This window comes from Phytophthora cinnamomi (genome assembly GCF_018691715.1).
Source record: "Phytophthora cinnamomi strain GKB4 chromosome Unknown Contig56, whole genome shotgun sequence".
NCBI classification, from domain to species: domain Eukaryota; phylum Oomycota; class Peronosporomycetes; order Peronosporales; family Peronosporaceae; genus Phytophthora; species Phytophthora cinnamomi.
In genome coordinates this window covers 421487-482434 of record NW_027150989.1, presented here as the reverse complement: position 1 = coordinate 482434, position 60948 = coordinate 421487, and the positions used below count along the sequence as shown (strand labels likewise).

At 52.8% G+C, this 60948-nt stretch overlaps 13 protein-coding genes across 14 annotated transcripts; 5 read left to right on the top strand and 8 right to left on the bottom strand.

Moving 5' to 3' along the window:
• Positions 1-3796: 3796 nt before the first annotated feature.
• Positions 3797-5629, top strand: IUM83_14826 (putative ferric reductase; the record flags this gene model as incomplete). Its single annotated transcript, XM_067939599.1, has 1 exon — positions 3797-5629. One exon carries the CDS (start codon positions 3797-3799, stop codon positions 5627-5629), a length of 1833 nt encoding a protein of 610 aa, XP_067787927.1.
• Positions 5630-6138: 509 nt separating this feature from the next.
• On the top strand, positions 6139-7860 carry IUM83_14825 (Ferric reductase; the record flags this gene model as incomplete). Of its 2 annotated transcripts, XM_067939598.1 has the most annotated exons (2): positions 6139-7118; positions 7491-7860. In XM_067939598.1, the coding sequence occupies 2 exons, from the start codon at positions 6139-6141 to the stop codon at positions 7858-7860; spliced, it is 1350 nt and encodes a 449-aa protein (XP_067787931.1). The 2 variants fall into 2 exon arrangements, with proteins under 2 accessions (XP_067787931.1, XP_067787930.1); XM_067939597.1 differs by having other exon boundaries at positions 6139-7860.
• A 175-nt stretch (positions 7861-8035) lies between these two features.
• On the bottom strand, positions 8036-8764 carry IUM83_14824 (Gcn5-related n-acetyltransferase; the record flags this gene model as incomplete). Its single annotated transcript, XM_067939596.1, has 1 exon — positions 8036-8764. One exon carries the CDS (start codon positions 8762-8764, stop codon positions 8036-8038), a length of 729 nt encoding a protein of 242 aa, XP_067788019.1.
• Positions 8765-10070: 1306 nt separating this feature from the next.
• IUM83_14823 (Alpha-L-arabinofuranosidase B) lies at positions 10071-11075 on the top strand (the record flags this gene model as incomplete). Its single annotated transcript, XM_067939595.1, has 1 exon — positions 10071-11075. The coding sequence occupies one exon, from the start codon at positions 10071-10073 to the stop codon at positions 11073-11075; it is 1005 nt and encodes a 334-aa protein (XP_067788018.1).
• Positions 11076-11325: 250 nt separating this feature from the next.
• IUM83_14822 (Gcn5-related n-acetyltransferase) lies at positions 11326-12590 on the bottom strand (the record flags this gene model as incomplete). The annotated part of the gene is made up of 3 exons (XM_067939594.1): positions 11326-12078; positions 12145-12157; positions 12463-12590. 3 exons carry the CDS (start codon positions 12588-12590, stop codon positions 11326-11328), a joined length of 894 nt encoding a protein of 297 aa, XP_067787929.1.
• Positions 12591-15964: 3374 nt separating this feature from the next.
• IUM83_14821 (Alpha-L-arabinofuranosidase B) lies at positions 15965-16876 on the bottom strand (the record flags this gene model as incomplete). Its single annotated transcript, XM_067939593.1, has 1 exon — positions 15965-16876. One exon carries the CDS (start codon positions 16874-16876, stop codon positions 15965-15967), a length of 912 nt encoding a protein of 303 aa, XP_067787928.1.
• Positions 16877-20439: 3563 nt separating this feature from the next.
• On the bottom strand, positions 20440-21220 carry IUM83_14820 (uncharacterized protein; the record flags this gene model as incomplete). Its single annotated transcript, XM_067939592.1, has 5 exons — positions 20440-20741; positions 20826-20885; positions 20948-20955; positions 21060-21137; positions 21201-21220. 5 exons carry the CDS (start codon positions 21218-21220, stop codon positions 20440-20442), a joined length of 468 nt encoding a protein of 155 aa, XP_067787925.1.
• Positions 21221-32068: 10848 nt separating this feature from the next.
• On the bottom strand, positions 32069-34723 carry IUM83_14819 (reverse transcriptase; the record flags this gene model as incomplete). Its single annotated transcript, XM_067939591.1, has 1 exon — positions 32069-34723. The coding sequence occupies one exon, from the start codon at positions 34721-34723 to the stop codon at positions 32069-32071; it is 2655 nt and encodes an 884-aa protein (XP_067788005.1).
• A 327-nt stretch (positions 34724-35050) lies between these two features.
• Positions 35051-36409, bottom strand: IUM83_14818 (reverse transcriptase; the record flags this gene model as incomplete). Its single annotated transcript, XM_067939590.1, has 1 exon — positions 35051-36409. The coding sequence occupies one exon, from the start codon at positions 36407-36409 to the stop codon at positions 35051-35053; it is 1359 nt and encodes a 452-aa protein (XP_067788004.1).
• A 2307-nt stretch (positions 36410-38716) lies between these two features.
• On the top strand, positions 38717-43660 carry IUM83_14817 (uncharacterized protein; the record flags this gene model as incomplete). The annotated part of the gene is made up of 3 exons (XM_067939589.1): positions 38717-38998; positions 42963-43164; positions 43284-43660. 3 exons carry the CDS (start codon positions 38717-38719, stop codon positions 43658-43660), a joined length of 861 nt encoding a protein of 286 aa, XP_067787905.1.
• Positions 43661-45604: 1944 nt separating this feature from the next.
• Positions 45605-46489, bottom strand: IUM83_14816 (Alpha-L-arabinofuranosidase B; the record flags this gene model as incomplete). Its single annotated transcript, XM_067939588.1, has 1 exon — positions 45605-46489. The coding sequence occupies one exon, from the start codon at positions 46487-46489 to the stop codon at positions 45605-45607; it is 885 nt and encodes a 294-aa protein (XP_067787904.1).
• Positions 46490-49707: 3218 nt separating this feature from the next.
• Positions 49708-51313, top strand: IUM83_14815 (uncharacterized protein; the record flags this gene model as incomplete). The annotated part of the gene is made up of 2 exons (XM_067939587.1): positions 49708-51015; positions 51263-51313. The coding sequence occupies 2 exons, from the start codon at positions 49708-49710 to the stop codon at positions 51311-51313; spliced, it is 1359 nt and encodes a 452-aa protein (XP_067788000.1).
• An 8189-nt stretch (positions 51314-59502) lies between these two features.
• Positions 59503-60501, bottom strand: IUM83_14814 (alpha-L-arabinofuranosidase; the record flags this gene model as incomplete). The annotated part of the gene is made up of 1 exon (XM_067939586.1): positions 59503-60501. One exon carries the CDS (start codon positions 60499-60501, stop codon positions 59503-59505), a length of 999 nt encoding a protein of 332 aa, XP_067787999.1.
• Positions 60502-60948: the final 447 nt, after the last annotated feature.

The window sequence follows — 60948 nt, the reverse complement described above, 5'->3', positions numbered from 1 at the left end:
TAACCTCCCTGTCGATCCCGACATACGGCTCCGGAGGCACACACACACACACACACACACACACACACACACACACACACACACACACACACACACACACACACACACACACACACACACACACACACACACACACACACACACACACACACACACACACACACACACACACACACACACACACACACACACACACACACACACACACACACACACACACACACACACACACACACACACACACACACACACACACACACACACACACACACACACACACACACACACACACACACACACACACACACACACACACACACACACACACACACACACACACACACACACACACACACACACACACACACACACACACACACACACACACACACACACACACACACACACACACACACACACACACACACACACACACACCGAGTCTACTACATGTGTAAGCCGTCGATGTTGAGCTGGCTGTTGATGTCGACGCTGGAAGACCTGTGTCAATTAGTGGATGTTAAGCGAAACACTACTTGCCTTGGTATGCATGCAGCTTGTCTGTCGCCAGCCACTAGTGGATCTTGAACCGTTGCTGCGGTTCGCTACCAGCTCGAGGTGTGCGGTTAGCCATGCTCTACTAGGGTTACACGAAATACAGTGCGCCATAAGGCACGGCGCCGAGTTGTTGCCTCGGTTGCGCAATAAGATGACGTTGCAGTCACTGGACTGCACGTACGCTTGACGACCAGAGCCACGATCTCTAAAAAAGACGACCCGTTAGTGTGTACGACCTCTAACACGATCCGACCTGTATACGACCCCAAATAGAATCTACCGCCACGCCACAGACGTTACGTTAAATCGGTATTTTCTGTGTGGTACTGTGTTGGTTGACACTGTAGAAGTTCAGCCAGAGCAGCAGCAGCAGCGCTCATATTTACCGAGAAGGTCACGAGTAACCACACGGAGCAGCCGCAGTAACTTAGCGAGGACCGGACAATCGTGGGGAAACACGAAAGCAGCTAAGACTTACAGCAATAACATGTGTTCCCTTTAGTTCACCTGAACATGCTTCTAAAGCCATCAGATCGATTTACTAGCGCCCAGGTATACCCTCTTCGCTCTGTTGCTTTTGTGCAAGGTTTCTATCGTACAGGACATGGATCCTTCCTTGCATACTCGCTGTTCCGAAGATCGGGTGCTCTTCTTCGCCGCCAACCCAAGCGTCATGCGTGGCACAACACCACCTGCACCAGGGACAATGCGAGTAAAGGTTGGTCTGGCGGAAAGCTAAAGCTGTTGCCCAAAGGTTTGCAGCGGATTACCTGGCTGTGGACGTGTAGAAAAACAATCCAACAAGATCGTGGAAAGGCGATGACATCAAGCTCATGTTCACTTGCAGTGGCACCAGCTAGACGATCCACAGCACCCCTCCGCAACAATCTGCACGCTAGTCATTTGACTTGTGCTCTACCAAGGCTGTTATACCCGAGTCACCACCGGCGCATATGAAATTTCCCGCAGCAAGGCTCTCCTCCAGTGTCAGGATTAGTGTCAGGTTCACTCGACGCACTACTGTTATTTCGACCACAGAGAGAGGACGATATCCCTCCGCGAACGAAACAAAGCTACGAAATTTAGTTGACCTAAATTTGAAGAAGCAGATGAAACTGAAGAAGGTCGTAGTTGGGTCTTGCACTGGTTGACTTGGTCGTAGACACCGCCGAGGCTTGGGGCGAGGCGAGGAAGGTCACTTGGGGGGTTGAATCGAAATTCAGAAGTGATTGGATTGTTGGAGCTTACACCCTAGGCTAGTGCCAAAGACACGCGGCCATGCGTCCTATCAACTGGTGCGTCTAATCAACCATCATTCTACACTACTCGTCCAATCAACCTACTCGTCTAATCAACGTGTGGTCGTATTGGACCGGTTCGGGTACCTCGGAACTGGTGCAGTGTACCAAGGTTCCATACCCTGCAACAGAAACAAAGTTACGCTCTGCGCCGATTTGTTTTTTTTTTCTCGTAGCCTACGCAGCGTGTACGCGGTCACAGGAAAGCTCTAATCGCTCTAGTCTGAGAGTGAGGAAGGAATTTTACGAAAACACAAAGACCCATATTACCTTGAATCGGTGAACACTTCTGTGTGCTGCAAAGTAGTTGTTGTTATGATCTGGAGAGTATCGATTGATCATATTACCGATGGTAGTTCGACAGGAAGGTTCTTGATGCTCTGCAAAGAATTCGCAAAATACAAAATTGTGATTAACGTGACGGAGTGATACGAATGTTGCAGGTTGCAAATCGCGGCCACGGCAGGATCACCCGTCACCCCCATCCTCAGCTCAACGCCATTTTTGACGACCATCTCGGCAGTTAGAGCGCTTGTTCTCCAGGTACCGCGCTATCAGCTCTCTTGGAGCGGCATCGCATGGGTCAACCTTCGTGCTACATCAGATTAATGCGATTGGCTAATAGATTTCAAGAATAGGAGCTTATTGGTTTATAGATTTCGCACTTAGCTGATGTGGACGACACAGGTAACATCCAGGTAATTTATGGTTTTCTGCAAGTTATTATGTTCAGCAGGACAAAACTAGCGGTAATCTATTCACAACCAATATTTGCGTTTGAAGGATATTTGACTTGGCAAACTCGCACAGCCGCTGTTAGAGAGAATATCAAATGATCACCGTGGACCGCGATTTAGGCAACATTCGCATTTGGGACGAAACGGATGGTGAGATCAGCCCCCCAAGACGGTGGTTCTGCGTTCAATGAGAAAATTCTCAACCCGTCCCAAATGTCGTAGCGCCGTCGAACTCGATATCACTCGGAGCAAATACAATGTTCCGATCGAAGAGAGTCGCTGCAAATTGAATAGTCAAAATTGCTGTCATTCACTTCCCATTTTGCCATGCCTACCGATCGTTGGGACTGCACACATTCACCGGGCGGATATTTCTTCGGTCATCTTGACCTCGGCGGAGCTTCTCGAATGGCTGAAGTGACCGTGTGTTGTTGGTCTTTTGACGGAGGTACCGACATCAACGCTTCACCTTCTTCGTTAAGAGCGCTGGTGTCGATACATCGATACAGATTGCCGGCCGTCGGTCTGTCCGACGACTGTGTAAGCCTTGTGCGCGACGCGATCACGAAGGTGTCGCTGTCCGTGGGTAGCCAGCGCAACTTGTAGCCACCCTGAAAGAGTCAGCATCGCCAAAATTACTGTGCCGCATCTTGTCTTTGCGTTGAAACCGCCCAATCGACGCTGTCCAAAACTAATTGACGCTTGCTAAGGAGATACAGCTCTGCTCATCGTGGTCATGTCGTTCGAGTCGAAAGCTCGACGGTGGCGACCACGACCTCTACAGAGCCGGCAAGGCTGCAACATACAGGAACCCTCCTACGCTGACGTACACGACCACATTATTACCGTTCGCGTGCGAGCCCGGCTCATGTCGATTTGCCGTCAACAAAGCCATGGGTCCCGGTTGCGGCACCTGGTAATCCAGGCTCGATTACCTGCCTGCTTGCGCCCTGCGGATAAGCTTCATGCCCGCCGCCTGCTCGTCAGGCGCCAGCATGATTCTCCTGGAGGCTGTCCAGGACGGCTCAGCGGCCAGGCAGCAACAGAGCCCGGTCTCAGCTCGTGTCCAACGGCGATTTTTTCGGACTGGCGGCCGCACCACCAGAATGACGAGCTTCAAACAGTTCGACCACGCGACATGCTCCGCCATCGCGCGCTCACTCCCTAACTCACCTCGCAGTCGACAGGCCGCTCCTGCCAGCCATGGGCCCGATCTCGTCCCACAACGTCCCAGTGCTGGAGACCCAACCGCTTGAGGCGCAGCCGAGTCTCCCCATCCTGTCGTCTTCCCATGGACGCAGCTCGTCCGACGACGTGCAAGGGTACGAGGGCTTATCGCCGGTACCCGCCGCCGGCTACGAGCTCCAGGCGCCCACGCCGCGAGCTCAGTCGTCTTCGACCAACTACGCGGCGCTACCGACGCCGATCGGGAGCCTGCTGCGCTCCTGGCTGGTGATCCGTTGGCGGCTCTCGCGCAGCGTCTTCGCTGTGCCGCTGCCGCTACTGACGGCCCACTTGGACGTGAAGCTGGGGGACCTGATCCTCACGCTGCCGCTGAGCCTCGTGCTCATCGCTGTCACGGCGATCGGAGCCAAAAACCGCGACGTCGCGGGCACGGGCACGGCTCCGACCATCGCCATGCTGATGGTCTTCGCCTTCGCCGTTCGCAACAACTCGGTGCTGCTGACGCTCACGGGCATCTCGTTCGAGCGCGCTCTGCTGTACCACAAGGTCGCGGCCGTCGTCACGCTCACGTTGACGGGGCTGCACGGCCTGGCCTACGTGCTGGCGCGTAACAACAACGAGGAACAGGACCAGAGCAGCAGAGCCTTCTCCGGCATCGTGGCCTTCGGCGCCATGGTGGTGCTCTTCCTCTTCTCGCTGGGCCCGATCCGCCGCAGGTTCTTCGAGTTCTTCGTGCGCGTGCACTGGATGCTCTTCATCGTGGTCATCGTGTTCGCGGTTATCCATGGGGCCGGCCTGGCGCTCGTTGGCGTCGTGCCGTGGCTCATCGACATGCTGTTTCGCCTGGCCTACCGCCCGAGGATCTACGCCAAGGGCTCCCTTCTCAGCGGGAAGAAGGCTGCCGCTCACACCTCGACGGATTTACCTGCGAACGTCGTCACGGGCAAGCGCCTGGGCGTTATCGCGCGTGACCAGCTCTCGGCCTCGGCACTGCCCGGCGACGTTGTCGAGATCAAGTTCCCACGCGTCCGCAAGGACACGGGCGAGGAGTTCAAGTACGAGGCCGGGCAGTTCGCCTTCCTGTGCATCCCAGCCATCTCGAGTCTGCAGTGGCACCCGTTCACGATCTCGTCATCGCCACATGAGCCCATGGTCACGTTCCACATCAAGGCGCTCGGTGACTGGACCAAGAAGCTGCAGTCTACGGTCTTCTCTGCTGAGATCGACGGATCCTCTCGTGGTGGAGCCAACGCCTCCCCGTTCGACGTGCTGGTGGACGGTCCGTACGGCAACGTGTCCATCGACATCGAGAGCGCGAGCACCTACTCGCACTTCGCGCTGATCTCGGGCGGCATCGGCGTGACGCCCATGCGGTCGATCGTCAACTGGCTGCACCACGAGGTGACCACTGAAGGCCGGGCGGGCATCGAGCGCGTGCAGTTCGTCTGGTCGGTGCGCGACCGCGACACCATCGAGGCCATGGTAGGCGGTGGTGACCACAGTCACAAGCCCGCTTCGAGCTCCTACTTCCCGCACGACCTCATGGCGACCCAAGTGAGCCAGGGCGGCGTGTTCTCCAGCGAGATCTACCTCACGCGCGGCGAGCGCGACCTGGAGGGTGCCTGGGTGGACCAGCAGCTCGAGAGCTGCTTGCGTTTTAACTGCCGCCCGGACATCGCGGCCACGCTGCGCAGCCTCGGCGAGCAGGCCACACAGAGCGGCAAGCACCGCGTGGCCGTGCTGGTCTGCGGGCCGTCGGCCATGGTGCACCAGGTGATCGCCATCAGCATGGCGCTCGGCAGGGACATGAAGGTGCGCTTTGACGTGCACAGCGAGCTGTTCGAGTTCTAAATACACAGGAGGATCAAGTTTATATAGCAGTAAAGGGTAGCGCCTGACAGAACATAGGGAGCGATAAGTAACTATGATGCCAGCGGAGTGCAACAGCCTGCACATGGTCGTCATCCGGCGGAGTGCAACCTTTCGTGAGAAAGGGATGGGTACAGTCGCTTGCTTGCTCGATCTTCTGAAATGGTCATCCCCTCCAAACATAATGCTTTTGTATACATAAACAAATAATGTTGACGGCCTTCATTACTACGATGCAATATGGGAATGAACTGTCTCTGAATCGTTGAACACCTGCGATAATGAAAATGCTGAAGCATCTTCAGAATGACCGTCGCGATTACGGCAGCCCTGTCTCACGCACGCGGTTTACACTGGCCACCACTATGCAGACGCCTATGTCGCCAACCTAGCTCACCTGTCCACCGCTGGCTGCCAAACTGCACTCATTCTCGAATTGACCAGCTACTGCTCAAGTCGCGCGTGACTCGAATCCAATTCGATTCAATCCGATGGACGCGTCGCCCAAGGCCAGCAATTTCACGGAGGTCTCGACGCCGACGGCGCCCATCCCGCTGGCCACGCCCGTGTCCTCGTCGCCCTACGAGTCATGGCAGCCACGCGAGCGCTGTTCGTGCCTGCCTGGCCGCCTGCAGACGGTGCTGCGCTCGTGGATGGTGACGCGCTGGTCGCTCTCGCGCCGCGTGTTCTCCGTGCCCGTGCCAGGCCTCACCGCCAGCTTCGACGTCAAAAGGGGCGACCTGGTCCTCACGCTGCCGGTCGTCGCCATCCTCGTGGTGGTCAACGCCATCCTGGCTGGCTCCAGATCAGTCGGAGGATCGGGCACCATCGCCACGCTGGGGCTGCTGCTCGTGTTCTTCTTCGCCATCAGGAACAACGTGCTGCTGCTGGAGCTCACGGGCATCTCCTTCGAGCGGGCGCTCTTCTACCACAAGCTCTTCGCCTACACCACCATCGTGCTTTCGGCACTTCACGGTCTCAGCTACCTGCTGGCGCACCATCATGGAGATGAACAGGGTAAAGGCAGCAAGGTGACCTCGGGCACCATCATGTTCGTGGGCATGGTGCTCATGTTCGCCATGTCGCTCAACTTCATCCGCCGCAGGTTCTTCGAGCTGTTCTTGAGGGTGCACTGGGTGCTGCTACTGGTCGTGTTTATCGTCGGCATGGCCCATGGAGCTGCGCTGGCGTTGGTGGGGATTGTGCCCTGGATCATCGATCTGCTGTTCAGGATGGTCTACCGCACGCGGATCTACAAACAGGGCGCGCTGCTCAAGAAGAAGGACGCCGACAATGCCAATGCGGACTCGAACCGCAACGTGCTCAACGCCAGCAACGGCATGGGCGTCATCGCCCGCGACCAGCTCTCCGTGAAAGCGCTGCCAGGAAATATCACGCGTGTCAGCTTTCCCCGCGTGCGCAAAGATACGGGCGAAGTGTTTGAGTTCGAGGCCGGCCAGTTTGCGTTCCTGTGCATCCCGAGCATTTCCAGTCTGGAATGGCACCCGTTTACGATCTCGTCGTCGCCGCATGAAGACATTGTTGCCTTCTACATCAAGTCGTCGGGTGACTGGACTGCCAAGGTGTTGGAGGCGGCTTCGAAGAGCGATGGATCGGCGGAAGCTCCTTTTGACATCCTGGTGGATGGACCCTATGGCCATGTGTCGATTGACATCGACAGTTCCGAGGCGTACTCTCACTTTGCGCTCGTCGCTGGTGGCATCGGTGTCACTCCGATGCGTTCCATTCTCAATTGGCTCCACTACGAGCGATACACGCTCGGCCGATCAGAGATCAAGCGCGTTAATTTCGTGTGGGCTATGCCAAACCACGACGCCGTCAGCGCACTGCTGGATAACGCGCCGAATGGCGACGAGGGTGCTGCTTCTGCGGGCTACTTTCCTCACGAAATTGTGCGCAGTGAAGATGACAACACGTTCGCCAGCGAGTTATATCTTACGGACGTGGAGAGGGACGCGGAAAATCCTGTGGAACAGCAGCTCGGACATTGCATCCGTTACGGATCTCGACCAGACATAGCCGCGATTCTACGCTCTTTAGGAGGCCAAGCGAAGCAGGATGGCAAAGATCGCGTTGCGGTCCTCGCGTGCGGTCCAATGCCCATGGTCCAAGCTGTGCTCACTACCAGTATGGCGATTTCTCAGGAGATGAAGGTGCAGTTCGACGTGCACACCGAACTGTTTGAGTTTTAAGTTTTGACACGCGTATAATAGGAACTCCATCGCACCAAACTAGTATTCGAGCATCTAATTATTTTCCATTCCCAAGACTCGTGGAGTAAACTCCACAGAAGCCTCGTGAAAAAGTTAAGATCCTTCCCGGGGGTCAAGTATCGCGATGTGCTTGCAAGGGCTCCGACCCACAAATTCATGACGTGGCATGAACAAACGGAGCCGTGAGCTCCGACAGCTTCAGCGTCTGCTGACCATCGTCGTCAAAGTTGCTTGCTGCCAGCCAGCGCTCGAACGCACCCTTCAGACCGCCGTGCCAGTCTTCGTCGATGATCGAGAACCACGAAGTGTCGCGGTTGCGCCCCTTGTACACGATCAGTTGGCGGAACTTGCCCTCGTACGTGAACCCAAGGCGAGCGGCTGCATTGCGCGACGGCATGTTGCAGCTGTCGCACTTCCACTCGTAGCGCCGGTAGCCGAGTCGAAAGGCGTTGACCGCGAGCAGATACATGGCTTCGGTGGCCGCACGGGTCTTCGCCAATCGAGGCGAGTAGAAGATATGACCGACTTCAACGACGCCGTGACTCGGCACGATGCGCAGGTACGAAGTGAAGCCTACTGCGCGCTCGTCCACTATAATGGCGTAGAACTGCGGGTCATTGCCTAGTTCGCCATCCAGAATCCACTTCTCGAACTCGTCGAACGTAACAAACGGTCCGTAGGGCATGTACGTCCAACGAGCCCCGCTGGGGTCCTCTGACAGGGCTTCCCAGAGATCTTTAGCATGAAGAGACGCTTTGAGCGGATCAAGGCGGCAGTACGTTCCCTGTAGCGTCACGTGCGGTGGGAATGGAGGAGGACTCCAGTTCTCCATCGCGAACCCGACCGGCTGACCGAATTCGTTGGTCGTAGTCGTGTTGGTCATCTGTATGAAGCGAAGCTTGTGGAAGAATAAGCAACGATACAATATCGATGGAACTCACTGAAGACCCGAAAAGATCTTTGTGCCGTCTTGTGAGCGGTGCCGGGAATTATGAAGAGTGAGGTCACTTTAAGCGTTGGAGACGCAACATAGAATGTCCTGCGGCATCTTATCATTGCTTCAAGCGTCATTAGACCTTCATTCAGTGTGTCTGGAACATGCTTGTGGCTGACGCACCAGCTACCACACAGATCGCCCCAACAATTGGTGTCAGAAAGAAGACTGTTGAAACTCTACAAACATGAAGGGGAATTCGTAGTGCGTTTCGATGAGTGCACGGCGGTTGATCACATGTAATGTTGCGATAGCCGCTTGAGAGACACTCGACGGCCGTCGAAGGTGCATCGCTCATTTTTTTTTACCTTTTACCCTAAATTGATTTAGGAGAACCAACCACAGCGATTAATGGAACGTTAGCGATACATACATACATGGATTGTAGTGGTCAAGGCATCCGCCACGATACCTGGACACCAGAAAGATTCGTATCGTTGTGCATCGAAGGTGTAACTACTGTTATTAAAACCTACCTGCGGTAGATGGAGCTGCCGCCAACCGATACACTATGCGATGACTTATCTTGTTATCGCCGATAACCCTGTTGATGACGAAGGCACGGGGATGCGGGTGCACATGAAAATAGGGTTTCTACATGGCGTGGGAAGTTTCCCCACCTCTGAAGTCGTAGCACAGCTGTAGGAGTGAGACTCCCCGAAGTAAGATGGGCGCTGGGCGACGAAGAGGCTCATTCCTCGATTCGTCGCCTCGCCAGAAAGCATTTAACCCTCCACGCCACTCCCTGGCAGCGAGGCGCTGCTAATCAAGTTAACCGTTGGGCCACAGTGTGGCCGATCCCCCATAACGACTTGAAGAAAATATCAGGCGTTAATTGAGCACAAGTCCTTCCAGGCAACACTGAGAATGCATCCACCGTATTGTACGCGCCAAAATACTTTGCGGCTGCTATCTTCGACATCGTATGGCGTCTACGTATGGTGCTTCCTGCCAGGTCCATTCTCTAGATTTGTCAATGGATGGAAGCCAAGTTGCCGTTGAGCCGGTACAGCTGCAATAATGTTGATGCAGAAAAAAATGAAGGAAAGGAAAATGAGCGCTGCTCATATCCGAATACAGATATCCTCTGCGAGGCAGGTATTGCGCCGCCAGTCAAGCTAGTAGTTCTACCTAGTTCATTCTTCGATTCGTCGCCACCGTGTTACATCACTTCAACTCGCAGTCTTTCAACACGATGCTTCGCGGTATTCCGCTCCTCTTCGCTGTCTTTCTCGGAACCACCAACGCTGGTCCGTGCGATATCTACAAGGCAGGCAACACGCCTTGTGTTGCTGCACACAGTACGGTCCGAGCACTTCTGGACGAGTTCACGGGCCCCATGTACCAACTCACGCGCGCCTCGGACTCGAAGACGCTCGATATCAAGCCGTTGAAGGCCGGCGGTATTGCCGACGCAGCTTCGCAAGACAAGTTCTGCGAGGGCACCACGTGCGTCATCTCGATCATCTACGACCAGTCTGGCAAAGAGAACCACTTGACTTCGGCCCCTGCAGGAGGAAACAAGCCGACGCCAGATGACCCGGCCAACGCTAACAGTTTACCGCTTACCATCAACGGCCAAAAGGCTTACGCCGTGTGGATCGATGTTGGCAATGGCTACCGTAACGACAAGACCAACGGCATCGCGACGGGGGATGAAGCGGAAGCCATCTACATGGTGACGAACGGCACGCACTTCAACGACGGGTGCTGTTTCGACTACGGCAACGCCGAGATCGACAACAACGACGACGGTGCTGCCACGATGGAGGCGCTGTACTTCGGTAACAGCCACGACTGGAGCTACGGCGAAGGCGCTGGTCCATGGGTGATGGCGGATCTCGAGAACGGCCTGTTCGGCTGTGCCTCGAATGGCCAATGTTCGAACACCCCATCAGTTCAATTCCAGTACGTGACTGCGATGCTCAAGGGCCGTTCGGGTGGCACCTTCGCGCTGAAGCAAGGCAATGCGCAGTCGGGGAAGCTCCAGACCACGTACGACGGCGCACGTCCGAGTGGCTACGAGGTGATGCAAAAGCAAGGCGCTATCATTCTCGGCATCGGTGGTGACAACAGCAACGCCGCCATCGGCAGCTTCTACGAGGGCGTCATGGTGAGTGGCAATCCCAGCGACGCTGTTGACGAAAAGGTCCAGGCGAACATTGTGGCTGCTGGGTACGGCAGTGGTTCTTCCGCTTGAGGAGCGGACACAAAGAATTCATGTCCCTCATGTTCAACAACCTAGAACGCCTTTCGAGCGTGAAAGTACAAGAAGATTGAACATTAGAGCACGGTGGTTGAGAAATAGTGTTCGCTTGCCAAGGTTGGGCGCATCGTATGCAGTAGACTGTGTTTGGTTGTCATGAAAACATTGAAATAAGTGCAAAGTCTGGTAGAAATGGTCACATGCAGCTGCTGCCAGCAATAACTTGTGTAGCTTTGTAGCACGCCTAGGACGCGGCATGCACGAACGGAGCTGTCAGCTCGGACAACTTCAACTTCTGCTGGCCGCTCTCATCAAAGTTGCTCGGCTCCAGCCAGCGCTCGTACGCCTGCTTCAGACCGCCATTCCAGTCGCCATCTATGATGGAGAACCACGTCGTGTCACGGTTGCGGCCTTTGTACACAACCGCTTGGCGGAACAGCCCTTCGTACGTGAACCCGAACCGGGTAGCAGCACTGCGTGAGGGAAGGTTGCAGCTGTCGCATTTCCACTCGTAACGTCGATATCCGAGCCTGAAGGCGTTCGCAGCGAGAAGATACATGGCTTCGGCTGCTGCACAAGTCCGTTGCAGCCGTGACGTATAGTAGATGCGTCCGACCTCCATCACACCGTGACTCGGGTCGATACGCATGTACGCGATCATCCCGACGGCGTGTTCATCCACGACGATGGCGTAGATCTGCGGCTCGCGAGATTTCTCGGTGCCCAAGCAGTACTCCTCGAACTCTTTGAAGCTCGAGAAGGGTCCATTCAGCATGTACGTCCAGTTCGCGCCTTTCGGGTCGTCTGACTGGGCGTCCCAGAAGTCTCGAGCGTGGCGGGCTGCACTCAATGGTTCGAGTTGGCAGTAGCGTCCTACCAAAGTCGAGTGGGGTGGAAATGGTGGAGGAGTCCAGTCTTGCATTGCAAACCCAACCGGTTGGTCGAATTCATTGACAGCAGGCGAGTTGCCCTTGGGATTCGCTTGTAGCTCTGGCATCTGCACAGTATCGTGGTGAAGGTCAGCACAAATAGACAATCGGTATCGAGGGAGCGCGAAACGTACTGGAGTTGATCGTCTGCGTGGTACAGCAAAAAACGTAGAATGGCGACCACCGACGATGATTCAACGTTCGAGTCCCGACATTTCGATATCCTTGCTGCTTCGAACACAGACCGTCAGAACTTTCTTGTGCGAGGTACTGTGCAGCAAATCACACCACCAAGACCTTTAGATTTGGCGAGCAATGACCACACAGACGCCCAAGCAGCCTTCGTTGACCAGTCCCTACGTGCGAATCGAAGTCATCGCCTGTATTTACGGTCTAGAACCTACAAATGGAGCCGTGAGCTTCGACAGCTTCAGCTTTTGCTCACCACGCACATCGAAGTTACTCGGCTCCAGCCAACGCTCGAAACCTTTCTTGAGATCGAAATTCTAGTCTCCAATGGAGACTTTCCATCGATGATCAAGAACCAGAGCTCATCGCAGCCGCGATCCTTGTAGATCATGGCTTTCCGGAGATTTCCCTCGTACGTGAAGCCGAGGCGAGTCGCAGCAGCACTCGACGCCAGATTGCAGCTATCGCACTTCCATTCAAACCTCCGGTACCCGGTTTGAATGCGTTCGTGACCAGTAGAAACATGGCTTCCGTGCCTTCATCAATTGGCGAGAAAAGTAAACACGCCCGACCTCGACAACGCCATGACTTGGATCGATGTGCATGTACGCCAGCATCCCTACAGCTTCCCCACCCACCACACCGACGTAGATCTGGGGGTATTGGGTCTCTTCCGTTGCGGCACCACTTGTAGAAGTCGTCATAGCCTGCAGAAGGTCCGTTTGTTGTGTGTCCAGCGAGCGCTGTTGGGGCTCTCCGCCTGGGCAGCTCAGAAGGACTTTGCATGGAGATCGAGGTTGCAGCAGCGTCCTGTTATCGTTCTGTGGTGGGAACGGCGGAGGGTCCAGTTTTGCAGTGCACACTCGACAAGCTGACCAAACTCGTTGACTATACTCATCTCGGAACTTGAGTGGGGTGAGTCTACCTACAGTACTTGAGGGCGAGGGCGAGCACGTGAATAAGGAACGGGTGTCATCCTATAACCTCCAAAGCCTAATGTTCTGCAATTATAGAGGGAAGAGCTTGAAGCACTGACATTGGCCATCGCCATTGGCCAGCTGGGCCTGCTGGCAGAGCTGGGTTTTGAATCTGGGCGGGAAATTCGAATTTGTCACGAACAAGATGGAGCGGCAAGCACGGAGAATGCGCCTCACCAAGCAGCCCTCTGTGCAACGCGCACCCGCGAGCCAACGTGGAGCCTCGCGACGCTAGGGGAATGGGCTCGGGAGAAGTTTGCGCTGGACAAGGCGCCGGGCAAATCATCCGTCAAGTGGATCCTAGACAACGAGAGCTCGCTCAAGCGCATTGCGGTCGACTTTCGCTGCCGCAAGAAGGTGCCGCGGGCGTCTATGGTGGCCCTGCGATCCAACCCATGGACCAAGGTGTGATCGCGTGGATCAAGCGGCGTGTACTGCAAGACTGCGGCGAAGAGGCAGTCTGGAGACTGTGCTGCGAGCTGGACCCCTTTGTGCTTTTTTCATCGAGACATCGGACGCAGTCACGTGGTGCAGCAACGCGTGGAATGCGTCACGTGGTGCAGCAACGCGTGGAATGCGCTGGACGCCGACACCATCAAATCTTGTTGGCGCCACGCCGGATTATACGTAGACCGGACACAGATTAGTAACATAATTAACTAAATCAAGTACTACCTCCGTTCGGAAATAGATAACCGTTTCAAATCATATTTCAGCCTACTCAACATAATTCCCCTTCTAAACCGATCGGCTTTGAATTCTGAATCTCCCGCGCTTTCCCCCGCTCACTGGCCACCGCACACTGGCCACCGCCCGCACACTGGCTTCTGGATTCAATTCGAAAGTTGGGGGCTGGGGGAGATTACGGATACGGGTAGTGAACGCCAGGCCGTCTGGGAAACCCTACTGCTTCGCAACGTAGGAGGCGAGCTGACACGTGGGGCGATCGTCCGGGTTGCAATGTACTTCCACGTGGGCCGCCAAGTTGTCGAGCGCATTTGGAAGCGTGGAATTAACTCGATGGGAGATCGAGTAGCAGCTGTGGTCAAGTCAAGAAAGAGTGCAAGATGGACCGCCGCCCTGCTGCCCCTGCCAACCGCCCGGACGACTCTCGCCCCCCACCACCACGCCGACGCCACGCGCTGACGCTGCTGCGCCGAGGCCTGGAACGCCAGATTCGACGGAGACGATGGAGCTGAACCCGAGGCTGCCGCTGGATTTCTCCTGGGTGGACGAGGAGCGCTCGCCTTTCGTGCCCGGAACGATTCCCCCCGTGTCTCGCATGTACATGCGCTACGTGCCCCACGCTCTACTTGGCGCGCGTCGTGTGCTGGAAGCGATGCGGGATCCGACGACGATGGAGGGCTCGGTTGCTGACGATGAGCGTGAGGCGAAGGCTAAGAGCGACGCTTGGACGGAGGACTCGCGCTTCCCGCTGCCAGCGCCCATGGAACATATCATGAAGTCTAATGGTGGAAATGATTACCGGCTCGGACATTTGCATAAGGACAAACTGATGCGAACGGACAGTCTTGCAACGTCATTGCCATGCGATGCAACATCTCTCGCCAATGCGAGCGCCTCCCTGCTATCCATGGCAGCAAGTGGGATCCTCGTAGCACCCGAAGCCAAATCGTGTGCCCCTCAAGTATGTAGTGAGATCTTAGATCCATTTTTGTGTATGTAGTGCGGCGGAACAAGAACGCCTGCGCCTCTCTGGACTGTGTCTTGCTTAGTGTCAACTCTAGATCTCCAGCCCCCCCCCCCACAATTTAAACGCCTGCGCCTCTCTGGACTGTGCCTCGCTTGGAGTCAACTCTAGATCTCCAGCACTCCCACAATTTTATAATCAGGAAAATGAACGAGGCGGAGCGCTGCGCAAAAAAAAACAAATGGTCATCTATTTCCGAACGGAGGTAGTAGTACAGTGCGACCCCCCGTTCTCGCGGAGGGTGGACCATAAAAGAAACGAGAGGGTAATAAACTATGCCATGGACATTAAAATGATTTGCTATTTGATACTTAATCCGGGCCTTATAAATGAAGCCTGTGCGGCACCAGCAGTTGCGAATAGTTCATCGAAGATCTTTTAAAGCCCTCAGAGCAACACTTCATTGCGGAGACGAGATCCACAGTCTTATACCATGTTGGCGCTAAGACAAAGTTCGTGTTTCTGAGTTAGTGTCGCGTAGTGTACCAGGAGGGGCGACGCAACATTTGTACGACACAGAAATGTTTAATGAGAGCAGGGGTATGAAAAGGTCTATGCACCCGAGTTTAAGTCAATCTCAGAGAACGTGTCATCCCTCCCTTGATTCAGGGAAAACCTTTGAAAACGGAGATGTGCACGCCACTTGCGCAATCCAGTCCTATCCCAAAAGGTATCATCCGAGTGCCTCCGAATGTGCGGAGTATTATTTCTAACAGTTTATTAGAGGTCAGCAGCCGCGAAAACGGGGGGTCGCACTGTATTTTGTCCACATCAATGGCAATTTATGCCCTCTAATTGGCTCATACCACTTGAAAGTTGTTATATATCAGGCCTTCCTTATTCACGCCCTCGTCTGTACACGGCGAGAAGAGTGAGTGAGTGACCCGGTAGGAGGGATGTACCAGCAGTTTCTCGCGCGCCAGGCAGCCTGGTCTGACCCTCATGAAAGCTCTTGGCGGATGCACTTGGGATCTCCTGAATGCACTTGTTGTACTGTTGTAGTAATTGATCTCGTGTTAGCTCACTACTCTACACGAGAGAAATAAAGGAGTGGGCGACAGATCCACGACCGGCAAATTAGGGTAAAGCCACGCTGGAGCTGCCAACGCTGCTGAACGTGTACACAGGCTCCTCACTCTCGCCACCGTAGGCAGCGGCCACAATGTTAGCCTGCACCTTATCGTCGACGTCGTTGGTCGGGTCGCCGCTCACGATCACGCCTTCGTAGAAGCTGCCAACCGCCCAGTTGCTGTTGTCGCCGCCGATACCGAGAATGATAGAACCCTGCTTCTTCATGACCGTGTAGCCGTTAGGACGAGGGCCGTCGTAGGTGGTTTGCAGCGAGCCTGACTGCGCGCTGCCCTGCTTGATAGCGAAGGTGCCGCCCGAGCGGCCCTTGAGCATAGCGACCAGGTAAGGGGTGGCCGACACCGTCGGGGTGTTGGTGCACTGCTTGCCGGCCGCGCAACCGAAGAGGCCGTCCTCAAGATCTGCCATGACCCACGGACCGGTGCCCTCGCCGTAGCCCCACTGCGTACTGTTGCCAAAGTAAATGGCTTCCATCGTGGCAGCACCATCGTCCTTGTTGTTGGTTTCAGCGTTACCGTAATCGAAGCAGCAGTACTGGTTGTAGTGCGTGCCATCAGCCACCATGTAGATGGCCTCGGCGTCGTCTCCAATAGGGACACCAGTAGTGTTGTTGTTGCGGTAGCCATTGCCGGCGTCGATGTAGACACCGTAGGCCTTCTCTCTGCCGATCGTAACCGGGAGACGGTCAGCGCGGGACGGATCGTCGGGCGTGTTCTTAGCTCCTCCAGCAGGGGCCGAGGTCAAGTGGTTGCCCTTGCCGGACTGGTCGTAGATGATCGAGATGACGCACGTGGTGTCCTTGCAGAAGGTATCCTGCGAGGCAGCGTCGGCAATGCCTCCAGCGTTCAGCGGCTTGATATCGAGCGTCGTTGAGTCCGAGGCGCGCTTGACTTGGTACATGGGGTCTGTGTAGGCATCAAGCAGACTGCGAACGGTACTGTGGGCAGCGACGCAGGGCGTTTTGGCGGCGTTGTAGATATCGCACGGTGCAGCACTGGCGGCTCCAAGGAGGACGGCGGCGAACAACGAAACACCACGAAGCATGGTGATCAGCTGACGGACAGGAGTTCAGGTAGCTTGGGACTGGGACGGTCAAATGAAGAATGATGAGCCCGTGCTGCCTGTTGAGGCGAGACCACTCCGGCGAAGCCAGTGGAGGCATAACGCCAATCTGGTCACGTTTGGGCCGCAAATGCATCCAGAACGCAGCAATCTGGAATCCAGAATGCAGTGTTCTGCACGAAGATAACAATGTGCGCTTTGCCGTGCGAACCGGCTCAAGGACTTTTGAGCACGGGATGGTGAGTCAGGACCGGAATCGCTTCACGGTAGAATTCGTGCCCGCTTTGGTAAACTGCAGCTCCCTGCCCCGGGAAGGGGTTTCCTCCCGAGGTACCTGTCAGTTCTCCTACAGCGACGGCCCTCTGATTAATTTTGCGCTAAGGTGAACTACCAATCACGGAAAATTCACCATTGCTGGTGAGACATCCAACACATCCACGATTTCGTACATGTCGTTTTATTCCAGAGTACTACAGTAAAAGAAACTACACAGTACTTTACAGTATGAGTCAACGGCGCACTTTTGCGAGACGACCGTCTCAAAACCGCGTAAGCGGGATGACTCCCACCGAGACGCTTGGCTAGAAGTGTTTACAGCACAAAATTCACGCAGGGACATCAATCGAGCAGAGTTCCTCGATAGCAAATGGCGCCTTTTGAGTTTGAAACTGGCCCTGACGGGAAGGCCAGGATAAGTGTGGAGAAGGTGAGCGCGGTACAGTAGTACAACCTTCAAAACTGCACTTCCAAGTTCAATACTGCAAAACGTAAGATCAAAATGGCATTGAATATGCTGCTAATCGCACTTTTCAACACTGTACCGAGATATATCATACAGTTTATAATATACAATCATAGAGTATTGCATTTTGATCTTACATTTTGCCGTCTTAAACTTGGAGTTTGCAGTTTTGAAGTTGAAAAGGTGTACCGGTACATGTGCTTCGATGGAGGTACATGTAACTGTATAATACCACGAGCTGAGCAGGAGCAGTGCTCGTAGAAACGAGCACGAGCAGCTAAAAAATAAAATCTCTCGCAAAGAGGGATCGCGAAAATGCTCAACTCGATGGTTGCTGCCTATGCAGACCATATCTACATGCTCGGACGGCTTCTGTAGCTGCTGGAGGCTATGATGATACTCACTGGGTTGTCGTGCTCTCCTTCAGTGTGGTGTGATGCTGGTCTCTACGAGAACGATCCGATAGCCCGACATATTATAGAAGTCACATTATTGTACCGGTAACTCGATGGTAGTTCGCTACACATACACAAACGCGTAGTGCAATGCTGCCAAGACGTAATAACATACAGTAGAATGTAACGCATTCCGTTACCGTATTCCTTATGTGGTTGCAGACCGATCCCGTGGGCCAGTGGTCAAACCCTGACGCGGAGTACCGGGATCGATCCCCGCCGAGTGCGGGACTTTCCACGGAGGGCGGAGATAGGCAATATCTTGGACGAGCAGCCACTCCGTAGAGTGGTCCGCCCTGCCAACCCGCTCCCCGGTGTAGGATAGTTGGGTGGGCTGGAGGCCCCAAGTGCCGAAAAATGCCCCATAGTGTAATGAGGGGTATCAGAACCCGGTCCCGAAATGTGTCGGATAGCCACAAGCATCCCCACCAGAGCAAGCCTCAAGCCTGGTGTGTGGGTTCTGGCGGCTTAAATCTCTCTTATGTGGTTGCAGACTGAATCTCATTACTTTCAGAAACTTCTAGGTATCCAATCGAAACGTGCAATTTTATCTTCGGTATATATATTAATAACATTAGCGAAGATTAGCTCACAATCTTTTTTATTGTGGTGTTGTAGCGAAGATGACTGTCAGCAATCCCATATGGAATACTGTATATATTAATACATTATGTGATAATTTATGATACGTATTACGAGACGACTTACGGGACGTGGCGTCTCGTAAACTACTGCATTGCTCCGAACTTCAATGTTCACTACTTGCGGACGGGTTATAATATCTGTCTCATAGTAAGACATAAAGTACCGCATCGCCTCTGTCCTAAGCGAAGTTTTGTCCTAAGCGAATTTTTATTTTAGCCAATGAAAACAATGCATTGACACCGCACGTCTGTAGTTAAAATTCCATGTTGACCAGCTAATTATAGGCTGCCACCAGCGATTCGGTCTCAGTGTTCAAAGGGCTAGGGTAGACCACGCACCACAGGAACCGGCAAAAAGCCAAAGCGCTACACGTCGACTATACGCACAAGCACCGCCTTCTCGAATTCCTGGCTGCTGGCTAATCTGTAAACGAAGCTATTCCACACTTCTACCCAAATTGCAGCGTCCGATACTCTGCGGAAACAGAAGCAGATTTCAAAATGGAAAAAGCAACAGGGTCACATTGTAGCGGTCTGTGATGAAGGAAAGGGTCACCTCAAGAATCTACGCTACAGTGGACAGGGCACCGTCCTCTCTAATGACGCTGAAGGTGATATTGTGGTGTGGATCAACTCTATGCGTAAGGATGGCTGTCCTGTTTCGTACCAGATGCTTAAGTACAAAGCGCTGGAAGTTGCAGCCGACGAAGGACTTTCCCTCGCAATTTTCAAGGCGTCTCATTCATGGCGCTGTCGGTTCATGCGCAGACACAAGCTGTCTATTCGAGCACCGCAATTTTATGCGGATGAACGCGGGTTCAATTCCCGCCGCGTCCATACTTTTTGATTGGTCCAAAATACCAAGAATTATTATAACTTTTACTTTTTATTATTTAATTCTGAGACTTGGCAACAGATGTACCGTAAACTGTATACATTACAGTTCGCTTAGGACAGGGGCGATGCGGTAAAGTATTTAGCGACTAATCACTAAAGGTTATATTTTATTATGCTTTGCAATGCGTTTGTCGTTTTCACCTAGTGATTTGCCCGAGTTATAATATCTGGCGCCTGATATAAAAACAGATGGCCATTAAATCCTCCAAGTTATAATCGCTAGCCTCGATATCGATATCGATTTACGCTATCTGTGGTCGAATTGCTGATCCAAAACGCAATTCGGGCCGATTTATTTTAACTGTGTACGGATAATAATGCCTCGCTTTATATATATAAAATATGCAATTGGACACTTACATCTGGACACTTGACGAGTGGTCGGCAGATCGCGCTGCTGATCTGCCGAAGCACCGCAGTTTCCGAAAACCTTCACCTTGCACAAGTGCAGCATGTACTCTCTCGACTACCGCTGGCGAGCCGTTTTTCTTATGTATGTGTATGGAATATGTATGCAGTATGTTAGCGATATATTTGGGCCTGACGTGCGAACATTGCAACTTGGAACCGTAAATGGCGCGCCTTATGGTTGCCTTGCGTGGTGTACGGCAAGGTGGTGTGTCGCAATAGGGCCAAGACGCCTGCCTTCTCGCTCCTGCAACGCTACGATTTCAGCAGCCGCAGCTCGAACGCGATCCGCTGTCGCTCGCCGAATGTCTTCCGCCACTCGTCGAGCTGGGGCAAGATAAACAAAAAATTAGAAAGTGAACTGCTCATAAGTTGGAAGTTTACTGATGACATTGTTAGAATATCAGTTTCGGAGATATAGGCCCAACGATGCTTTAGCAGCTCCCAGAAGTTGGATACGGAGACCTCCTTGAAGTCTTGCTGGCGGGCGTTCTTAGTGGCTTTCATGAATACCTTCCTGTCTTCGATCACGTCAACTTCAGCATCAAACTCCTGACCTGAGAAGAAGCGAAACATTTGAGCCCGGGCCACTGAGTAGCCTGCATCGGCCACAAACTTGAACGACTTCACGATTCCTTTACGCGAGCCTGATGAGCGCTGGCCAGTCCTGAACGTCACCGAGCCTCGAAGTTGCTTGTCGACTGGCAAATCACCACCACTTGGTGGGCTCATCGTAAGAAGCAGGAGCCGCTAGTGCACTCACAGACGAAGCTAACGAGCCATCAAACACGTTCAACAGATTAGTATTAGAGTCGCAAGGGCCGGAGACACACTAAGTTTCAGTGTGGTAGCGTAGTATCGACATGCGGTCTTACATGGAGGAGTGCAGCTCGCGCGACAGACAAGCGGAAAGCCCAGCGATACAGGAGCCGCTAGTGCACTCACAAACGAAGCTAACAAGCCGTTAAACACGTCCAACAGAGCCGTATCGGAGTAGCAATGGCCGGCGACGTTACCTCGGCGTCCTGAGAACCAACGATGCGCTCGTTATATTTAGTAGGAAGAGGCAGTGCGACTTACCTACACCTGGAGGTCGATTTACTACCATGTCGCATGTTTATGTCTTCGAATTATTTTATCTCAGAGATCGATCTAAGCCCTAAATCCGAGCGACAAAATATCTGCAAACCACAACAACCAATCAAAAAATAATGGACACAACGGGAATCGAACCCGTGTCCATCCGCTGAAATGGCGGTGCTCTTTCCACTTGACCTACGTGTCCAAGCTAACATGGTTACCTTCGAAATTGATACAGACAATGGAAGTTTTTTATGTACTGCATAGATTATTCGTCGACAGAGCTATCACTGCTGACAAATTCGTCACCAGTGCCAATTGCTTCGTCTGTCGCAGTACCGAGACAAGAAAGGCGGTCGAGAACGTCCGCTATTTTACTAGAATCGTCGTCAATCTCAGCGCTCCCTACCCAGCGTGTGTCCCCAAGTTACCCGGCCTTTCCAAATCCGCTAACAATCGTCGTGTGTGTGAGCTCCGACCAAGCCTCTGCTACCCATACAGTTATCTCTGGTCGCTTCGGTGTTACCATCTCAAATGGGCTGATAACAAGGCTTTGCTGAAATGCTTGGATCTTTTCGCGAACTACCTCTTGATACTCTGTTCTCGCAACCTCATTCACTTGCTCTGAAACCTTGCGAGCTTCGTCAGCGCGCTGTCTCACTTCGACATGATGCTCAGTAATGTGAGTTCGAAGGTAGTCTAGCCAGCGTTGGCGCAACCACGTCTTGAATGGCTGATTCCATGCCACGTCCGCAGGCTGGCAAACGTAGGTGTAGCGTGGAGGAACTTTGAACAGGGTGACATTTATGGAGGCCGCGCAGGTTTTCACCTCCTGGGTCCAGTTGTAGTGGGCATACTTTGGCTCACTACTTTTGCTTACACGTTGCGCTACGTGTATGAGGAAGCGTAGGAGTTTATTAATAATTTGAATTAATTATACTTGAGTCCACAAGTATAATATAAATCAAATAAAACACCAAGTAGGTAGTTTAAGGTAAAATGAGAACTGTATTGTTTCTAAATTGGCTTTCCTCCTAAATCTGCTAAAACTGTTTATCATCTATGAAAGGGGTTGACAGCGGCTGGCTGTCAGAGCCCCGCCAATATGCACGTCTCTAATTGGTAGAAAGATGCTGCTTTCTACCAATAGGATCTTTTGGGTAGGTGTGGACCACTCATTGTGGTGGCCCACTTCAATGTATCCATTGGTGTGTCCTACACCAATGTGAGGAAGTATCTAAAACCTTTAACAGATATTTATCTGTTAAACCATAAGTGACAAATGTCATGCACAAGTGACAGTTGTCACTTGTGACCGTTGTCATGCACAAGTGACTGTTGTCACTTGTGTGTGTAACCCCGTTACACCATCCCCCCGTTAAGCTTAGACGTGTCGGTCTCGACACGTCAATTAATATTGACTGCTTGTCAATTGTTTGTGCTGGGGATTTCCGTGCTCATCCGGAATGAGCACGATCAAGTTGAAGACCGCCATTGCAGCAGAGTGTAAATTCTCTGTTGCTGAGTACCATGCGCGGTAGCGCGAGGTGCGCCGCTACCACGGGGACAGACAACACAGTGTCTGTGTACGATTCTTCGATGTCGACCGCGTCTATGCGTCGACATCTCTAAGCGAATTTATGTTGCTTACCGTGATCGGGTAAGCAAGCGCCAAAGCACTCCGAGTCCTTCTCGAAGTGAGGCAAGTATTAACAACTCCACGCTGTTGCGGTGGAGGCTGGTGTCCGTGCGCCGTGCGCACTGTCCGTCCAGGTGGCGGTGCGTATTAGCAACCGCGACCACAACACGTATATTATATGTATACCTGAAAGCTTCAATGATCTCCGTGCTAATTGTCTAGCACGCGAGTCGTCAGGCGTTGTAGATTACTACAGCGCTCGCACTACCTTCCTGCTGGTAGTGCGTGTTGGGTTTCGTATTCCTTCACCATCTCCGGAACGTCTTCCATCAGGACGTTCCGTGGTTCCCACGTGTCGTGTTGGGGAGGGAAACCTCTCCAGCGAATGCGAAAACAATCCGAGGTCCGGATTGTTTTCCTATGATCAACAATTCGCTGGACGATCCAGCGAATTTCTCCGCGTGCGTCTCGCAGCGGTGGCGGAGGTGGTGGAAACACGCCCCGATGGTCAACGCCGTGTTGACCTTCTTCTCGTATTGCTCCACGACCAGGTGACGGTCGTGGAGTACCTTCAGAGCGCGGCGGTTGCCGCTCTGTACCTTCGTGTCCCAGCTGTGGCGGTCTCCCGGACCGCCTTGAACGTGCCAGTCGGGCTGTAGGCCCGACTGTATTGACTGCTCCAGCGCGACTACGCGCTGGAGAGGAGGGTTCCCCCTGTCGAGTCTGTCTCTTCGGGTCAGACGAGCCACTTGGCTCGTGCTGGAGATATGGCTTTAACCGCCCGACATTTTATGTCGGGTGGAGGCGCATGCTAGACGGTATGTCTAGCGTGTATGCGTTACCGTGGCGTGCCATCACCGTGAATGGCCCGATGAAGCGCGGAGCAAGCCAGCTTGCTCCGAAATCCGAAACAGCATGTTTAGGCAGGTTTTGAGTAGATAACAAAACCAATGAATCCACTTTGAATTCATTTGTGTTGCCCCTGCCAATATTATCGGCGTTCAGCTTCTGTTTATCCACAGAAGCTGCAATCGTGTCCTGGACACACCGAATTACGGCTTGACTTTTATTGATGAAGTCAATCGCATCCGAGCTGAACTCGTTCAGCTCGCTCTCCGCAAGAGGCCCGGCCTCTGCGTGGTTCTTCGCGGTGTCTGCGCCCTGCGCAGACCCGTGGTCCTTGTTCCTTGTGGAGTCTGTGCTCTGCACAGACTCGTTTTCCTTGTTCTGGGGGTCAGCGCACTGCGCTGACCGTTGGTTCTTCCTGCCAAGGTCTGCGCCCCGCGCAGACCTGGTTGTCTTGGTCCTTGTTGTCGCGGCTGACACTGTGCAAGTGTCAGCGGCTTTTTGCGACTGCTGTGTTGCAGTCGTAGATCCTCCGCCACTTAAAGTGGGAACCACCACTCCGAGTAAACTCGGCAGACGGGGATGCCGCATGGCATTCACATAAAACGGTGTATGCCCGGTCGAGGCATGCACCGAGTTGTTGATGGCGAATTCCGCCATCGATAAACACTCGCTCCAGTATTGGAACGAGTGAGCGTAGCTCTTCAACATATCGACGAGCACGCGATTCACGCGCTCGGTTTGACCGTCCGTCTGCGTATGATCCGCAGTCGACATGGAAAGCTGGCTCCCAAGAAGTGTAAACACTTCTTGCCACAGGTGCGCTGTGAAGCGCAGGTCTCTGTCCGACACGATGTCGGTCGGCATACCATGGTGTTTGAACACCATGTCGACGAACAGACGGGCCGTCTGCTTCGCGGTCACCTCTGCCGGCACCGCAGCAAGATGTACCATCTTGCTGAAGCGGTCGACGAAGACCACAACACCGGTATTCCCTCCGCTGTCCGGGGGAAGACCAAAGATGAAGTCCAAAGACATGGACTTCCAACACTCCGACGGAGTCGGTAGTGATTGTAATGGAGCCTGCGCAAACGGCGCAGGCTTTACGCGTTGGCACACCTCGCAAAGACGGATGTACTTGCGCACCCACGCGTAATAGTGGTGCCAGTAGAAGTCCCGCGTGAGAAGGACGTCTGTCTTCTCACGTCCGATATGTCCCGCGGTCGGGGCATCATGATACTCGTACATGATCCTGAGTCGCAGGTCATGGTCATTTGGCACAACAACGCGATTCGCGTTGTTGTCGACTGCATTATAAAGAAGCAGTCCGTCGTGCACCCGATATCGGTGTGCACGCGCACGAAGGTGCTTGGGCAACTTCTGACGAGCCTTGTCAGAAGGTGTTGTGCCATAGGCCAGCAAAGAGTTTCGCGTCCGCGTCGTGCGCGTACGCGGCCTGCACATCATCCAACAGGGACGATGTGGGTGTGCTCGGTCGCATGGCGTCAATGGCATTGACGTCAGCAGCTTCTGCGTAGTCCGGCCGACGTGATAGCGCGTCGGACCCCACATTCAATTTTCCGGGTTTGTATTCGACCCGGAAGTTATACTCCGCAAAGAATGAGAGCCATCTCGCCATTCTTTGTGATAAGTGTGGTGACTTCACTGCAGTGCGCAGTGATGCATGGTCGGTGTAGACCACAAACGGTCTACTTCCAAGCAAATACACTCGGAACTTTGCGAGTGCGTATTTCATGGGAAGGAGTTCCTTGTCATGCACCGGATAGTTGTGCTCAGCTGGCTTCAACTGACGCGATTGGTAGTAGACGACACGATCACGGCCCTCGTGATCGTGCTGCATCAACGCGCATCCGATCGCGAAATCCGATGCGTCACATACTACGTGAAATGGGTGATCTTGGTCAGCCACTGCCAAGATCGGCGCCTCAGGCAAGCCCCGCTTGACTGCATCGAATGCCTTTTGGCAATCGGTTGTCCACTTCCACACAGCTTCATTCTTAAGAAGTTGTGACAGCGGGCGGATCTTGCCCACGTAATCCTCCACGTACTTGCACAAGTACGTGGCCAAGCCAAGGAACTGCCTCAGTTCCTTGACACTTGAAGGCGTTGGCCATTCATTAATCACTCTGACCTTTTCCGGGTCAGGGCGAACACCATTTTTCCCTACGAGACACCCGAGGACGGGTATCTCGCTCGCCCCGAAGATACACTTCTTCAGGTTCGCGTAGAGCTTATGTTTTCGCATAAACTCAAGTAGCTTCCGGAGATGCACCCTGTACATCTCAATGTCGGTATTTCCGTCCACAGCCCGGCCGTGGATGAACACATCATCGAAGTAGCTCGGTGCGAAGTCGCGCACCGAGCGCAACAAGTGCGTCACGCACCTGTTGAAGGTCGCAGGGGCGTTCTTAAGCCCCTGTGGCATCACTAGCCATTCCCAGAGCATGCCGCTTGGCGTGCTCACTGCCGTGAGAGGGATATTCCTCTCACGCATTAGGATCTGATAGAATCCGTCTCGCAAGTCGAGAGCACTGTAAACGGTGCTCCCGGCCATCGAATCGATGATGACATCTTTTCGTGGTATCGGCGTCTGCGCCGGTACCGTCGCATCGTTCAGCTTGTTATACGCATGAACGATGCGCCATCCGCCCTGTGGCTTTTTGACACAGAACGTCGGAGCACTGTGCGGGGACTTTGATTCCCGCACTTGTCCTGCTTTGCGACGACTTTCAAAGAAGTCGTCGATCGCTTTTACTTGTTCTCGCGGCGGTGGCCACTGCCGCGTGACACAGTATGTCGTGCCCGGCACGAGATCAATCTCGTGCTGAATACCCTTATCCTGCGGAAGCTCCGCAGGAATCTCTTCAGGGAGTACGTCTTTGTACTCCCTCAACAGTTCGTAATAGCGACTCGACTTCAGCGAATCCCAACCTTGTTCCTCGAAGCGCTCTCGCTTCGTCTTCGCACTGAGAGTGTCTTCACTCTCAGTGGTACTTCCCATGAAGAGCTGTCTCAGCTCTTCGCTCTCGCTCTCCGTTCTTTCGCTGTCCGAAAGAACGCAGACTTGCTCGATGCGTCCATCGTGCAAGTCGCGTGTAGCGCTTCCAGCCCATGACTGGAAGCGAAGTCAACTCCGACGCCCTTGTCGGAGGATTAGCGAGTTCCTTTTTCTGACACTGGAATCCAGTATCGGTACGCGTCAAGACGTTCAGCGTCTCAACGCCCGGCGTCACCGCCTCAGTCTGCCCAGCAGACTGCTCTTGATGCGTCTCGGTCCCGGACCGAGACTTGCGCAGCGTTCTCCGCTTGCGCCGTCTTCTTGTTGTGCGGAGCCGGGCTCCGCACAGTTGTACTTCTGGTCCAGGCCCGACCGTGGACAGTTGTTCGCCGGCGGACCCTGTCCGCGGGCGCGCGGTATCAAGCCCGGCTTGATCGCATTTTCCTTCGTGCAGCCCGGCCGCAAGACAGCATGCAAATTGCGTCAGTGCGATACGTTTGCAACCGTCCGCACTGTTTGCAGCGTCAACTCCCGGAGTCGACGCGTCGTCGTCGACCTGACCTCTTCGGGTCAGGGACTGTCCCTTACACGCTTGAACGCGAGTGTTGGTTCCCGGAACCAGCACAACTTTTTCTTCCGACGTCGGCAGCATTGCCGACGTGGATTCCTCTTGTGCGCATCCTCGCGCACCCCTTGGGCACTCCGGGACAGCAGCATTAAGCGCTGTCTCGACTGGAGGGTCGCGCGCACCTGGTGGTGCGTGCGCTGCGGTAACAGGGCCATCGCTCTCTGTTTCGCAGTCGCGACCGAAGCGCACGAGCGTGCGCTTCTTCCAGTCTATCACCGGATCATGCCGTGCAAGCCACGGCATGCTCATTACCACGTCGAACTTATCGTCTAGGTCCAGGACGATAAAGTGTTCGACAAACATTTGTTGTTTGTACGAGAAGCGCACGTTCACGACACACTTCTCGGTCTTCACGATGGCACCTGTTGCCAATCGAACTTCCAGAAGACTTCGAGGTACATCTACCTCCTCGAAGTCGAGACTCGGTAAACTCCGCAGTCGAACAAAGTTGTTCGACGCGCCCGAATCTATCAATGCTCGAAGGGAGTCGCTCGCTCTCTTCGACGTTACCTTCAAGATGACTAGGTTCGGCCTGTCATCTTGCTTCTTGCAGCGAGATCTGGTCACACTGGGGGCTGCAGTCCTCAGTGTCGTGTGCCCAATGTCGGCACGCGCGACTGCATTACCAGTAGGGCACCCCGTGCCTACTGGATGTTCACGTTTTTTGATTGTTCGCGGCGATGCCCGGCATCGCCACGACGACCACCATTGTAGTGCACGGGAGCCGTGTACTCTCTGGCAAAGTGACCGATCCTTCCGCAACGGAAGCATCGCACATTACTTCCGTGCTGCTGGTGACCAGCAGCCGTTGCCTTCGAGAGGTCCAATGGTTCCGGACCTCCCGTCCTCGCTACCGGGCGTGGTTGCGGCCTCGGCACGTTCACATGCAGTTTAGCCTGCCGCAGGCTAAAGTCTTCTTGCATTGCGAGAGTAATCGCAGCTTCGAGAGTACTCGGGAACTCTCGGAAGAGATAGGTCTTCACAGGCCCCCATCTCTCAGTCCCTTCATGAACGTGACGACTTTAGTCGTCTCGTCTATCGGGTTGGTCACGATGTTCGAGACCAAGTACCGTGCACGCTGCGCGTAAGCATGGACGTCATGCTTACCCTGCTGAAGGTCGAGGAACTCCGCCCCCGACCGGAACTCGTTTTGCGAGGGCTCAAACGCTTGTTTGAGCTCCTCTTTGAACACTTCGTACGTGCTGAAGCACGAAGGATCGGAGAGTCGTCGTCCATACGCCCAACTCCTTGCACGTCCGCCAAGGCAGGACATGGCGAACGCGACCTTCGACAGCGGGTCAACGATACGTCGAGCCGCGATGGCTGTGTCGAGTTCGACAAGCCATCGGAGGAGAGGCTCGCCCTCTCTTCTCACGTAATTGCTTACGCTCAATTTCGATGATTGAGCACGCGGTGTCGTCCCCGACGACGCCGTCGCTGAGGAAGCAGCATCGCGCTGCTCTTCATGATGAACCCCAGAGCAACACCATGTTGCTCCGTCGGCGATAGCGTACGCAGCATCGTAGCTATCGCTGCTTCTCCAATGACTGTTGACAGTCGTTAATTATACTTGAGTACACAAGTATAATATAAATCAAATAAAGACTCCAAGTGACTTTGATTAGGTAAACTGAGAACTGTATTGTTTGTAAATTGATCTTCCTCCTAAATCTGCTAAAACTGTTTATCGTCTATGAAAGGGGTTGACAGCGGCTGGCTGTCAGAGCCCCGCCAATATGCACGTCTCTAATTGGTAGAAAGATGCTGCTTTCTACCAATAGGATCTTTTGGGTAGGTGTGGACCACTCATTGTGGTGGCCCACTTCAATGTATCCATTGGTGTGTCCTACACCAATGTGAGGAAGTATCTAAAACCTTTAACAGATATTTATCTGTTAAACCATAAGTGACAAATGTCATGCACAAGTGACAGTTGTCACTTGTGACCGTTGTCATGCACAAGTGACTGTTGTCACTTGTGTGTGTAACCTCGTTACACCAGTGCCCCGAGAAATCGTCCCAGAGTAGCAGCACCGTCTCCTCCATTTCGGTTCTGTAACCAAAATGGTAGTCTAGAAACTTGAGCGAGATATGAGCATTCCACCACGCTGACGAGTTCCCGTAGATCTGGCATGCATGCTTCTCTTGCAGACGAGCGATTTCCTTCCACAACCGTGTACTGAAACCGTGCCGCTGTGCGATGTTCTCGTTCTGTATATGTTTGTGCCGAGGCTCACCAGTCGTGAATACAATGAAATGTTCTTGCTTGTTTCCATGCCAGTCGGCTTAGAGCATCGCTGTAGCCCTCTCTTTATCTTTATCGCTACACTCTACGGTCTCCTTCCCTCGCGTCGTGATGGTCTTGCGAGGGAGATATTCGAAGAAAACAGATATCGCAACACGCAACGGGTTAGACTATTTACTGAAGGCAGCGATAGGCTACGTTACATACCTGTCTGTTCCGCGTTGAAGACTTTAGCGATCTTGTTCTCGCAGATGACACCTCTGACCTCTTCTACACATTTCACCCGTGTTGCCGCTGCGTCCGCCGGCGTTGTTTGTCCTTGGCGTGTCCGTGCGCGAATCGATAGCTTATGTTTGCGTTGAAAGCGCCGTGTCCAAGAGTACGACGCAGAAAATATCTCGTCAGAAATCTATTCATCTGCGGCCACCTCTAACGCTTTGAAATCCAACATTTTTACCGATACAGGACAGCCTTCTTTCCGCATGGAGTTCAGCCACAAGACGATATCTTTTTCAGCATTGGCTGAGAGTATTGTTGCATCACCATTCCTGCGAAAATGTTGCAAGTGTCCTTTGCCATTGCCACACCCATCTTGAATAAAGCCCGCATTGTGCGTCCACCTAGATATCTGCTTCTGCTTCCGCTATTGCTCGGCCTTGCTGATGGAAGGGTAGAACTCGTCAATTACGGCTCATACTGTGACACCATTAGCCAGCTTGTCGAGAACTTTAAGCTTGTGGCTGTAGTCCACTGCTATGTGTGTACGTCTTCTGCCTTTTGCCTTTTCCAGTTGTACGAGGTCGAGTCATTGACGAAACTATCGAGGAATGAGAGAAGCTATACCGTCCTGATTCAGCTAGCCAATTTAGTCACCCTAAGCTTCGATTTTCATGGTAGTCTCTCCTCAACATATGCTAACAATACTGCACCATTATTGGCTATAAAAACGTTCGCTCAGTAAACGAGTTCCCTTAGGACAGGAGCAATACAGTAACAATTGTATTCAACGAGTGGCCACGATATTACATGGAATATTGACCCTGGCACTATTCAGGGATGGCTACACAAGGTCACTCCCCTGAGTAGTGACCCAAGAATCCTCAGAGCCAACCAATTCATTTTGTATAAGATAAACTCTCGGGAACTTTGTGTTTGTATGCAGGCCAAATCTGTACAAACCTATAAATACACTCAGTCTTAGATCTACCGTATTTCTGATCGATCCGTTCCATTCGGCCAGGAACACGTGAACTGCCGTTCATTGAGAGTTGTATACTCTCGCTAGCACACTTCCTCTGTGTACCGACTTTCCTGGCTTGTAGAGAACAATTGCATTTGTGAGGAATTTTATCAAAAGTATCACTAACCTGTTTTTGAGTTTTTTTTTTTGTATTTGGCCTTGAAAGTTAGTGATTGATGAGGAGCCCAGTTTCTACGAAGCTGAGAAAACGAGCAAGACCAAAACGAACTCTGAAAGTATATCTGACAGTAGCGACGGAGGCTGGAACGATGCCTAGAATACGACAGCAGCTCGAGTGCAGAAGTAACCGCTCCTCCCGTGAATGCAGTTGATGCCCCTTCTGTCCCCTAGAGCGGTCTTGTCCTTGAGGAGCTGAAAAACGTCGCTGCTCATGTGGAGAAACTGGAAGCCGTTGATTGGTAACGTTTCTTAAATAAAATCTAGGATTTTCTAGGAATGTTTTACAATCTTCTAGCACGATCCAGAGGTCGCTGATTGGTCTATCGGATATTCCAGGATTTTAGCTTTCTGAAACTACTAAAACATTTTTAAAATTGGAATGCTTTTGTTGAGAACTTCAACAAGAAGCCGAGAGCTTACCGTGATCGGATTAAGCAAGCGCGTGATCGCTTCTAGACGTACTCGAATCGTGGAAAGTTGGAGCAGCCCCACGCTGCTGCGGAGGAGGCTAACGTGCCGTGCGCTGTGCCCGAGGGCTTTCAGTGCGCGAAGTGTTTCCCAGGCGCGGTCCGCTTCAGCGACCGCGACCTGAACGGGTACACGTCGTTCCATGTGCCCGAGAATCTCAAAGAGCTCCGTGCTAAGTTCTTAGCACGTGAGGGTTCGGGCGCTAACGATGACCGCAGCGCTCGCACTACTTCCGCTGCGCCCTCCAGCAAGACGTTCCGCGGCTCCCATGTATCTCGATGGGGAGGAAATCCTCTCCAACGAATACGAAAACGAGCCCCTTGAGGGTTCGCTTTCGGGATACTATGGTCAACAATCCGCTCAACAATCCAGCGGGTTGAGCCGCGGGCGTCACGGATCGGCGGTGGCGGGGGTGGGAACACGCCCCGGGTATGATCAGCCCCGGGCTGATCAGTATGCGCCGTGTGACCGCCGTGGAGCGTTTGCAGGGCGCTGAGTTCGCCGCCCTGAAGCAGGAGCTGGCGAACAGAAGGCTCAAGTCACGGCAGTCTCGCAGACCGCCTCGAATATCCAGGTCGAGTTGGGGACCCGGATGAAGGCGTTGCTCCAGCGCGTCCGCGCGCTGGAGGAGAGGCTGCTCGTCGCCGAGGCCAAGGCTTCCGCTTCTGCCTCGGCTCCTGCCGAGGCTTCGGGTCAGCCGAGCTAGATGGCTCGTGCTGCAGGTATGGCTTCAGCCGTCCGACGTAAAAGGTCGGATGGAGGCGCATGCTAGACGGTATGTCTAGCGTGTAAGCATTGCCGTGCCGTGCCAACACAGTGAACGGCCCGATGAAGCGCAGAGCAAGCTTGCTTGCTCCGAAATCCGAAACTGCATGTTTAGGCAGGTTTTGAGTAGCTAACAAAACCGATGAACTAACCTTGAAGTCATTTGTGTTGCCTCTGCCCACATTGTCTGCGTTCAGCTTTTGTTGATCAACAGAAGCTGTTATTGCATCTTGGACAAACCGAATCACGGCTTGTCCTTTGGTAAGGAAGTTGATTGCATCCGAGCTGAAGTCATTCAGCTCTCTCTCCGCTAGAGTCCCGGCCTCTGCGTGGTTCGTCGCGGTGTCTGCGCCCTGCGCAGACCCGTGGTCGTTGGCCTTGTTGTTGGGGGAGTCTGCGCCCTGCGCAGACGCATGCGTTTTGTTCGTTGTTGCAGCTGGCACTGTGCAAGTGTCAGCGGTTTTCTGCGGCTGCTGTGTTGCAGTCGTAGATCCTCCCCCACTTAAAGTGGGAGCCGCCACTCCGAGTAAACTCGGCAGACGGGGATGCCGCATGGCATTCACATAAAACGGTGTATGCCCGGTCGAGGCATGCACCGAGTTGTTGATGGCGAATTCCGCCATCGACAAATACTCGCTCCAGTATTGGAACGAGTGAGCGTAGCTCTTCAACATATCGACGAGCACGCGATTCACGCGCTCGGTTTGACCGTCCGTCTGCGGATGATCCGCAGTCGACATGGAAAGCTGGCTCCCAAGAAGTGTAAACACTTCTTGCCACAGGTGCGCTGTGAAGCGCAGGTCTCTGTCCGACACGATGTCGGTCGGCATACCATGGTGTTTGAACACCATGTCGACGAACAGACGGGCCGTCTGCTTCGCGGTCACCTCTGCCGGCACCGCAGCAAGATGTACCATCTTGCTGAAGCGGTCGACGAAGACCACAACACCGGTATTCCCTCCGCTGTCCGGGGGAAGACCAAAGATGAAGTCCAAAGACATGGACTTCCAACACTCCGACGGAGTCGGTAGTGATTGTAATGGAGCCTGCGCAAACGGCGCAGGCTTTACGCGTTGGCACACCTCGCAAAGACGGATGTACTTGCGCACCCACGCGTAATAGTGGTGCCAGTAGAAGTCCCGCGTGAGAAGGACGTCTGTCTTCTCACGTCCGAGATGTCCCGCGGTCGGGGCATCATGATACTCGTACATGATCCTGAGTCGCAGGTCATGGTCATTTGGCACAACAACGCGATTCGCGTTGTTGTCGACTGCATTATAAAGAAGCAGTCCGTCGTGCACCCGATATCGGTGTGCACGCGCACGAAGGTGCTTGGGCAACTTCTGACGAGCCTTGTCAGAAGGTGTTGTGCCATAGGCCAGCAAGAGTTTCGCGTCCGCGTCGTGCGCGTACGCGGCCTGCACATCATCCAACAGGGACGATGTGGGTGTGCTCGGTCGCATGGCGTCAATGGCATTGACGTCAGCAGCTTCTGCGTAGTCCGGCCGACGTGATAGCGCGTCGGACCCCACATTCAATTTTCCGGGTTTGTATTCGACCCGGAAGTTATACTCCGCAAAGAATGAGAGCCATCTCGCCATTCTTTGTGATAAGTGTGGTGACTTCACTGCAGTGCGCAGTGATGCATGGTCGGTGTAGACCACAAACGGTCTACTTCCAAGCAAATACACTCGGAACTTTGCGAGTGCGTATTTCATGGGAAGGAGTTCCTTGTCATGCACCGGATAGTTGTGCTCAGCTGGCTTCAACTGACGCGATTGGTAGTAGACGACACGATCACGGCCCTCGTGATCGTGCTGCATCAACGCGCATCCGATCGCGAAATCCGATGCGTCACATACTACGTGAAATGGGTGATCTTGGTCAGCCACTGCCAAGATCGGCGCCTCAGGCAAGCCCCGCTTGACTGCATCGAATGCCTTTTGGCAATCGGTTGTCCAATTCCACACAGCTTCATTCTTAAGAAGTTGTGACAGCGGGCGGATCTTGCCCACGTAATCCTCCACGTACTTGCACAAGTACGTGGCCAAGCCAAGGAACTGCCTCAGTTCCTTGACACTTGAAGGCGTTGGCCATTCATTAATCACTCTGACCTTTTCCGGGTCAGGGCGAACACCATTTTTCCCTACGAGACACCCGAGGACGGGTATCTCGCTCGCCCCGAAGATACACTTCTTCAGGTTCGCGTAGAGCTTATGTTTTCGCATAAGCTCAAGTAGCTTCCGGAGATGCACCCTGTACATCTCAATGTCGGTCTTCTCGTCCACAGCCCGGCTGTGGATGAACACATCATCGAAGTAGCTCGGTGCGAAGTCGCGCACCGAGCGCAACAAGTGCGTCACGCACCTGTTGAAGGTCGCAGGGGCGTTCTTAAGCCCCTGTGGCATCACTAGCCATTCCCAGAGCATGCCGCTTGGCGTGCTCACTGCCGTGAGAGGGATATTCCTCTCACGCATTAGGATCTGATAGAATCCGTCTCGCAAGTCGAGAGCACTGTAAACGGTGCTCCCGGCCATCGAATCGATGATGACATCTTTTCGTGGTATCGGCGTCTGCGCCGGTACCGTCGCATCGTTCAGCTTGTTATACGCATGAACGATGCGCCATCCGCCCTGTGGCTTTTTGACACAGAACGTCGGAGCACTGTGCGGGGACTTTGATTCCCGCACTTGTCCTGCTTTGCGACGACTTTCAAAGAAGTCGTCGATCGCTTTTACTTGTTCTCGCGGCGGTGGTCACTGCCGCGTGACACAGTATGTCGTGCCCGGCACGAGATCAATCTCGTGCTGAATACCCTTATCCTGCGGAAGCTCCGCAGGAATCTCTTCAGGGAGTACGTCTTTGTACTCCCTCAACAGTTCGTAATAGCGACTCGACTTCAGCGAATCCCAACCTTGTTCCTCGAAGCGCTCTCGCTTCATCTTCGCACTGAGAGTGTCTTCACTCTCAGTGGTACTTCCCATGAAGAGCTGTCTCAGCTCTTCGCTCTCGCTCTCCGTTCTTTCGCTGTCCGAAAGAACGCAGACTTGCTCGATGCGTCCATCGTGCAAGTCGCGCGTGAAGCGCTTCCAGCCCATGACTGGAAGCGAAGTCAACTCCGACGCCCTTGTCGGAGGATTAGCGAGTTCCTTTTTCTGACACTGGAATCCAGTATCGGTACGCGTCAAGACGTTCAGCGTCTCAACGCCCGGCGTCACCGCCTCAGTCTGCCCAGCAGACTGCTCTTGATGCGTCTCGGTCCCGGACCGAGACTTACGCAGCGTTCTCCGCTTGCGCCGTCTTCTTGTTGTGCGGAGCCCGGCTCCGCACAGTTGTACTTCTGGTCCAGGCCCGACCGTGGACAGTTGTTCGCCGGCGGACCCTGTCCGCGGGCGCGCGGTATCAAGCTCGGCTTGATCGCATTTTCCTTCGTGCAGCCCGGCCGCAAGACAGCATGCAAATTGCGTCAGTACGGTACGTTTGCAACCGTCCGCGCTGTTTGCAGCGTCAACTCCCGGAGTTGCAACGCCTTCGTCACCTCGACGCCATTCATTGGCGGAGCCCCTCATGACCGAGGGTGCGTCGGTTCCCGGAGCCGACGTGTCGTTGTCGACCTGACCGCTTCGGGTCAGGGACTGTCCCTTACACGCTTGAATGTGGGTGTTGGTTCCCGGAACCAGCACAACTTTTTCTTCCGGCGTCGGCAGCATTGCTGACGTTGGTCTCACTTGTGCGCGCCGTCGCGCACTTCTTGGGCACTCCGGGACAGCAGCATAAAGCGCTGTCTCGACTGGTGAGCCGCGCGCACTTGCTGATGCGTGCACTGCGGTAACAGGGCCATCGCTCTCTGTTCCGCAGTCGCGACCGAAGCGCACGAGCGTGCGCTTCTTCCAGTCTATCACCGGATCATGCCGTGCAAGCCACGGCATGCTCATTACCACGTCGAACTTATCGTCCAGGTCCAGGACGATAAAGTGTTCGACAAACACTCGTTGTTTGTACGAGAAGCGCACGTTCACGACGCGCTTCTCGGTCTTCACGATGGCACCTGTTGCCAGTCGTACCTCCAAAAGACTTCGAGGTACATCTACCTCCTCAAAGTCGAGACTCGGCAGGCTCCGTAGTTGAACAAGGTTGTTCGACGCGCCTGAATCTACCAAAGCTCGAAGAGAGTTACTCGCTCTCTTCGACGATACGTTCAAGATGACTAGGTTCGGCCTGCCATCTTGTTTCTTGCAGTGGGAGCTGGTCTCACTGGGGGCTGCAGTCCTCAGTGTCGCGTGCCCGATGTCGGCACGCGCGACTGCATTACCAGTAGGGCGCCCCGCGCCTACTGGATGTTCGCGTTTTTTGTTGGTCCGCGGCGATGCCTAGCATCGCCACGACGGCCACCTCCAGGGGGCATGGGAGCTGTACCCTCCCGTGCAAAGTGACCGATCCTTCCGCAACGGAAGCATCGCACGTTACCTCCCTGCTGCTGGTAACCAGCAGTTGTTGCGTTCGAGAGGTCCATTGGCTCCGGACCTCCCGCCCTCGCTACCGGGCGCGGTTGCGGCCTCGGCACGTTCACATGCAGTTTAGCCTGCCGCAGGCTAAACTTCTTGCATGACAAGGGTGATTGCAGCTTCGAGAGTACTCGGGTACTCTCGGAAGAGATAGGTCTTCACAGGCCCCCATCTCTCAGTCCTTTCATGAACGTGACGACCTTGGTCGCCTCGTCAATCGGGTTAGTCACGATATTTGATACCAAATATCGTGCGCGCTGCGCGTAAGCATGGACGTCATGCTTACCCTGCTGAAGATCGAGGAACTCCGCCCTCGACCGGAACTCGTTTTGCGAGGGCTCAAACGCTTGTTTGAGCTCCTCTTTGAACACTTCGTACGTGCTGAAGCACGTAGGATCGGAGAGTCGGCGTCCATACGACCAACTCCTTGCACGTCCGCCAAGGCAGGACATGGCGAACGCGACCTTCGACAGCGGGTCAACGATACGTCGAGCCGCGATGGCTGTGTCGAGTTCGACAAGCCATCGGAGGAGAGGCTCGCCCTCTCTTCCCACGTAATTGCTTACGCTCAATTTCAATGGTTGAGCACGCGGTGTCGTCCCTGACGACGCCGTCGCTGAGGAAGCAGCATCACGCTGCTTCTTCATGATGAACCCCAGAGCAACACCATGTTGCTCCGTCGGCGATAGCGTACGCAGCATCGTAGCTATCGCTGCTTCTCCAATGACTGTTGACAGTCGTTAATTATACTTGAGTACACAAGTATAATATAAATCAAATAAAGACTCCAAGTGACTTTGATTAGGTAAACTGAGAACTGTATTGTTTGTAAATTGATCTTCCTCCTAAATCTGCTAAAACTGTTTATCGTCTATGAAAGGGGTTAACAGAGACTGGCTGTCAGAGCCCCGCCAATATGCGCGTCTCTAATAGGTAAAAAGATGCTGTTTTCTACCAATAGCATCTTTGGGTAGGTGTGGACCACTCATTGTGGTGGCCCACTTCAATGTATCCATTGGTGTGACTTACACCAATGTGAGGAAGTATCTAAAACTTTAACAGATATCGTATCTGTTAAATTCACAAGTGGCTTGTAGCCACTTGTACGTGTAACCCCGTTACAGGTACCGGGGCGATTTTGAGTGGCTCATGGCGGAGCACGAGACAGAGAAGCAGGACCAATCACGAAAATGGAGCATCAACTGATGACGGCAGGTCTGGTGGCTGACTCCTTGGAGGCTCGGTCCCTCAACGTGGACCGGGCCAAACTCCCTGAATTTTCATCAGACTTAAGTGATTGGCAATTGGCGTTCACTGAAGGAACGACTCAAGCAACTCAAAGCTGGCACGCTGACTTCTTCTGAATGGAAAATGCTCATCAATATCACTTCAGCCGACGACCTCTGTATCCAGGGCCGTACGGCTCCAGGAGTGGACACAGAAGAGACACGTGACGACGGTTCTGTATCAGGTGGTGACGATTCTGGATCTCGTGGCAAGCATACGGTGTTCCTGGATCTCACTGGCGCAGTGATTCGTCACACGAGGACCGACCCTGAAAGAAACGCCGAGCTCGCAGGGCTCCAGCCTACACCCAGTCTCGTCCAGATCAATGGGATCCTTCGCAGCAGTGTGAGAACCCTGCGGACCAAGAGTATCTCGTCGACGAGAAGACTTCGCGCGCGCGTCGCTCGCAGGTCTCCCAGGCGTGTGGCGCAAGCCTCGCACTAACGTCCAGCTGGTCATGCGTTCTGGGTTTACATATCCTGCGCGCATGAAGTTGGTGGAGAGCGGGAACACAGCCCATGATCGCTTCACTGCTCACGACCTGCCTGATATGTAGTCTCGCACGATGTTTTAGAACAGACTGAGTGGAGACGTTTCGTGCCCAAGCTCTACTATCTTCACGCGGAGAACATGCTGGATCAGTACGAGAGGGACCAGCGGTATCCTGAATTCTGGATAGATTTGGTGGTCCTGACTCAGGGCGGCGGTGACATCCTGCTCCTCGGATCAGGCGACGATGAAGAGGTCGACAATGAGAAGCGCGATACCGCGAGGACTTCCAGCAAGAATGAGCACGCCAAACCCGCGCAAATGAAGCGTCCTGAAACTGAGGTGCAAGAGCGGGAGCAAGATGAGGACGTCCAGGATGACACGAGGAAAAGACGCCATCCACCCAAACTCGGCAGTCCAAGCGTAGGTTCGATTCAGCGTCGTCTGTGGCGATGTGCGAGTAAGTTACCAGCTGCTAGATCGAACCTTAAGCAAACGTAGACCGCCGAACGCCGGACTAGAGCACAGAACGCTGAGCGTCTTGGGACCTCAGCTGAAATACCTCAGGTCCAAGGTCTCGGAAGAGGTGGACGAGGTTCGTGCGGAGTGCCGTGTCTGTTCTGAAAAAAAAAAAAACGGGGCAGATTGGGCCAAGACACGTGTAAGCTGAGGCTGTTGAGTGGGAACAGGTTTCGTTTGGAGAGTACTGGAGACATCTGAAGTGGAGACAAGACTGCTGTGGCTGGCTGACGCTTGGGTCCAAACGTAGCCCAAAGAAGAACCGTCGAGGGGATCGCAAGGGAGGTGCCCACACCGCACCTGACCAAGGATCGGAGCTGGGAGTCTAAGCTGAGTCGTTGTTGGGTTCCGCTGGTCTCCGTAGCATCTTCACTTCCCCCGGCGGCTCCAACTGAGAGCCGCTTGCACAGGTCTTCACCCGCTCCTCAAACCTAGAGTGGCCCCGAGAAATTGGCTCGGTTTCAGCCTGTCCGTAGTCTGGGTTCTCTGTCTGCGCCCAGGGACGCCCGGGCGCCACGCACAAATATAAGCGAAATCCAGCAACCAGGCCGACGACTTGAGCCAATCTCAGCCCCCGCGCGATCGCTCCACCGAAACCTCAGAGACATGTTCTCCCCCAAATATGAAATGCGTGTCGATAATATCGTCCATAACACGTAATAATATGAAATAGCCAACTAGGCTTCTCTTCACACCGAGAGCCGCCCAAACCGTCTGTATGGGGCTTCTTGAGGTTTGATGGAACCGGTCCCCGGCACCTTTTTACACTAGGAAACACTCTCACTTGCGTCCTTCGAGGAAAATTCGATTCCGATTCAGTAATTACACATGCAAACAAAAACCTATCAAGTGAAAGCGCACAGCGCCCACAAATGGACTTAAGACCATCCTGCGAGCTGTCAGCATACCTAAGGCAATCTGCGTTTCAACCTGAGTTTTAGTCAATGAATGGCCGCGCTCAGCAAAATCTAGCGCGGTCAGGCACAGGCTCAAGAAAGCTTCAGCGAAGTTCTAGCGATGAGTAGGTTACTCATTGGCCGAAAGCGAGCCGTTATCAGGGTGCGACTGGTCCCAACCCAGCTGATATATGCGTCCGTGATCATTGCTGACGCGACCCTCTAGCAACACACATTCAGCATTTACCCATCGGCAACTCCAAACCCCATAGTCTCAGATAAGATCTCAACTGAGTCCCCGGCATAAGTGTTGCCCAGTGTCCTCATCGCTTGAGACCCAAGTCATACAGCGGAGCCTCCTGAGCGTCCGCTGCACTCAAACACATCCCGCTGAAACATCTCAGCAAAGACGTAAAGATTCGAGCTGCTCCGGCTGAGACCACCCAGCTCAGAATACTGAGCTCTGAACCTAGTATACTTCGACTGAGATCAGCTAGTCTCAGTGATCCAAAGTGAGACCCGAGTACTTCAGCTCTTCCAGCTTAGACTAGGAGACTTCAGCGCCTTCATCGCTAAAGTTGACCGATTCTCAGCCAAGCCATCACGAGTTCAGCCTACGCCTCGCTTGGTCAGCTTGTCATACAGTCAGTCACCAGAACGTGTTCGTCCGAGACCTCCGATCTCAGCGTAGCTCAGAGAGGTGACCGTATCCCGAGCTTCGCAGGAATTAAGCCAATTCATAGTCAATTTCAGTCACCAATACTCCGGATCCATGGTAGTCTCAGTAGCGAAGCGTGGCTGAGGCTTTCAGCTGATATCTTGGACTTCAGCCGAGAGCGTATCCATGACCTCCGAGCCAGTTCTGGCTGAAGCGACGGCTCACATAAGCCAACTGCTCCTCCCGTCCAATTATAACCATGCGTGGGACATAGAGTGCGGTGTCGACGGGCTGATGACGGGTTCGCTGGAAAGATCCGAGCGAGCCTCGTCACACGTCGCAGCCGGGCTCCGCAGCCAGCACACCAATTTCCAAGAAGAAGAAGAAGAAGAAGAAGAAGAAGAAGAAGAAGAAGAAGAAGAAGAAGAAGAAAACACGTACATGTGAGACTCGGCGGCAGTCGTCCCTCACTCGCAAGACCATGTCGGAACTGACTCCAGAGGAGATGGCCACAATCGAGGTTCCGGTTCAATGTATCAACTCACGGCGGCACATGGGCATCTTGACTACCTTCGCACCCAGTGCAGCACCAGTCTCCGTACTTCCCAGACTATGCGCCCAACAAGAATGGTGGTTCCGGTCCGCTTAAGAAACGTACGACCCCGCGGAATCCATGACCGTCAAGAACTCGAGGCCTGGTGACAAGATGTTTCGGCGCCCGGACCGCCCACCTCCTGTACCATGATCGAGGCGACCAGAATGAGTACATCATGGATGTACTGGATGCCATGGCAGACTTCACGCAGAGGGATGTGTTGCAGTTCTGTCTTGCGGTTCACTTGGTAACGTTCGACTTGGAGGTGGATGCAGGCGAACAAGCGGAGTGCAAGCTTTTGTGTGATGCTGCAGCCACTCAATGGGCGGCTGAGGTCAAGGCGCTCATGGAGGCAGGCGCTCCCGACACCATCAAGTATAAACCAGGCATCAGAGTCTATCCGGCCAAGGTCTGCGGCTGGATCCTGAATGACAAGTCTGAGATGGCAAGCCATAATCAATCGCCGAGCAGCTCACGATCCTGGACCGACAGGAACCAGGACGCATCGAGTGGACCGGGTTTAACACCACTGATGAGTGCATCGCTCATCTGCCTGAGCGGGGTCACAAGAAACTTCGTCCGGCTCACAAGCGAGTGACCAACTGGGTGTCCGAGGAACACCGTAGCTAAGTATTACCTTAGACAGACCACTTAATTCCATAATCAACATCTTCCATCATCTCCTGCTCAGTTCACTCAAAAATTCGTTCAGTATCGCATAATTCACTGCGTCATTCGACTTCCTTCTCCAATCCGGTCTACGGTCACATCCAGTGTCGCATTCACCACAACATCCATACTTCAGTTTTCATAATCCAACAGTCACAGTCACATCTAAATCCCGTTGGCTCATTCCGTGTCGGTTCGATTCTAGTGTCTCCATTCGGTGCGCTAAACACTGGGGTGATCATCTCCAGCCTGTATGGACCGGAAACGGGCTCGGGCCCGGGCACCCTGATTGAATTCATACAGGAGCGCCCCACAATTGAGCTTGGATATCGTGAACCATTCTGGATCATCGTATCCCCCCACTTAATCAGGTACTCGCGAACACGTTTGGACGTGCGGGTCCGTTTCGCCCATCGGAGGTCTACGTCGTACTCGCCATTCAGCACGTTCGGTCCCCAGCTGTCATCAGATAACAGCGGTGTATAGAAATCGCCGTCCTGTTCTAACGCGATCTCCATCTATGGTCGTATTGAGAATAACCCTCGAAGTTTGAGGCGACTGACGTGGATGTTGGACGTGTCCTATGAGGTAGAATGGGTTTGGTTAAAAACATCGAAATAAGCGCGACGGTCTGCAGAGATGGTCAAACGCAGCTTTCAGGCGCTGCAAACAATAACCTGGTTAGCTCCTTAGCACGCCTAGAACATGGTATACACGAGCGGAGAGACAACTTCAACTTCTGCTGGCCGTTCCCACCGAAGTTACTCGGCTCCAGCCAGCACTCGCGCGCCTGCATGCTTCAGACCGCCATTCCAGTCGTTATCGATGATGGGGAACCACAGCACGATCCTGGTAGACCATGGCTTGAGGTAGATTGTATTTGGGGTCAGTGCTCGGAAAAAATAATAGCAGTTCAGTAATTACTGTATTGTTGCGGTACAATTATTTATTATTGGGTCTTCACAAAGTCAATAAAATGTGATATTGTACCAATAATACCAGTACAATACCGGTTTAGAGCGATTTTGTGACTCGACTGATCTCGGCCAGTCGTTAGAACGACTGGTAGACAACCAAGACCCTCCTGCCAGCAGCGGCAAGAGGAAGGAGAGGTCGTCGAGCGACTACGCCAATGAGATTCTCCGAGGAGGAAAGAAGGCGAGATCATCTGGTGCTGCGTCGGCCACCTACCATGACCTGGCGAAGGTCGTGCCACCGACCTCGAACACGGTTGAGCGACTCTTTTCGCAGTGTAAGTTTATTCTTACACCCCAGCGGTCTTGCATGCTGCCCGCTAACTTCGAAATGTTGGCGTTCCTGCGCGTGAATCGCGACTTGTGGAACGCGACTTCTCTTCTCACCACCGAGTAGATGACGTTTACCTGAGGACGAGTAACATGCGGCAACAATATACTGATATTGGCCCAGTTATTATTATTGTTGTGCTTCGTATTGCCGTTATTACTACGCTCGGCATGCACTTGCAGTACAATAGAATACTGTATTGTCGGACCCCTGTTTGGGGTTGTTTATGGGTCGGATCGTGTCTACCAACCCCAGTGATGTTCATCGAGTCGGATGCAGTAACCGACTCCGAGAGCGAGGTCTATATCCCTGATGGTTATATCCCGTCGGATTCAGATCCTGAAGTAGCCGAAGAGAGTGAGAGCGACGAGGAAGCAGCTCCTGACTTCTCAGTTGAACCGGGTGAGTGTTGTGCCGACGAGAACCAAGAGGCTGTAGTGTAAAAGGTTTGTACGAGTTACCTGAAGCTGATAGTTCTGAGCTTTGTGGTAGGTGCTGGATGTAGTGAGCGTTCAGGATGCTACGAACTAGGGACTCCCTGATACATTGCATATACACTTGCATTAGAAGGACAAAACTACGCTGCAACACGTCAATTCGTATCACAAATCTACTCCCGGTCGGACCTGGCGTTAGGGTCGGCAAAATCACACGACCCAAACACGCGAGCACACCGCATACGACCCCAAATAGAGTCTACCTGGCTTGACGGGGTTTCCATCATGTGTGAAGCCGAGTCGAGTGGCAGCAGCACTCGACGCCAGGTTGTAGCTATCGCACTTCTATTCAAACCTCCAGTATCCGTCTGAGGCATGTGTCCGGCCACTTAAGCGTGTATACAAAACGTAAGATAAAGAGGGGCTGTTGCCAAACGTGTCACGTTTCCGGTCACTCTGCTTATACTAGTGCGGATGCCACTCTGCTTTCCTGCGGCGCCCTGCAAAGATATACAACAGTGGGAGTTGGTCTCCGGCTGCATTGATGCAGCCCATAATGCTCACATTCTTCCAATCGGCGGAACGCTGCACGTTGACAGCCATGCCCTTCGATGTGAACACCCGCTGCTGGCAGCGACCTTGAGCACACACGCCGGTAACTTCACAGTTCCAGATCTGTGAGGATGGCCATGCAGCTTCAGTTCGTCCAGTGCTGCGCTGAGGTTGTCGTACAGTAGTAGTAGTGCACGGCCTCCGCCGTTGACGCCCCAGCACGGTTTCCCTCCAAAATACGTGCCTTGCGCAACGGTGGCCCTCGGCGGCTGGTTAGCGGCACGAGGTCTCTCACACGGACTCGAAGGTTTTCAACCGGCACACCAACTTGATTCACAGCCTTCCGAATGGACGTGCCAGACTTAACGAGCTGCAACCCGCGAGTATACGCTTGAGCTTGGTCTTCCATAGTTGACAGTTTAAAACGGTATGAGAGTCGCTGGGGGGCGGATGTACGGCGCGAAATTCAAAATGATCCAGCAGAACCAAAATGGCGCCAAACTTGGCGAGCGACACCTTGTTCGAACAGGCGAAATTTTGCGGAGCCAACAATGTCAGGCAACCAATGGAATCGCGCATATCTAGCGCGTTAACGGCGTATCAAGATCTGTTCTGAACATAGGGTTGGCTCAACCGGAAACTTGCCCAGAACGGATACCAGAGCTGGAATGAGTTCGCGACCAGTAGAAACATGGTTTCCGTCGCAGCGCGGGCCTTCGTCAATTGGCGAGAAGAGTAAACATGCCCGAGCTCGACAACGCCATGACTCGGATCGATCTGCATGTACGCCAGATCCTTACAGCTTCTCCATCGACTACAACGACGTAGATCTGGGGGTCTTGGGTATCTGCGACACCACTTGTACAGTAGAAGTCGCCACAGTCTGCAAATGGTCTGGTTGTTGTTGTGTGTCCGGCGAGCGCTTTCGGGGTCCTCCGCCAGGGCAACCCAGAAGGATTTTGCATGGAGATCTTACTGCCTCCAGAGGCTCGTGGTTGCAGTAGCGTCCTGCTATTATTCCGTGTGGTGGGAACGGCGAAGGACTCCAGTTTTGCAGTGCACACTCGACAGGCTGGTCAAACTCGTTGACTATACTCATCTCGGAACTTGAGTGGGGTGATTCTACTCGAGGGCGAGGGCGAGCACTTGCGAGTACACGGAGAGTTGAAGAGTGAGTGACCCGGTAGGAGGGATGTACCAGCAGCTTCTCGCGCACCAGGTAGCCTGGCCTGACCCTCAATGAAAGCTCTCAGCGTTTGGTGCATGCACTTGAAACAAAACAAAAAAACACGGGATCGTTTGAGTGCACTTGTTGTATGTAGTCATTGATCTCGTGTTAGCTCACTACTCTACACGAGAGGAATAAAAGGAATGGGTGACAGATCCACGACCTGCAAATTAGGGTGAAGATTCGCTCACAGGCTCTTCACTCTCGCCACCGTAGGCAGCGGCCACAATGTTGGCCTGCACCTTATCGTCGACGTCATTGGTCGGATCGCCGCTCACGATCACGCCTTCGTAGAAGCTGCCAACCGCCCAGTTGCTGTTGTCGCCGCCGATGCCGAGAATGATAGCACCCTGCTTCTTCATGACCGTGTAGCCGTTAGGACGAGGGCCGTCGTAGGTGGTTTGCAGCGGGCCGGACTGCGCGCTGCCCTGCTTGATAGCGAAGGTGCCGCCCGAGCGGCCCTTGAGCATAGCGACCAGGTAAGGGGTGGCCGACACCGTCGGGGTGTTGGTGCACTGCTTGCCGGCCGCGCAACCGAAGAGGCCGTCCTCAAGATCCGCCATGACCCACGGACCGGTGCCCTCGCCGTAGCCCCACTGCTTACTGTTGCCAAAGTAAATGGCTTCCATCGTGGCAGCACCATCGTTCATGTTGTTGGTTTCAGCGTTTCCGTAGTCGAAGCAGCAGTATTGGTTATAGTGCGTGCCATCGACCACTATGTAGATGGCCTCGGCGTCGTCTCCAATAGGGATACCAGTAGTGTTGTTGTTGCGGTAGCCATTGCCGGCCTCGATGTAGACACCATAGGCCTTCTCTCTGCCGATCGTGACCGGGAGACGGTCAGCGCGGGACGGATCGTCGGGCGTGTTCTTGGCTCCTCCAGCAGGGGCCGACGTCAAGTGGTTGCCCTTGCCGGACTGGTCGTAGATGATCGAGATGACGCACGTGGTGTCCTTGCAGAAGGTATCCTGCGAGGCAGAGTCGGCAATACCTCCAGCCTTCAGCGGCTTGATATCGAGCGTCGTGGAGTCCGAGGCGCGCTTGACTTGGTACATGGGGTCTGTATAGGCATCAAGCAGACTGCGAACGGTACTGTGGGCAGCGACGCAGGGCGTTTTGGCGGCGTTGTAGATATCGCACGGTGCAGCACTGGCGGCTCCAAGGAGGACGGCGGCGAACAACGAAACACCACGAAGCATGGTGATCAGCTGACGGGCAGGAGTTCAGGTGGCTTGGGACTGGGACGGTCAAATGAAGAATGATGAGCCCGTGCTGCCTGTTGAGGCGAGAGTCTCGACCACTCCGGCGGAGCCACAACGCCAACTTGATCACGTCCGGCTGCAAATGCACCCAGAACGCTGCAACCTGGAATCTAGAATGCTGGGTTCTGCACGAAGATAGCAATGTGCGCTTTGCCAGGCCAACTGGTCGAATGGCTTTTGAGCACGGGATGGTGAGTCATCTGAGTCGAGAACCGGAAACGCTTCACGATAGACGTCGTGCCCGTTTTGGTAGACTGCAACATCCTGCCCCGAGAAGGGGTTTCCTCCCGAGGTACATGTACCACACCTGTCAGTTTTCCTCCACTGAGGGCCCTCTGATTAACTCTGTGCTAAGGTGAAGTACCAACCACGCAAAATTCGCCATTGCTGGTGAGGCATCCACGATTTAGTCAGTACATGTCGTTTTATTCCAGAGTACTAGTACTAAAAGAAAATATTTTATGAGTCACACTTTTGCGGAACAACCGCATCAAAGCCGCGTAATCCCACCGAGACGAGAAGTGTTTACAGAACAAAATCCACGTAGGGACATCAAATGGAGCAGCGTTCCTCGATACCAAATGGCGCCTTCTGAAGTTGCAGTTGGCCGGCCAGGATAAGTGTGGAGAAGGTGAGAGCAGTATTAATACAGTAGTACTGTGCTGGTACGCTTGCACTTCGATGGAGGTACAGTAGTATTTTAATACATGTATAATACCACTGAGCAGTGTTCGCAGGAACGAGCACAACTAAAATAAAATCTCAAAGAGGGATCACGAAAATGGAGCTCGTTGCTCTACTCGATGGTTGCCGCCTTCTCAGACCATATCTGCATGCATGCTCGGAGGGGTAGACTCGGCTTCTATAACTGATAAAGGCTATGGTAATACTCACTAGGGTGTCGTGCTGTCCTTCAGTGTAGTGTGATGTTGGTCTCTACGAGCACGATCCCGACATATTATGCCTGTAAAAGTCACTTATTGTGTATAATATATACATTATATTATTTTATAATGCTCCGGTAATTAGATAGTAGCCTACACAACGCTATCAGACAAACGCGTAGTGCAATGATAGCAAGACGCAAATACATCGTACGCAAACACCCCACGATCAAAGGGACAACGCGGGCTGCTCGCTTCATAGCGCAAGTTTGGGCTCACTGCTCTCTCGAATGAGCAAGGTACCGTTGAAAATCTACAATATTTTTCAGAGTACTCAGCATGGATGCACGCATGTACTGGTATGCACATGGTTCAGCTGTACAACAGTAGCTCGTCTCAAAGTTATCGTGAGCCTATGAAGACCACGAATGACAACGCTTACTTGGTACTGCTCACGATAACAATTGCTATTTTTGATTGGGTACGGGGTAACGTCCTCCTGGTAGACGACGCCGAGCTGAGCCTCGGCGTCACTCTGCGGGAGCCGCCTGCAGACAGCATCTAGTTCCTAGCGGGATGTGAGCGTGTCCTCGGGCAGCGAGGAGGGAGGGCAAGTCGTGGAATCTCGTTTCGCGACCGCGTCTGGATGCCGACTACACAGCGAACTCCTCTCGAGACTCTACTCAACTGGAGATTTTCCAAGTGCCGGATCGAGAACGCGAGGACAAGAACAGATACTACGATCAAGGCGCAAGGTTCCAGATCCGCTGCTTCCTACCAAGTCGACCGGGAAAGCTGTGCATGGAGAACTCAAGGGATACACGGAATCAGTGGCACAGCTCCCGGTGAGGCCGACGAAAAGGACGGAGCAGGAGAGCGACGCGGTTAGCGCTTCTTCTGCTGGACGAATACTGTAGGAGGGAAGTAGAGGGCATCCTGACGTACATACCGGTATGTCGAAGGCATACTGTACGTACCTATGGTATTTGTATTGTATCAGCACATGTGTACCTACCAGTAGTACGGTACCAGATTGCAACTGGCTGTAGCTAATACCAGTATAGAGCAGAGAAACTACAGTGTACAGTTTTTTCATCGCCGCATCGCTTTCAAATCGCGAACCCAACCGGCTGTTCAATGACATTAACGTAGTCGGGTCATCGTACTGTACTAGTACAGTGTTTACCTAGCATCTGACGAGGCTTCTGTTTTAGCTCGCTTGGGCCTCTGCTCGTGACGAGCAGAGGCCCAAGCGAGCTAAAACCCCGCAACTCGGGAGCTCTCACCGATCAAGAGAGCACATAGATTAAGGTTTTAGAGTTCCCCTCACTCGTAAATACGCCTGAAACGAGCAGGGGGAGCGCCGCTCTTTGCACATTTTGTTCTACTGTCTTTTAACGAATCCCGGTCTAGTAATTTATTGTTATCCAATAAATTATGCTAGGGATTGGCGCTCCACTGTCGAATCGAATTCTAAAGGAGCGCACAACGACCGCGCTCCCAGGCTTTTTGCTGCTCGCGCTCGTTCCTGCGAACAGTGCTCCTGATCGCTTGCGGGATGCTTGGTGTTTACAGTACACGTACACAGCCTTGAACAACGAATTGGATATCAAATTCGCGGTACTTTTGATACGCATTACGGGACGACTTCGGGATGGCAGTTTATGGGGCGACCCGTCAACTGACAATTGCATTCAAGGAATGAGGGCCGTTCCCGCTCCCACGTTTCGGGACTAAATAACGCATTGTGATTGGTCCACGCATCCGGTTGGCAGGGAGAGGCATCCACAGATCCCGAGTTTTTTTCGCGTCGTTGGGGTGGTGGGAAACAGCGTTCACACCCGAGGACGTACTGTTTACACTGTCAAAGCTTCAAAAACACCAAAACTGTACTGCCACCACAGTCTAAGTACGACTGGCACGGAGAAGGCCTGAGTACCACAGCTTTTCTGCGACCACCACTCTGGATTGGCAGACTGCACTCTACCCAGTATTTATGATTTTTTGGCCAATGGAGAACAGTCGTAGCAGACAGGATTCATCCAATCACATCGAGGGAGGAGGCAGTACCAGCACTTTTGCTTTTGTAACCACCGACCACGGCGCTAAACCACTTGCTCCTACAACATGGCCCCCCAACACCCCTGGCAACTCCTGGCTTCGGCGACACCACGCAGCGAAGGCGATGCTCTCCTAGCTGAACTCAAGAAGTACCGCGTGGACAAGAGCGACTTGACCCCGTGCCTCATCTGCATGCTGCCAGCACCGCACACCATGCGTGTACAGCGACTTATCTGTGCCTGCAAGGCCTGTGCTGATATCTCGAGAGGCTCCGCGTGTTCATGGCGCGCGCGAGTCATGACGTGTCAAGTTCAAGGGTTAATGACGATAGAAGATGCCTACACGCACTGCACGCCTGCCCGCGCGCCGCGCAAGCCCGTCTTAACGCGAGCGATGAAGGAGATCGTGATGGACTGGGCCGCTCAAGGACTTAAACCGAAGCGTATCTACAATGCTCTTTTGCCACGATTCAATCTAACGGAGAGTACGGCCCCTTCCGTAGCCTCGGTGCAGCGCTTCGCGCACTACCACGTGACCGGGCGACTCGGCGGCAGTGATCTACTCGACGCTGTGCGGCAAAAAATCAAGGATAGAGGCTTTACTTGTCATGAAGAAGAGGCCGCTGCGTTCACATTCACCAGCCGAAGCGATAGGGATGGCAAGCCCATCACCGGCAACGGAAGCGATTCAGATCCATTTGTAGTGGGTATCAGCTCTAAGAAGCTCCTGCGTCGTGCGGATCGAGACCCGGAGTCATTCATCTTCCATCTCGACGCCACCTACAAGCTTACTCAAGTTGGCTACCCCGTCGTCGTTGTTGGCATTTCGGACAGAGCGAGGCGTTTCCATCTCGTGGCGATCTTTATCGTTTCCCAACAGCAACAGCAGAACTTTGCAGAGATTCTCGGAATGTTGGCACACACATATATGTCTGTGACTGGAAAGCCACTTCGAGTCCGCTACGTGATGGGCGATGCCGACGCAGCCCAGTGGAGCGCCGTCAACGACGTGTTCGGGGAAGAATGCAATTATATGTTTCTCATGTGCTACTTTCACGTGGCAAAGAAAGTTTTCGAGAAAACGCGCTCTCTCCCACCCGCGATGGCTGCCTCCGTCATGGAAGCAATTCACAAGATGCACTTTGCAGCCAGCGAATCCGCCTACTTGAAAGTGCTAGTTGAAGCGCAAGAAAACTGGTCCAAGCTTCCAGAGCTGAAGCGATTCTCGCAGTACTTTTCCAAGGTCTGGTTGAACCAGCGGTTCTGGCGATGGCAATGTTTCCACACGCCTAGCGGATTCGCCACGACTAATAACCCATGCGAGACCTACAACGCAATGATCAAACGTGATGTGACGCTACGGAGAAAGCTGAAGGTTGGTGCTTTACTACCACAGCTACTGATTCTGTGTGAGAGTGAATCCACGACCGCACGGCCATTCGCTACTTCACCTGAAGCTGATGCGCGCCTTCTGCGACGCGTGAGGGCAATGAATCAGGCCGGCCTTCTCCAAATGACTTCGGCATCGCGATGCACCATAGCGTTCCTTCTCGTAAGTACGCCCGAAGAAGACCAGCAAGATGTTGTTCATGTGGTCAGCCGGGCTTCGCCGCGTGTGGTAGACGAGGTTCGCCGACGAACCGTTGAAGATCTACCTGTTACCGCGCAGCTGAGCAAACTGACAGCTTTGATGGAGATTTCAGGTATGCCGACCACAGGTTGGCCTGTCGATATGAAGACGGGTGTATGCCAATGCCCTTTCGCGAACAAGCACGGGTGTTGCATCCATGCCATCTATGCTTTGGAATGCCGTGGAGCTATCGACACCAAGGGCCGTGAGATGTTAGTAAACCGCGGTCCCACAGCATGGAAGGGAAGAAAGAGTAAGCAAGGGCGTCCACGCAATAGCGGTGCTGCACTTGCTATGGAGTAGCTAGGCTGTGAAAGTTCATCTTATACATACATTTCCGTTCTCAAATAACTGCAGTCCGCGTGTTATATCGCCGTACTCTCTTTACAACGTACTCGGAGAGTGGTCTGGTTTTGCATATTCGCATGTCGGATAATGAAACTACGATACGGTGTCGGGGCTGCCATCCAAAACATTTCTAAACATACCTACCCATGCGAAATAACTAGCCCAAAATGCTGTATCCCTAACGTTTACGCATATTCTCGTCTATGAAGCCTGGGGAAAATGTCGTGCTAAGTTCCTGTGTAAGTTTAAAATAGCCAAACGCCTATTATTTCAGCGGCGGCTGCCCTTTAAAATATTAAAATAAAACAAAAGTATGATAACTTCGACTTTAGACAGCCATAATAAGCGGCTATGCTGTTTCGTTCTGACGGATTGTCGTGTTCGGACTAGGAGATTCATATCCTGCAAATAGATTTGCTTCCTAACAACAATTATGGCAGCGGCTGCGAACCAACTCCCAACATTCGCTAAAAACAAGAACTGCAACTTCAATTTTCTGTAAGAGGCCCAGCAACTTACTCTGTTCTTCTCAATTGTCGCGTTACCATGCCTACTTAGTCTCGTTGGTTTCCAAAGGGACCATTGCATTAATTTAAGATCGGGGCTGCGGCTAACATCTAACATAAGATCCGTACCCTCATTTTTTCAGTATCTTATAATACTAAGTAATCCGCTCTGTACAATTATTGCTTACAGTTACCGCGTGATCAATGCGATCATTGAAAAGTCCAAATTCAACTCCGTGGTGTCTGGGCTGCGCAAAAAAAATGAATATTTTTTATTTTTTTCCTTACGGCACACAAATCCAATCCAGATACTAAACCCCGCATTTATTTAGTATCTACTGTTCGTTTTCCTTACCTTCGCCTAGCTCGTTAGCATTCTCGAGCGCCTTCAGTCTTTTCGCATCGCGCATGCGCTCCATCTTCGCATTTTTATTCTTCCTCTTCGCCCACTTCGACTTCGCTGCCGTTTGCGCCGAGGCCGCCGCTGCCGATCGAGGCACTTGAAGAAGGAAACGCTCCTTCTCTTCCTCGTATTTGCTGTCGTGCCACTCTCTACCCTCCATCACGCAAAACGCCGGCAAAATTGACATCCACGCTCCCCTCGAGCCGCGCTGACTTCCAGATGGAAGTCGAGCTGCGTAGCGGTAGCAATCGAGTCTGTCCTCGGCACATACCACCACGTTCCCTGAAATGGCGCCCCACCGCTTGTGTTCAGGCGTCCCAGGTATGAATGCCAGCAGCACAGAATGAGCGACCATCGTGCTCATGTAGATTACATCTCCGGGTTGCTGGATCAGCACGCACGATTTCATTGTGTCCAACATTCTGTTAAACGTGTTTTCTCCATTCGTGAAGTTGAACTCTTCAGCGCACTCAGGCGTTCGGTAGAACACCCAGATCTTGAATGTGTGTGAGAGGCATGGTGGAATAAAAGACACAACACGTCCATGGTCGATGTGAATGGGCGATTCCCGGTTCCCATCTTGCAACCACGACTCCAAAGGGTAGACATACGCTGCATCCGTAGGGAAGCTAATCTTAGAGCGATAACCAGGAAGCTGAGCAGCCAGCTGATCCACTGGGTTTCGCTGACCTGTATCCCATAACTTTGCAGCTCCATGGCTGATGTACGCCCTCATATTCGCCACTCGCAGCAAGTGGTTGAGGTGCATAGGGTGTTCTGGTAAGCGAGATTGCCCACGGAATGCAGCAACATCATTGCATGCGTTGCGGAACAGCAGCGCAGGAGCCTTGCTACTCACAGCCCTCTCCCATGAAAACCCGCCATCCACGTAACGATCAATAGAGGCTCCGAGCTTCTGCTGTACGCGGTGCAACTTGTATTTCGCATCTCCATAATCCCCCGTATCCACAAGCTTACGCAACGTCTCAAGCAAATCCATTTTATTACACGAAACGCAGCCCTTCAGGTAGCCTAGAGCAAAGCGTACACCCCCTCCCCCACACACTTCACGCAGTTCAATCCCGGCGGGCAGCAGTCGCGTTGGCTGCGTCGCCCCGTCCTCTTGGTCCACAGCGCCAGCGCTGCCGTAATCACCTCGCTGCCGGGGAGCTGTGTCGAGTCGCTGTGTCGTCCACAGCGTCGTCCGTGTCGTTCTTGGAGTCCTTGGAGAGACGGAAGCGCTGCGCTCGGTCGGGCGAATTGTCTTTTGACGGGAAGGGAGGGAGGTTGGGATTAGATGCTACAGTTAAATACAATTTTCTACAAACTAATGTGTCGCTTCCAGTACGATATTTTGTGTGGCGGTGGGGGCAGAGCAGAGCAGCATGCATTTTATGCACCGGTGCTCCTGCTGATTCTGCCGTGCGACACCACAAATCGGCTGGTGTTTTTGGTATTTGCTCGTTCACACCCCAACCATAAACGTTGTATTGTAGGTTTATGATATTAGTAAGGTTTGTGTATAAAACACAAAATTCCCACTTGCCATTATTAACGGAAAATGCCATTTAGTATTGCGGTGCCAAATAGAATACCCCCTGTAGAATCCGATCATTTCGTTGACTATACAATTCCAATTGTACCTGATTCGTCCCGGGAACGTAACAACGGCCCTGAGTAGCAGGTCTACACCATTTCCCAAGCTACAGTCAAACCTGCTTATATGATCGTCCCTATTTGAGCCTTGCTATTTATTTGATGCAAGCTTTGTTGCTACCAAATATTTTACTTAGTTTTTGTATAACCGCTGTTTATATGTATACAAGGTATATGAGTCACATTTTGGAGGACCAAATTAGGTCTAACCTGTTTATTTGATTCACACTGTTCACGACCACACACTCTTCAAAGACCCCACTGCTCAATGCCCAACGCCCAACGTAAGCCCCCTTCCCTCGCAATGTCTCCTCGCACCTGTCTGACGCTAGAACATAAGCTCCAAGTGCACCTAAAGCTCAAGCAGAATCCTGGCATGAATAACCCCATGCTCGCTGAGTGGATTTGACAGCGATTTTATCGAAGTGGGAGGGCGCTGTGAGCGCTAGTGAGTATCTGGCAGTGGACGAGGACGTGCCTGCGCACGAGCCAGATGTGATAGTGGACGAAGCAGCAGGAAGTGATGCAGTTTCGCAGGACTAGCAGGAGGAGGAGGAGGAGGAGGAGGACCAGGAACCCACAATTCAACCTGCCATCGCTCTGAGACACTGCATGGAGCTGTCTGCATTTCTGCTTCAATGCGGAGAGCAGACTGATAGAGAACGAAGATATTTACAGACCGTGACCGCTTTGGTTCGGGAGACTACGGTGAAGGCAAAGCGGCAGCGAATTATGCGCGATTTCTTTACGTGCACCACATAATTCGTTTTAACTGAGTCCATTTTATATGAGTCATTGTTGTAGATGGCCACCAACGGGGCCTCATATAAACAGGTTTGACTGTATTTGCAACTTTTCCCAACCAAAGTGAAAGGGGGATGAGCAGACGAGAAAAAAATACGGCAGATCAAGACAAAAAAACGACATTTCCCAGTTGGGCCAATTTTGCCCATCACTCGTTCCAAAGGAGCAAACTTTTGGCGCTAAAACGACCACAGAGCAGTGGTTGGGGAGCAGCGACGGTGACCAGAATTGCGCACTACGGGAGTAGGCTGGTACTGCTACGACTGGGCGCATACAGTCCCATTCTGAATACCATCGAGGAATGCGGGGCGCACCGGCACGGCGCACCGGCTGGACATAGTGAAGGAGGCAGTGGCGCAGGCGGTGCTAGCATGCGCCCACCACCTCATTTAGCGGCTCGAGCGTCATGCGGTCAAAGCGTGCACCTCGGAGAGAACATAAAGTTAGGCAGATTTCACTTTTGTTGGAACGCGTGATGGGCAAATGTCCAGATGGTGGGGAAAAGTGACTTTTTCGTAACGTAAAACCTTATTTTAGGTTTTTCTCTAAAAATCTCGATTTCACTTTGGTTGGGAAAAATTGCAATTGTCCGTAATATACCAGACAAGGAGGCAAATGGCACAGAGATCTACCGGACAGGACAGGACGTCCTACGAATTCCGAATAGCGAAAATAGTATTCCATATATTTTTTCATATAAAGCTCGATCGGTTACGCACGGCTCAGAATTTACAGGATGCGTTTCCTGCACAAGATTCATGCGACTTTTCATTCCTAAACGAGATGGAAAGGGCAGAGCGCGGCGGGTTGTCTGACCTAGAAGAAGAAGTCACTGATGCGCGCGCAAGCACAATCTCTGTGAAGTCGCGTGCTTCATATCAGGGTTCTACAATCCGATTTCTCCAGTGGATGTTTAAGAACAAGCCGTCGTTGATCCCAGCTGCGTTTGCCCGCCAAGTTGTTTTTAACGAGAGCGGTATCGCTGATAAAACATCAATTAGACGTGCATTGGCTTCGGCTCCTGACAATCCTCCTATTCATTTCGATCAGATAACGGAACGTGACTTCATGACTTGGATTGTGTCGCTAAAATAGACAATGGATTCTATCACAGTTTTTCTACGTACGTTGGTCATCGGTCAGCATTTTATAGTCTTTTCCAAGATTATCATCGCGGGATGACCAGGGATTTTGCTCGTGAACTCAGCAGTCACTTCAAGGGATTTCAGCGCAAGGTTGCTGAAGCAATCGGGCAGGGGCGTGGTCAAATCAAAGTTGGAAAGGACTCAATGCCTCTGAGTCTGTTCAAGCAAGTTGCTATGTCAATGCTTACTAGTTCCTCGCGGGATATGATATTTGCTAGGACATTTATGATAATGTCTTGGAATTTGATGTCACGAGCTGCGAACACGGCATCTATATGTTATGGGCATTTGGAGTGGCGCGAGGATGCTCTTCGTGTGTATTTTGCGCACATGAAAAACGATCAATTGGGATCCCGACCTCGAGATCCACGACACGTATACGCGAATCCAACCTCTCCAGAAATCTGCCCCATTTTCGCACTCGGCAATAACTGTGTTTGAATGACTATGCGCACAATCATCTTGTAGGTCTAACTAAATTTTTGATGTGATAGGCATGTATTGGGCTTCATACGGTGTTGACGTCTCAGATACCCATCTATTTCCTGGTAATGACCAGTATGAACGCTTCAGAAAAGTATTAGGACGCGTACTAAAGACACCATCTATTGCTACTGAGCTTGTTCGCTGCGGTACGGATGCCAATGATCTCGGAACGCACTCTATGCGCAAAGGGGCATCTACATTTTGTTCGTCAGGGTCCACAGTATGTCCTCCAGCGGTTGCAGTTCATCTAAGAGCTGGATGGGCCATGGGAGGGGTTCAAGACCGGTATTTAAGGCATGATGCAGCTGGAGATATGTTCGTTCGATGAACAGTTAGCGTTCTACCGATTTTAAAGTCTGATTTCGCTATTTTACCTCCTCATTTTACTAATGGCGACGAAGCAGTTCAAAAGGCAAAGCGGTTTTGCTTCCCAGGATTGCCTCGGTCTGCTGAATTTATTGCAGAATTTGCGCTAGCCTCGGTTATCTATCATCTGGACTTCCTTCGCCAACACCTCCAAGAAAATCATACCCTTTTCCAGTCACCATTATTTGCTGATTCTGACTTAATTGCTCATTTGAGCTCGATTGTGAAGACAGATGGATTAGACAGTGCTATTCAACCTACAGGTATACCGCCACACGTTACAATTCTCAACCAAGTTTGTGCAGCCCAAAATTCTCTTCAAGAATTAATAGATGGCCGAAAAACAGATATGAAAAAATTGTCGACTCACATGACGAGCTATATGAGCGGTTGATGTCTGGTGTCACTACATTATTGCGCGCTGCTCATGCTGGTGTTCCGACTTGTAATAGCATTGCAGACTCGATTATGAAGCGGCTAGAAGAAGCCCGTTGTTTGGAGTTATTACGTTCTGATCAGCCAGCGGTCAGTAATAGTGAACAGCGTGAGACCTTGGGAGGTGATCCAGGGGCAACAGTGCAGCCTGCTAGTATGAGGATTGAAGGCGATTCTTCGTATACTGTACATCATTGGGGAGGCAGCATGCATTTGTTCCCTGAGGACATGAAATTACCAAGTGGCACTGCAGAGCAAGCGTGGGTATACTGGTGCTGCGGTGACGCAGCCGAAAGGCTTCCTCCTTGTTGCAGGGTACTGAACCTTGGTACAGTGTACCAGTTCCGAGGTACCCGAACCGGTTAACCGAACCGGTCCAATACGACCACACGTTGATTAGACGAGTAGGTTGATTGGACGAGTAGTGTAGAATGATGGTTGATTAGACGCACTAGTTGATAGGACGCATGGCCGCGTGTCTTTAGCACTAGCCTAGGGTGTAAGCTCCAACAATCCAATCACTTCTGAATTTCGATTCAACCCCCCAAGTGACCTTCCTCGCCTCGCCCCAAGCCTCGGCGGTGTCTACGACCAAGTCAACCAGTGCAAGACCCAACTACGACCTTCTTCACTCCTTTTCGGCGGATTGAACCAAATGACTTGGTGGATCGTAACCAGCGCAAGAAACTCTGTGAGCTGAAGTTTATGATGATAAAAATTGAGCTACGAGCCCTTAGCCTTCGTCTATCGACGACTAATTTGTCATTTGTAGAGGCTGCCGACGTGTTCCAGCACTGCAAAAGCGCAATCGAACTGCCAATCGAGACGTCGAACAACAGAAAACGTCGACGAGGCCAACTTGTTTGGGTCACAGTAGCAAGCATATTGCGAAAGGAGGCGAAAACAGCTAGACTCGCCCAAATAGAAGCCTCCAGTAAGCGTCAGTGACTCACTCCTTCATGCACATTGGTTGTTCTTCTCCTTTGTACTTTGATTTTGATTAAATACATGTATTACAGTTTTCACCCATCTGCGTCGTGGAGACTGAAATCCTTGAGGAACCAATTCACCAACGACCGTCCTGTAAAATCAAACAGCCGTCCGGTAAATTCCGCCCAAGAGTAAATAACTTGGGAAATGGTGTAGACTCTAGAGTACAAGAGAGTACGGACTTTAGGTTAGCCCCCCCCCCCCCCGGAATGCCAACTTATCTGATGCGCTAAAAATGAAAAAAGAAGAATTGGTCGGGTTCTTTGGCTTGGAAGACTCTGGCTCGGGATCTGTCGCAATAGCGGGTCCTGGGTTCTTCAGAAGGCGAATTGCGAATGATGTCTCCGCCCTCGTATGGGCCTTCTTGTTCTGCAGCTTGACGAGCGCATGCCCGAACATCGTCGACTCAACTTCTTTTGCGTTTGCTGTGATGTAGTCGAAGCTTGGGCTCGTAGAAGGCAAAAAGAAAAGTGTTATTGTAACTTAAAGTCCGTACTCTCTTGTACTCTAGACTAGCTACTCACTTCATGGCCACTCCTTGTTGAATGCAATTGTTAGTTGACGGGTCGCACCGTAAACTTCGTCCCGTAAGCCGTCCCGTAAGCTGTCCCGCAATACGTACCGCAACAAATATAAACTACGTGCTCCGTAATAAATTACGAAACCAGTAATATATAACGCAGTGCGTTACATTTGCTCCGAGCTGCTCCCTGAGACTTCCATGCTAGACTATCAGCGTGTCAAACAGGTCCCGTACGACTGCGACCGTGAGGCGCGGCTCCTGAAGTTGGTGGGTTGCATACGCAAACACCCTGAGATCCTCATGCAGTTCGCACGGGAGAGACGTGGAAGTCTGGCAATCAACTTGCAAGTCTGCAACGACCTGTTCCGTGTATTTTACTGTATGTTACTTTTGAAATAAATATTGCATCAATCTTCAATCTCAATCTCGCCACCGCAGCACAATCAATATTTCCATCTAACAATCACAATATATTGATGAGTGCAATAATTGTTTTTCCAGCCACTCACTCAAAAGCGACGTTGACTGTGATACCTACGGAAAAGCGCACAAGAGCTGCCCTGTGGGCTACTATGGCTTGCCGTTGCACTTTTGCTGCGATGAACCGATAACACTAGAACCAGCAGACGTTTTCGAGCTCGTTGACGCTTCAGCACCGATAGAATCCGAGGCTGCAGATGTCGCACCAGAGCTCTGAGTATCAACGACTTTAGTGAAAGAACCACTGCCATACCCAGCAGCCACAATGTTCGCCTGAACCTTTTCGTCAACAGCATCGCTGGGATTGCCACTGACCATGACACCCTCGTAGAAGCTGCCGATGGCGGCGTTGCTGTTGTCACCACCAATGCCGAGAATGATAGCGCCTTGCTTTTGCATCACCTCGTAGCCACTCGGACGTGCGCCGTCGTACGTGGTCTGGAGCTTCCCCGACTGCGCATTGCCTTGCTTCAGCGCGAAGGTGCCACCCGAGCGGCCCTTGAGCATCGCAGTCACGTACTGGAATTGAACTGATGGGGTGTTCGAACATTGACCATTCGAGGCACAGCCGAACAGGCCGTTCTCGAGATCCGCCATCACCCATGGACCAGCGCCTTCGCCGTAGCTCCAGTCGTGGCTGTTACCGAAGTACAGCGCCTCCATCGTGGCAGCACCATCGTCGTTGTTGTCGATCTCGGCGTTGCCGTAGTCAAAGCAGCACCCGTCGTTGAAGTGCGTGCCGTTCGTCACCATGTAGATGGCTTCCGCATCATCCCCCGTCGCGATGCCGTTGGTCTTGTCGTTACGGTAGCCATTGCCAACATCGATCCACACGGCGTAAGCCTTTTGGCCGTTGATGGTAAGCGGTAAACTGTTAGCGTTGACCGGGTCATCTGGCGTCGGCTTGTTTCCTCCTGCAGGGGCCGAAGTCAAGTGGTTCTCTTTGCCAGACTGGTCGTAGATGATCGAGATGACGCACGTGGTGCCCACGCAGAACTTGTCTTGCGAAGCTGCGTCGGCAATACCGCCGGCCTTCAACGGCTTGATATCGAGCGTCTTCGAGTCCGAGGCGCGCGTGAGTTGGTACATGGGGCCCGTGAACTCGTCCAGAAGTGCTCGGACCGTACTGTGTGCAGCAACACAAGGCGTGTTGCCTGCCTTATAGATATCGCACGGACCAGCGTTGGTGGTTCCGAGAAAGACAGTGAAGAGGAGTGGAATACTGCGAAGCATCGTGTTAGAAGACTGGGTTTGAACTGCGACTTGTAATGATGTAATTCTGTGGCGACGAATCGAAGAATGAACTATGGTGCAAGTAGTCGTCTGCTTTGGGAGGCAAGCTTTGCACCGCCACCCAGTATGTATAATACTAATAAGTTCACCTTGTAAATCATGCAATGCAATGTTACGAACACCACTCCTTTTCATAGTGTGCATTTTTCTCTGCGTCAACGTTTCAGGTTTGCAGGACCGTCTCAAAACAACTACTGTACGATGCATTATCCTACGACAAAGCCGCAGCGAGAGTGCGCGTAG